Raw genomic sequence first — 72,089 nt, 5'->3', positions numbered from 1 at the left:
TTGAAACCATTTTTATCGGGCCCGTATTTTGGTTCCGGATCGCGGTACAAACTTGTTATAGTATATGAAAGATAACTGTGAAATTTGGTGAAAAAGGAGTTTATTTGACGTGAGTTGGACTTCCGGTTGAAGAGTTATGAACTTTGAGAGTTCTTGATGAAAATGTTGAGTTTTGAGGTTTAATTCATGATTTTACATGTTATTTTGATGATATGATCGCACGAGTAGGTCCATATGACGTCTTTGAGTTAGTATGCACACTTGGTTTAGAGTTCCGACGGCTCGGGTGAGTTTCGGGTAGGTCCCGGGATGTCTTAGGCTTAAAAACATGGATGTTGCAGGTTCAGAAAGTGCAAACCTCTGAACACGCAGTGCTCACCGCATTAGTCTTTGTGTTTTCCGCACTGGTGACTGTGCGGTCGCAGTCCATTTTCTGCGGTCCGACAGGTTCACTGGTCCGACTTCGGAAACTCATATCTTTTGATCTACAAGGAATTTGGGGATGATTTAGAAACAAAAGTTGTAGATCTTTGAATCTAGTTTTCAAAAACATATTATAATAGGCATTTGAACATATGTAGAGAACGTTATGGCCAAAATACTAAGATCTGTCACTGCAGAACACAAGTAGTATTGTGCGGCCGCAGTTGATTTTGTGCGGTCCGCACAGGGCATCTGAGAATAGTATATTTAGACGGAATTTTCAGGTATTTTTCATTTTACAAAACCCCAAAAATATAAGAGGCGATTTTTCAAACAACCTTTTTCTCCAAAACGTTGGTAAGTGAGTTCTAACTCATTTTCTTTACTCCTTAACATCTTTTAATATGATTTCAACTCCAAATCAATAATTTTTATGGGGGAAATTGGGTGTTTTGGATAGAACCTAGGTTTTTCATAAATTGGGGATTTAGACCTCGATTTGAGGTCCGATTTCAAAACAAATTATATATTTGGATTCGCGGGGGAATGGGTAATCGGGTTTAGGTTCGAACCTCAGGTTTTGACCATGTGGGCCCGAGGGCAATTTTTGTCTTTTGGGTAAAACTTTAGAAAACTTTTTTTCCAAGCATTAGAATTGATTTATTTAGCATTTATTAATATAATTAAGTAACTTGTGGCTAGATACGAGGGAGTTGGTGGTGGAATCAAGAGGTAAAGCGATAGTTGAGGCTGAATTGTGTTCGAGGCATCGAGGTAAGTGTTTGGTCTAACCTTAGCTTGAGAGATCAGGAGTTGTGTCCTATTTGCTACTTGTTCTTGTTGAGTACGACGTATAAGCATAGTGACGAGTATCTATACGTATGTGTCAAACATGACCATGAGTCTTATATTGTGATTTTCATGATTTCGTTGTGTTATTCATGCTTTGGTGAAGATTTCTATTTGTTGTGTAAAGTTGTGGAAAGAATTGTGACTTATGAACATTGATGAGCGTTGGCTCCAGTTGTATAGTGAATTGGGAAAGTATAAGTGAGAATTAAAAATAGATCATTATGTTGCCCCCTTGCCGGACTATTGTTGAGTTGTGGTTCCCTTGCATTGTGTTCTTAATGGATATTATGGATGCTTAGGTTGATGATTCTTTGGTTTAGGTGTTGTAACATGTTTAGTTATAGCCGAGGTAGTTAGGTGTCGTAACAAGTTTAGTCATAGCTGAGGTAGTTAGATGTTGTAACAAGTTTTGCTATAGCAGAGGTAGTTAGATGTTGTAACAAGTTTGGTTATAGCTGAGGTAGTTAGATGTTGTAACAAGTTTGGTTATAGCTGAGGTAGTTAGATGTCGTAACAAGTTTGGTTATAGCTGAGGTAGTTGTTTCTCCCTTGCCGGGATATTGTGAGATATCATTGTTTCCTTACCGGGATGTTTGTTGATATTATTGTTCCCTTGCCGGGATTCCTTGTGATTATTATTGGCTTGTACATGGGAGCGGGTGGTACGCCTACCACAAGATACAATGAAATGGGAGCGGGTGGTACGCCTACCACAAGATACAATGAAATGAGAGCGGGTGGTATGCCTACCACAAGATATAATTAAATGGGAGCGGGTGGCATGCCTGCCACGAGATACATGAAATGGGAGCGGGTGGCACGCCTGCCACAAGATATGAGAAATGGGAGCGGGTTGCACGCCTCCAACAAGATGTGAAAAGAAAGTGAAATCTGCCTTTCTTTTTATTTAATCTTATTAGTGGTTGGATTTGATTCCTTTATATTCTATTGATATTCTGTTTTTACCTGTTTTTCCCTTAAGCATGTTTCCCCCTCTCATCTTTACTTGTTTATTTTCGTATTTATTTTCCGCTGTATATAATTGAACTGCACAGGTTTATTTGGTAGTCTGATCCTAACCTCGTCACTACTTTGCTGAGGTTAGGCTAGGCACTTACCAGCACATGGGGTCGGTTGTGCTGATACTACACTCTACACTCTTTTGCGCAGACCCCAGTGTTGTGGACTTTGGACCGCAGTGAGATTGCTGATTCTTGATCATCAGGCGACCCGAGGTAGTCGTGCAGGCGTCCGCAGGCGTCCGCAGGCCTTGGCGTCTCCTTCTATCTACTATTCCTGTTTCTTTCATGCATTTCTAGAGACAGTGTTGTATTTATTTCTTTCAGAACCTTTATTTGCACTATTCTTAGACCGTCTGTGAAATTATGACACCAATTCTGGGTGATTAAGGTTTAAGCTGTTGTAATAGACACATGTTCAGATATTCTATTATTTTCTTCTGCTTATTCTGAATTTCCGCTGTTTACACGTTATTGTTTTATATAATGTTAAAGAGAATAAAAATTGGTAAAAGGGTAATTTCTCTAATAATTGGCTTGCCTAACTCACATTAGTAGGCGTCATCACGAATCCCGAGGGTGAAAAATTCGGGTCGTGACAATTCTATTTGGACTCTAATTAACGAAATATACCTTTTAAATGTTAAGGGATATTGAGGGGCATAAAAGTACGCTAATATTTCAGGGATATTTTTGTCACATAACATTTAGTATAAATTATTCGTGCTTTTATAATAATATAGAATAGATATAGATATATAGATAGATAGATAGATATAGATATAGATATAGACTCTCCTGTTTTTAAATGGATTTGGACAATATAATATGTTTTCTAATTAAATTTGTAATAATTTTTTTTAAAGACGTATATCCTAAAAGTAATAGGATTACAAAACTAATATCTATGCCCGAAAATAATTATATTAATAAAATTCCTAAAGGTATAGGATTTAATCCATTGGATATTATTTTGTCCAATGAATTGATTGACTAGTGCTTGCCGCATTAGAGTTCAACAAAAGAACAATAACTACCATTACCATCATGTCAGTTGAGATCAATTCTCACTTTTCTAATGTTCGAAACTTGAGTAACTTTTTTTTATAGGCAACTTGAGTAACTTAACAATCACAATAATTTGCCCACGTGGAAGCTCTCATGTAGGATTTCTAACATAGTATTATATCCTAAAATTAATAGGATTAAGGTTAATGTCTACAATTTCGATTATATCCGTTTATTGTAAATTATTATGCTTAATAATAAAAAGTTATTTTTGTAATTCAACATTTTATTCATGCTTTTATAATAATATAGATATAGATGCATTTGTCAGTTTTATCATATCGATTAATACCCTACTATGCTACATATAGGACAAGCATGATATAAAGCCTAAAGTTATGTGCGGTTCATTATTTATTCTTCTTATTATTATAATCGATTACTTAATTTTTAAAATCAGTCTCTAATCTTTTCAAAAGAAATTTGACAAATAAAACTTTGAATGACAAGTATTTTTTGTTTCATTGATTCATGTGAACGCTGTTTAAAAATAATAAAAACAAAGTTGTTTAAACGTCATAAATATTTAAAGAGCAACAACAATAACAATAAACCCAGTAAAATCATATATGTGAGATCTGGGGAGGTGATCACGCCCAACTATGCCTCCTAAGAGGTATAACAGTCGTTGCAAATATAATCCAGTTTACAAGTTCGGAGTCGAATCTCACAAGGAATTAACCTACTAATTACAACCACTAGATTCGCATGAATTCAAGTAATAAACCTTCAAAAATATGAAATAACAATTTGAATGTTTACTAACTAAGAGTAAAGTAATTAAAACGCAGTAATTTATAACTAACAAAGGAAATGTTGTGGACAAGATTTGAAAAAGTCTAGAGTTATGATTTCCCCTATTATCAGAATCCACCCCACTACGTTCTCTATAAATTCACCTAGGTATTCTCTACCGATCATGAGTACTTTGGGTGTTGTAATTCTCTTCTGAGTAACTACCACAATTTACTAAGCGTATTCTTCGAACTACGCTAGCTGGCTCTAGTTTATCTCTCACTAAGATCGCACCAAGGTTTCGTTATTCATAATCCCACCTTTAAACCTTTCGTATTGATTCCTCATATACATTAGGATTGATGTAGGTCAAACAACTACAAAAATGTGTACCCTTTTCTAAGCAATACACGCTAAAAAGGCACAGTTAATTGAGGTCCCTTCAATCAACCACAATAATTATATAGTTGAACAAATAGAGAAAAGTAAATGGCAAATTTATATTAAACGTAGTAGAAAATCATCCTACAATAGGTTCCATCAAACCCTAGACAAAGAGCAATTTGCAAACTCATTGGGTCACCGCATAGACTTTTGCATATTAAATGTTATTTCTTCATTATTCAGCCTCATCTTCAGCTCCCCAATTTCACAATCAATCAGAGCTTTTCCTGTGGCCAAGAACGACCTTTCCAAAATTATGGGAATCTCCTTATCAACCTGGCAGTCCAGAATGACAAAATCTGTCGGAAACACAAACTTTCCAACTTGCACAAGGACATTGTCAAGTATACCCGATGGCCTTTTGACCGTTCGGTCAGCTAGCTGTAGTAACATGGATGTGGGCCTTGCTCTTCCAATGCCTAAAATTTATAGATAGCCAATGGCATCAGATTTATGCTCGCCCCTAATTCACACAATGCTTTGGCGAATGCATAGCTACCTATAGTGCATGGAATTGTGAAGCTTCCAGGGTCGGATAGCTTCTCAACTATAGGTCTTGTCACAATAGCACTACAGGTCTGAGTCAATGTCACAATTGCCAAGTCTTGAAAGTCTAACTTGCATGACATCAAGTCCTTCATCATTTTTGCATAACTGGGCATTTTCCTAAAAGCATCAATTAAAGGAATGTTTACCTGAATTTTCTTCAACATTTCCATGAATTTTTGGTACTGCTCATCCTTCTGATATTTGGCCAACCTCTGCGGGAAGGGTGGTGGAGGTTGCTTCCTTCCTGTGCCTTGAGTTAGATCCTGCTCCGATACTTTTTCTGATGCCTTCTCTTGCACTTTCTCAGTCTCCTCCGTAACCTCTTTTTCTTTGCTTGTTTCCTCTTGTGCATGTTATATTGTTACCTCTGTTAACCCTATTGAATTATTTACCTCAATTGGTACTGGCACACGTATCTCAGTTGGTCGGCTTTCGTGAGCAATTTCTTGCTTTAGATCAAGATCTCTATCATTTCTTAGACTCACCGCCATAAGCTGCTTTGGGACCCGCTCTTTCGGATTAACATGTGTGTCCGCAGGTAACGTCCCTTGGGGACGATTATTCAAAGCCATAGAGATCTGGGATAATTGAATCTCAATGCCTTTTATTACTGAGTCGTGTGCTTCCACATTCTTTTGCATTTTTCCATTGGACCCAATCAATTGTTGCAACATTCTTTTAATTTCAAACAACCCATCATCTTGTGTCACTATCTGTTGTTGTTGAGGTTGTTGATAAGCTATCTGCTGATTTTGCTGATTGTATCCTTGTTGCCTTTGGTAAGGCACAACTTGACCCTGTGGTCGCATAGCTTCAGGATTGTTGCTATTATCGTACTGCTACTGCACTGGTCTATTCTGATGATTTTGCTGTCCCCAATTCTGACCATCTTGCCTCTATTCTCCATAGTTGTCCACATAGTTCATATTTTCCTGATAGTTCTGGTTGTCACTTTTACCACTCCACGAGCACACATACAATTGTTTAATGTATGGTGTACATAAGCCCCTATTAGTCGTGTCAACTATGTGTACCTGCTTCTGGCCTGATTCGTCAATCTTCTTGGTGAGGATACTCATTTGCATCATTAGAGTGGCCATATTCTCAGCTATGGAGTTGTTTGGGTCCAAAGCTACTGAGTGAACTATAGGGGTGATTGTGGTGTCTCTTGTCATCCATCCTGAGTTTTGAGTCATTTTATCTAGCAGGACTTTACACTCTCTAAATGATTTACTCAAAAATGCTCCACCTGCTGAAGCATTAACGTTGGCCTTCAAACTATCTGTCAATCCTATGTAAAACCTTTGTCCCAACATCTAATCTGGAATGACATGATGTGGACACTTAACCAGCATCCCTTGAACCTCTCCCACATTTCTTGTAGTGTTTCAGGTGGTTTCTGCCTGAAGCTCAATATCTCATCAACTTGCTTGGCAGTCTTATTAGGTGGGTAGAACCTATTCAAAAACTACTTGAATAATTCCTCCCAAATGGTGATGGAGTTTATAGGGAGCAAATTAAGCCAAGTCTGAGCTTCTCCAGTCACTGAGAATGGAAACAATAACAGTCTAATTGCGTCCGGTGTCATATTTGGTTGCCTTTGAGTGACACAAATTGACAAAAAGTTTTTCAGGTGCTGTTGTGGATCTTCAATGTAAGACCCGGAGAACAATCCTTTTTTTGCAGCATATGTAGCATGTTATTTGTGATTTAAAATGACTCTGCTTGTATCTGAGGGGCCACAATTGTGGTTGCCAGATTTTCAGCGGTGGGTTGTGCCCAATCATACAAGGTTGCTTCTGGCAGAAGAGGTGCTACACCCCGATTGTTCGGGTCATTCCTATTGTTTCGGTTGTTTTGGTCGTCTATGACGTCCCCCATCTCGAGTTTGATTTGGCCTGTCAAGTTTTATTGTTGTTTGTCCTTCTTGTTTGCACGATTTATTGCCTTGAAAACTTTCTCAGGATCCGACATTGCTTAAAACAATTCACCAGTTCTTGAGGAGTTTCTAGGCATGCACCTGCAACACCCAAGACTATAAACGTTAGAATTTCAATATAATGAATTTAAAATGAAGAAAATTGATTAAACTAAGAATCCTAGCAATTCTTCTAGCTGTAATTATTAATATCGTTAATTCCTTGGCAACGACACCAAAATTTGATCATGCCCAATTATGCCTCCTAAGAGGTTTAGCGGTCGTTGCAAATATAATCCGATTTACAAGTCCGGAATCGAATCCCACAAGGAATTAATCTACTAATTATAACCACTAGATTCGCACGAATTTTTTAATGTTTACTAACTAAGAGTAAAGAAATTAAAGTGGAGTAATTTATAACTAACAAAGGAAATGTTGTGGACAAGATTTGGAAAAGTCTAGGGTTATGATTTCCCCTATTATCGGAATCCTCCCCGCTACGTTTTCTATAAATTCGCCTAAGTATTCTCTACCGATCGTGAGTACTTTAGATATCGTAATTCTCTTCCGAGTAACTACCACAATTCACTAAGTGTATTCTTCCAAACTACGCTAGCTGACTCTAGTTTACCGCTCACTAAGATCGCACCAAGGTTTCGTTATTCCTAATCTAACCTTTAAACCTTTCGTATTGATTCCTCATATACGTTAGGAGTGATGTTGGTCAATAACTACCTAAATATGTACCCTTTTTCAAGCAATACACACTAAATAGGCACAGTCAATTGAGGGCGCTTCAATCAACCACAATAATCATATAGTTGAACAAGTAGCGAAAAGTAAATGTCAAATTTATATTAAATGTAGTAGAAAATCATACTCCAATAGGTTCCATCAAACCTTAATTAGAAAGTTTAGCTAGACATACTCATACCAACAGTCAAGATAATAATTGAAAATATTAAAATACAGATTAAGGAAGAATGGAAGAGAAAACTCTTGCGATTTGTTGCTTCTCAGTGTTCCCGTAGCCTTTTTCCTCTCCAAATAATGTCTAACCCCTAAGAAATAGGTTTAGAACCCCTTATGTACATGTTGGGGCGTGTAGGGTCGAAACTACCAAGTTCTTGGCAAAATAGGACGAAATTCACCTTAGCCGTCTCGTTTGGCGCTTGGTGCTAATTAGGATGCTAAAATTTTTCACTATTCTGCCTTTGGTGTTTTGGTTGGTGTCTGGCATCAACCTGGGCACCAAACTCATACTCCCTCCAAATTCTTCTATTTTTACTTCACTTTGCATGCAAGCTTGCCAAATCACTTCAAATTGACTCCTACACATATAAACATCATTATTAAGCTGGAGTCACAAATATTTACATCAAAGTTAACAAGATTGAGGTATAATGCAAGGCATGAATTTTTAGCCTAACATCAGGAGGGTAGTGTGTATGCAGTCCTTACCCTTACCTAGAGAAAGTAGAGAGATTATTATCGGTAGACCCTCGCCTCAGAAAAGATACAAAGGTAAAGAGGAAAAAAGACTCAGGAAGGGTAAAAGGCGAGGAATATAATAAGCAGCAACACCAGCAAAGTAATCAGAAACCAAAGCGCAAGAAATGACAAGTGGTAAAAAAAACTAAGAACAAGAAATACAAGACTAACACTAAATAGAATATTAAAACTACAGGTAAGAACGAAGAAGACGCTCGGCTACCTGACCTTCTACCCTAATTCTCGACCTCCATACATTCCTATCAAGGGCCATATCCTCGGTGAGCTGGAGCATTGCCATGTGTTGCCTAATTACCTATCCCCAACACTTCTTCGGCTTACCCCTACCTCTCCTTAGCCCTCCAAGACAACCCTCTCACACCTCCTCACTAGGGCATCAACGTACCTCTCTTCACATGCCTGAACTATTTAAGTCTCGCTTCCCGCATCTTGTCCTCTACTGGGTCCACTCCTACACTGTCCCGAATAACTTTATTCTTAATTTTATCTAACCTGGTGTGCTCGCACATTCATATTAATATTCTTATTTCTGCCACCTTTATTTTCTAGACATGCAATTCTTGATTGGCCAACATTCAGCCCCATACAACATAGTCGGTCTGACCACCGCTATGTAGAACTTACCTTTAAGTTTTGGTGACACATTCTTATCACACAAAACACCTGAAGTGAACCTCCATTTATCCACCCGTCCCGATATAACATCCTCGTCATTCTCCCATTCCCCTGTATAAGTGACCCAAGATACTCTAAACTATTTCTCCCCTTAAATGTGTCACGTCAGCGCGTCCATTGCCAATGCAAATAAAAATAGACTGAGAGCTGACCCCTGATGTAATCCCCTCTCAACTGGAAAATGGTCCGATTCCCCTTATGATGTCCTCATCCGAATCTTAGCTCCATCATACATATCCTTAAGTATTTAAAAAAAGAATTATTTTTAAGAATCGTACAATTACTTCTAAGTTCCAAAGATGCTATTGCATTTATTATATGATATGTCCAGTAACTTTAATATAATAATAGAAATCAACTAAAAATAAAATTTTACATAGATCGTAATAAAATATTATCTCTAAGTTCAATCCTCGCTATCTCATTTTTCTTTTTCTTTTTTTCCTTCTTAACTTATAGGGCTCTAAGAGATAGACAAAAATGACAAGCTCGATGATATAAGCGGCTGCTAAATTTCCTTAAGATCTTTAATTACTTTAAAACAAAACTAATCTAAACCATGAAATAGTTGACACATGTCATGAATTACTCACTAAATTATATAATACCGGATAAACTTCCATTAGAGGGGACACTTAGGCCTCATTTGTTTGCACTTAATGGATGTCTGAATCTTAATCATTCAGATCTCAGACATTAAGTGCGTTTGTTTTTAAAGTCTGAATCTTAATTATTCAAATCTTAATCATTAAGTGTGTTTGTTTTTTTTAACTTCACAACCACTTAATGAGTCTGAATAGGTCTGTATGATTAAGATCTATAACAGAGACTTAATTTTATTAAGATGCTATCAGATATTCATTATTAACTGCCACCACCACCTACCATTATCAACTACCACCATGTTGCCGCCACCACCATACTCAACCACCACCACCACCACCATCACGCGACCATCATCCTCAATCATAGCCGCCACCATTATCGACCATCACCACCCACTATCCCACCACTCCGACCACCATCATTCTCACCCACAATCAACACTCATCCACCTCAACTACCACAACTAACCACCCTATCACCATCAACAACCACAGTCGGCACTACCCATCATTATAACCTACCACCACCCACCCACTACCACCATCCTCAATCATAATCGTCACCACTATTAATCACTACTAGATACTAGCATGAACCACCATCATCAACCAAAACTACCACCAATTACTGTCTTTAGTCGGCATTCAACCGTTAGCCATCACCACCAACAACTATCATATTTTAAAAAACTATATATTTTATTGATAGAATATTAGATTAGTTAGTATTTCATTTGAATTTTATGTTTATTAATTTTCAAATGAAGATAAATTTTATATATTCAGATGTTAAAAATCAAACCGTCTTAATTATTTAGTATTCAGATCTTAATACACATCTTAATATATTCAGATTCAGATATCTTAAATAATATACATTTTAATATTCAGATGTGTATTCAGATTCAGACGTCTTGATCTTAAAAAAACAAATGAGGCCTTAGACTCCCCGCAACAAGCATACTTATAAATTGGCATTTTTGTCAACTTCTCTTATGATTTTAGTGAGATTTATGCCATATGTATTGAGAATATATTTTTAAAGCAAATAATGAATCCCCTAAAATTAACCTTCTCCTCCCCTTGCTAAATACCCATTGTCTCTACCCACACTTCTTGCTAATAATCCACTGCCTTCATTGGTTCAGCCCTCAAGTTTATTTTGCGAGTTGTGCAAAGAAAAGGTATTCGGTAAATTCAGTCACATCCAAAATCATAATATTGATGCTCGCCGAAAGAACAAAGTCGAGGTAAATCATTGTCATGCTGTTTACTGGAAACCTAATGAGCTGGAAGACTAGAAAGAAACTGTTTTACATGAATCCTTTTAAGGGGATTCTACATCTGCAACCACTACATGAATGTTTGTTACACGTTTTCGTTCTTACTATTCTGAAGATGCAGAATATGACATTTTTATTTTTTGTTCTTATTCTTTTCACCGATGAACTCATTTGCTCCAAGAACTTGCAAAATAGCAACTTGTTAGATATTAGATTTTTTTGATAATTAAAAGAATTATATTAGTGTAACAACCCGGCCGGTCGTTTTGAGTATTTTAGCCCCAATCCCCTAATTTATGCTTCCTCTATGTAATATTGTGATTTTTTAACTTGTTGAGGTGTTTGGTTTTGGTTTCGGGTGAGTTTCGGAGTGAAATTTGACACATAATCCCTAAGTAGGAGGTTTAGGTTGTAAAAGTTGATCGTAGTTTGATTGTGTGAAGATGACTCCGGAATGGAGTTTTGACGGTTCCAATAGCTCTGCATGGTGATTTTGGTCTTGTTGACGACCAATTTTGGCCCTCATTTTTCATAATCAATTTCTCTATACTTCCTAATTCTTAATAATTTACTAATTTATTTTACATATTTTTATCCAAAACATTTGCTATATTTTTCTAGCCTCAAGATTTTTTAAACAAAATATAATTATTAGCCTTAATATAATTTATCATATTTATTTATTGTAATTATATCGTTATTATTATTTTATTTACTTAGTTACTATCATATTATTATTTAATGCATCGTAATAATTAATACAAGTATTATTTGCCAATTATCATTTATTTCTCTATTTCCTAGTCTATATAGATGCATACACACTAAATATTAATTTTTATAGCAATATAACACTAAATATTAATTTTTATAGCAATATAATGTAATATATTTTATTATAAATTATTATAATTATGGAAGTATAATGAAATTAATCTAAGAGAGAGGGATTTTTAAATGCAAATTGGGTCATCTTAGCAAAGTCCAATTGTTATTCAAAGAGAGCTTTTATTTTTAAAAGGAATTTTTACATTCCTATGCCACATAGGAAACCTTATTACCCTCAATGTTTAAGGTTTGACTTAATTACACTTAGTGTACCAAATTACCAATTCTATACCATAATTAATTAAAGGTATAATTAATTGTACATTATTTACTCCTTAATTAAAGGAATCTGCACGTTTCTCTATCCTAACCCCTCGGTCCCACCCACGTTCTTTTTACCATTTTCCATCTTCTGAAACTAAATTCTCCATCTAAATTCACAGAAAATTGAAGATTTTTAAACAGAACAATATTCACAAACGTGAAGGCGAAATGTGCACTACGAATGTGAAACAAAAGCAACAGAAGCATTGGAACAACAAGCTTCGCGCAACAACATCATGATATTTCAGATTTGGGTTTTCAAATCAAAATCGCTACAAATCCACCATTGACAGCCATTAAAAAGCCTTGAAGCTTTGAATTCAAATTTGGGTTTTCAAAAATCATTATTTGTTTTGATTGGGTGTTGTTGTAAATAATTGGGAATATGTTTTGGAGTTTGTATCTCAATTTTGAGGGGTTTTGGTGAAGATTTAGACTTGGTTTTGGCTGAATTTCAAATTGAAACTCGAAGAAGAAGAAGAAGACATATTGCAGAAATTGTAGATAAATTGTAGTTACAGTTGGATTGATCAGAATTTGAACTAAATACATCTTCGCCGCCGTTGACGGTTTCCGACGAGGAAACTCCTCTGTTCTCTACTTCTCCATTCTCCATTTCTTATTTTTACTTCTGTTTTACTTTTTCTATTTCTAATCTGAGTTTCTTGATTTCGCACACTTTATACACACATTTGATACAATAAAAATATGAAGTAGTTACAGTTGGATTGATCGGAATTTGAAATAAATAAAAGAGATTTTTACATCCTATGCCACATATATTTCAAATTTTATGGAAGTCTGATTTTATGGTAATATCTATAAAATTCCTACATTTATCTACAAATAAACTACACATCAGTTTTAGGATGTATAAAGCAATATTATTTTCATAATTATCTACAAAATTACTACATTTATACTACAATTAAACTACAATCTATGTTGAAAAAATGTTGACTACAAAATTTTTCTCTTTATCTACAAATATACTACAAATCAGTTTAAGTATGTATAAAACAGTATTATTTGTAAGGGTATCTACATAATTACTACATTTATACTATAAACTACAATCTATGTCGAAAATCTACAAATTATCTACAAAATATCTACAAACTGGGTATATTGAATTTTAATATCCCAATTCCCATTCAATTGTAGCATAATTGGGATTTTTGACATAATTGCATTTTTTTCAGAAGATTTGTAGAAGTTTTAGTCGTTTTTATTTGTGAAAATAGAAAATAAAGCATCGACAATCAGAATACAAATAATCTACAATTTATCTACAAAATATCTACAATTTATCTACAATTTCTGCAATATGTCTTCTTCTTCTTCTTCTTCTTCTTCTTCTTCTTCTTCTTCTTCTTCTTCTTCTTCTTCTTCTTCTTCGAGTTTCAATCTGAAATTCAGTCAAAACCAAGTCTAATCTTCACCAAAACCCCTCAAAATTGAGATATAAACTCCAAACCATATTCCCAATTATTTTCAACAACACCCAATCCAAACAAATAATGATTTTTGAAAACCCAAATTTGAATTCAAAGCTTTCAAGCTTTTTAATGGCTGTCAATGGTGGATTTGTAGCGATTTTGATTTAATGACGAACTGAGATTTTGATTTGTAGCAATTGTGAGAAAAAAAACGGAACAAAATTTTATTATAAATTGAAGATAAATGATTTCCGTGATATGATTTGATCTCCTTTCCGTTTCAAAACTTGAATTTAATGTAGAATCAATCAATCCCAAGATTCTTTCCTGATTTTTCGCGCGTTATTAAGGGAAGATTCTGCCCTATTAATTCCTAATAAATGAATGGTACAGAAATTGTCGGAAAAATGTGGACTAGGCGGGTAATTTAGATACTATGCACATATTTGGTAATAAAGTTTCATATATGGTATAGGAAGGAAAAAATCCATTTTTAAAAATACATATTCTAGATTTCTTGACCCAAAAAAAAGAAAAATTAGATCAAAACGAGCCCATAAAATAGTCCATACCAGCCAGCCCATCTGCCTAACCCTTTCATCTACATGGATTCCATATAAGCGCCACATGAGCCTCCACATCAGCGCCACATAGGCGCCAACGGTCCAAATCCCATGACCAACACACGCCTAGCACATGCTCTCCTCATCCCTTCACACTTTGACCCTACACCTTGCCACATTGATTCATCAGATCTAATCCATTTTAAATTAATGGTCAAGATCATTTCTTCTGTTTCAAATAAATGCTTGCTTTATTTATTTTATTATATCTTATTTACTTATATTATGATTAATCTCAGTCATTAGATGCATCTAATCTAACGGTTGGATTTATTTCTAAAATTAAAATCAAATTTGACTAGGGTTCCATCTCTTTCCCTCTTTCAAAGAAAAGAACGCTTCTTTTTTCTTTGCCATAGCAGAGAGTTTTGGCTCCTTCTTGCTTCTTAACAAAATTTGACTCTCATATCTTGTTATCAGAAATTTGTGTGACCATTCTAAGGAATCATCTGCAAACTCAAGCACTTTGACCGAAGAATTCAAATTTATTTGCTATTTATAATGAAGATGACAAAAGTAAAAAGGTTCTCTTTTTTTTTTGTTTCCTCCCAAGTTTTCACCATTTCGGCAACCAAATCCTTGCTTTTCCTGCCCATATCGTCCTTTTTCTTTCTTCTACATGCCATTTCAAATGGTTCTTTAGCCGTTTGAAACCCTAACCCTTCAAGAATCCCGCCCAAATTAACCCTAGAAAAGCTCTAGTAATTCTTCTATAAATATAGAGTTTTGGTAATAATTTAGGACAACTCTAGGAGCCATCTTCAAACAATTTTATTCTTCAAAATACTTTAAAATTCTTAGTTGTGTAGCCTCTGTCACTCCTTGCTATAACAGAGAAATTTTTCTTTGCACTTTTTTCGGAAATTATAAAGTTCGCGGTTGTAAGCTCGAGTTCAAGTCCGAAGCCAGAATCTATAGATCTATTCGACGTGCCCAAGTTCGCTGCATCGCAAAAGGTCAGTGCTGAAATTTTTCTTTTCGCTTTGTCTTTGAAGATTGAAAATGGTTGTATGTTCTTTTGCATGCGTTTTAATGGCTGCTTGTTAAAATCGTGAATTTTAGCCAACTTCTGTAGAAGTCATATAGTTATAGGTATTCTGGTTAAGTCAATGAAAAGGCAATGAAATCATGAAATCAAAATAATGAAAGTTATACGTATAGAAATTAGTAGTTAATGAAATGAAATTTTATTTTAAATCCCCTCTTTTCTTTTGTCAAAGATACGCTGTTGCCTTTTTGTCTACCATGTATCAAATTTTGCTTTTCATTCCAAGAATTAAGGTTATGGCTTCTGCTCTTTTTTTTTATGTCTTAAAATATATCCCAAGTGTTACTGTTTTAGTGTAAATGTCATAGAAAACATATTGTTAGAAATTAACTATTTGGGTGCTTAGTTTAAATGATTTCGTGTTTAGTAATAAGTTTTTTTTTAAAGTGGTTTACTTCATAGAGTTCTTGTTCAAAAATGATAAGATATAAGATATTTTATATAGATACTACATGTATAGAGTCGAACATTTGAAGAATACTCCATGTTTGAAATATTTCTTCTTTTGTGAGTTAAGAACTATATTTATAGTTATAGATTTACATTATGTTTATGAAAAAGAACTTAATAAACTATCTTGACCATTTTAAACCAGTGAATATCTAAAGTTATTTTGTTAGATAGCTCTATGTTTGCTTAAGTAGTTACGTTTTTCTAGCTGAAAATAACATAAATTTATTATAAAGTTAGGACTAGTTAATGCTTAAACAGTGTATTGTAGACTGAAATTATACTCTCAGATGGTAGAAAAGATAATATTCAGGAAGACTAAAATATCATGTGCAAAGGACTTGAAGTTTATTGAAACCACCTGCCATTATTAAAAGTTCTTGTATGTGCGCTTAAGCGAAGTCTGCTCGAAATTTGACATTTATGAACCTTTCAAATGATTTCCCTTTTCTTACTGTTACTATCGAGTGTGCCATTAGAATACTTTAGTATTTGGTCCTAATACTTGAAATAAAGTAAAAAAAAGCATGTGTTTTTGTGCGTTAAATGATACCATGCGTATTATTTGTCTTAGAAAAGTCTACTGCTACTTCGTCATTCTTTTTTTAAAAGGGCATGCTACAAGGACTTTAATATCTAATTTTATGACTTAGGATGGAAGGAGAAACCATATTGTTCTAAGTTTTAATAATCATGTTGGCTAGATTAATCTGTTTCATCTTTAGAGTTCAAAGGAACAAGAAAAGTTTTTGTTAATTCAATATTTAGATTAAGGAGATATGCCTAAACTTAGAAATTAATGAATTTGCTGGTATGAGATTAATCAAGTTTTTAAAAAGAAGTATTTGTTTATGTGAGTTAATAATCATGTTGTATGTTTAGAATCCAATTCAAAGTTAACTGTTCTTTTATATGTCTCAGTTTATTGCCAATATCTTTATTTCTAATTCTCGTCTTTTTTTCTTTTTTTTCTTTGTTTGGCATATGCACTTGGAACATTATGAGTCTTAATGCAAGACTCAACCCATACCAGCATGGAGTCATTAGTATTGAGCCTTAGACTATGATGGACATTTAGAAGAAGAACAAGCGAAAAGCTTGGGGTCGCCTATGACGACCTTTGTTATTTATATTTACTCTGTTTCGAATTTTTAATCAATTTGATTATATTCTTTTGATTAGTTTAGTTCTATACTTAACTTGGGATTGTTGATTTACTTTTGATTTATTCACTTAGTATTCTCACTTAGTTACTGGTAGATATTATCTATTTTATATAATAGTGCTCTTAAAGAATTTTTGAAGCGCCCTTTAAGTTTCAGGTTTCTAAGTTCGGAACTAAATCAATTATTTTTTTAAAAAAAAAAACAAAAACGAAAGACGTGCTTCAGTTGAAATTGACAATTTGTTTCTTATAACATCATGAAAAAATGTGAATATTTTTTAAACTACTATATTGTAAGCTATATTTTCTTAAAATACCTCAAATGATATTTCTTGATATTTTTATATAACTTATTAACCTAAACTTGGTCGGTTAACTGTTATTAACGTATTTTAAAAGGTGCTTTAAAAACCTTCCTTTTAGAATATTTAAAATCCTTACTTAGAATCTTTAGGTTAAGACCATAAGACAGAGTTTGACTTAAGCTTTAAAAATAGGTGTCCTAATTCACATTATAATTAATTAGGTGGCGACTCTCTTAAAATTAATTAAACCTCAGAATCGCTAATACGTTATACTCTAATTTGACCCGGTTTAAATGGGGTATAACAGGTCTTAGGCGCGTGTACGGAAGTTGATTTGGAGGTCCGTAGGTCGTTCCGGCGCGAATTGGCGAAAATTGGAAAATGGGAGATTTTTGGAAAGTTTGAACGAGAGTTGGCTTTATTGATATTGGGGTTGGATCCTGATTCTGAAAATTGAATAGGTGCGTAATGTCATTTATGACTTGTGTACAAGATTTAATATCAATCGGAGTGTTTTGGTATGAATTGGCGTTAGTTTCAGAATTTGGGAGTTCATAGTTTATAGGCTTGAATTTGGGTTGTGATTCGTAGAATTTGTGTTGTTTGGATGTGATTTGACGCTTTGAGTGTGTTCTTATGATGTATTAGGATTTGTTTATATGGTTGGTTGAGGTCCCAGGGGCCTCGGGTGTAATTCGAACCATGTTCGGCGCATTTCGGATCATTGAGGAACTACTGAAGTTCTGGTCATTCTCAGTTCTGGTTTTCTTCTACACGTTCGCGAAGGTGTTCCCGTGTTCGCGTAGAGTATTCTGAGATTGCTAGAGGTTTACCATTCGCATTCGCGAAGAAGGCCACGCGTTCACGAAGGGCCAGGAATTTGTGCACTACGATCACGGACTGGGATCTGTGTTCGCGAAGAGGAAAGGCAGCCTGGGGTGGGGACTCACGCATTCGCAAGAAGGGCTTCATGATCATGAAGCTTGAGAACTTTTGTCATCGCGTTCGAGAGTGGATCCTCGGGGTTGCGTAAGAGGAAATCTAGCTGCAACATTTTTATATTTCGCGAACGCGAGACATTTTTTGCGTTTATGAAGAAGGAAATCACTAGGCAGCACACTTAAGTTTCAAAATGGAGGGTTTATTTCATTTTTTGACTTAGATAGCTCGGTTTAAGGAGAAATTTCGAGGTATTTTCAGAGATAACTTTGGGGTAAGAATTCCAAGCTCGATTTTAGTTAAATTACTCGAGTCTATCATTGTTTTTATCATGTAATTAAGGATTGGAGTTGGAAAAATTGGGGAAAAGTGGTAGAACTTCATAGACTAAGTTTTTGATTTTGAAGGGAGAAATAAGGTCGGATTTGAATAATTCTTGTATGGTTGGACTAAATATCGAATGGGTGTTCGGTTTTACTAATTTTGGTCGGGTTCTGAGACGCGGGCCCGGGATGACTTTTTGGGTCGATTTTTCAATTCTTTGCAAAGATCGTAATTTCATTGTTTGAATTAGTTTCATATAGTTATATTTATAGTATGAAATTATTTTGGCTAGATTCGAGCTGTTCAGAGTTGGAAAATCGAGAAAAAAGTCTTCTAGTGGATTGATTTAGTGTGGTTTGAGGTAAGTGGCTTGCCTAACTTTGTGTGGGGGAATTTTCCCTAAGGATTGGTGTTGTTTGTGATAACTGTGATGTGTAAGAGCAGTGTATGCAAGGTAACGAGTGTGTAAACGGGCTAAATGGGGAAATTGCCAATTTTTAGCTATGTAGATTCTTTTCATGCTTTAATTGAGTTACTTTAACATGTTATAGTTATCATATTTAGTCTAATTTTACATGTCTACTTGTCTTATCTCTTACTTGTTAATTGATCTACATCTTTAGTTGAAATTCTTGTTTCCTTTACTCCGTATTCATTATTTAACTGTTGAATTCTTACATGAAAATTGCTATTTCTTGGAATACCTTATTATTGAAATTGGTATTGAGTTGAAAAGGCCATGATTCCTATTGAGGCAAAGTGTTAAGTTGTGAAATATCATTCTACTGAGTTATTGTTTCGGTTATTATTGTTGAGACTTGTGTACATTATGGTTGAGCTGTAGGCTCCTTATTCTGATATTGGGCACTTGAGGTGTGATTTGTGATACACTGTGATATTGATACGCATGCAATGGTATAAGGTCTAGGTGTTGAAATGCATGTGGCGAGATAAGGTGGGCTTGATACGCGTGGCTAGTAGGGGAACTACTAGAAGCCATGCGATGTGATAAAGTGAGCTAAAATGTGGATGCTATTTCGGGAAAAATAATTTTCAAAACTAAATGTAAAGGCTCTCGTGGTGATATAAGGAAATATTGTGATTTATTTTTGTGATTTGAGACTATGAGGTGGTACCTCGGTAGTGACTCTTATTGACATTTCCTCATTCTTTTGTACTTGTCTTTGATCGTTGTTTCCTTAGCATACTAATAGTTGTCTTTATCCGTGTTGCATTATTTGCTTAGTTCTATGTAGCTAATCTTGTTATACCATTCGTTGTTTCAATTTCATTACTGTCTTCATTATACTGCCTACATCTGTTTAGTCCTTTATCATTTTCAATAGGGCCTGATCTGACCTCGTCACTAATCTACCGAGGTTAGGCTTGACATTTATTGGGTATCGTTGTGGTGTACTCATGCTACTATTCTGCATATCTTTTTGTGCAGATCTAGGTACTTCTTACCAGCACAGGCATTAGTTGGGATTCTATTACGGAGACTTCAAGGTATACCTGCCGGCGTCCGCAGGCCTCAGAGTCCCCCTCTCTCTAGACCTCTTATTTCATTATCCTTTATATATAGACATGATGTATAGGATTATCTAGTATTCATATTTAGAGCTTGTGACTTGTATTACGTCGGGTCTCAGAATTTTTATATGTTGAGTTGTACCGTTGTTTTTATACAGCTGTTGATTTTGAGACTTATATCTATTATTATTTCAATTATTCCGCATGTTGTTGGGCTTACCTAGTCTTAAAGACTAGGTACCATCACGACATCCTATGGAGGGAAATTGGGATCGTGACAAGTTGGTATCAGAACTCTAGGTTCACAGGTGTTATGAGTCACAAACAGGTTTAGTAGAGTCTCGCGGATCGGGACGGAGACATCTATATTTATCTTCGGGAGACTATGGAACTGTTAGGAAAAGCTTTACTTCTTTGATTCCTTATCGAAATTATTAACTTCGGGATTCTAAATTTCTGTCTTTCTATTCTCTCATAGATGGTGAGGACACGTACAGCCGGGTCGGATGACCAAACACCCCCACCCCCTACTAGAGCCGTGAGCGGCCGACAACGGGGTAGAGGCCGAAGGCGTTCATGTGGTGCAGCCAGAGCATCTGTACGAGCTGCTACATAGGATCCACCAGTAGCTCCAGCTGGAGAGCAGGCACCTGAGACGCCTATTACAGCCCAGCACTTCAGGAGACCCTCGCCCAGTTTCTGAACATGTTTGGCACTCTGGCTCAGGCAGGATTGATCCCGCTTGCTCTTGCCACATCTCAGGCTGGGGGAGGAGTACAGACTCCCATCGTCCGTACCCTAGAGCTGCGGGTTCAGGTTGACCAGGTCCCAGAGGTCATACTAGTATAGACGATTGACCCAGTTCAGCCTGAGGTTAGGGCAGCAACTTCTGAGGGGGAGCAGCTCAGGCTTGAGAGGTATAAGAAGTACCACCCTCCTACTTTTAGTCATTTGGCTTTAGAGGTGCCTAAGGTTTTCTTGAGGAGTGTCACCGTATCCTTCGTACTATGGGTATTGTAGAGTCTAGTAGGGTTGCTTTTACTATGTTCTAGCTTAAGGGAGCGACCTATTAGTGGTGGCGATCGTATGAGTTGGGTAGTCTGGCTTAGGCAGCTGCATTCACCTGGGATCAGTTCTTAGAGATGTTCTTGAGGGAGTTTGTTCCCTAGAGTCTTAGGGATGCATGGCGCGCAGAATTTGAGCAGTTGCACCAAGGTTATATGACCGTATCGGAGTATACAGTCTGGTTCAGTGATTTGTTCAGGCATGCACTAGCATTGGTTGCTACTGTTAGAGAGCAAGTTCGTTGAATTATCGAGGGGCTCAACCCTGGTATAAGATTCAGCATGGCCCAAGAGTTAGAGATGGACATCAAATACCAGCAGGTAGTCGAGATTGCTAGGAAATTAGAGGTTATGTGGGCCCGAGAGAGAGATGAGAGAGAGGCCAAGAGGCCTCAAGATTCTGGCACATACAGTGGTACCCGTGCCCTAGTTGTAGCCCGTCATGGTAGGGTCTATGTGAGTTGTCCTGTTCATTCGGCACTTCCAGCTTCTGGCGGTATTACGTCCACTCCTAGGCCCCAGGTTCTCCATTATGCACCGCCACACCTCCTACACCGGGTGCTTTCAGTGATCAGTCCAGCCGATCAGGCCCGAGCCAATCACAACAGCCATGTCCTCCGAGAGCTTGTTTTGAGTGTGGTGACACTCGTCACATGGTGAGGGATTGGCCCAGACTCAGGTGGGGTGCACCTCTACAAACTACTCAGGCTCCGTGTATTCCACTGGTCCTCAAACTATGGTTACCATACCAGTTGCCACTCCACCTACACAGCCAGCTAGAGGTGGAGGTCGGGCAGGTAGAGGTTGCCCTAGAGGAGGAGGCCAGGCCAGATATTATGCTCTTTTTACTAGGACAGAGGCAGTTGCTTCCGACTCAGTTATCACAGGTATTGTTCCGGTTTGTCATCGAGATGCATCAATATTATTTGATCTAGGATCCACTTATTCCTATGTATCATCTTACTTTGCTCCATGTTTGGATGTATCCCATGATTCTTTGAGTTCTCCTGTCTATGTGTCCAGACCTGTGAGAGATTCCCTTATTGTTGGTTGTTCTTATTGGTCATGTTTAGTTATTCTTAGTGGTTTTGAAACCAGAGTTGACCTATTTTTGCTCAGCATGGTAGATTTTGATGTTATTTTAGGCATGGACTAGTTATCACCCTATCATGCTATTCTTGACTGTCACGCCAAGACTGTCATGCTGGCTATTCTAGGTTTACCATGGTTAGAGTGGAGAGGTACTTTAGATTATGTTCCTAGCAGGGTTATCTCATTTCTAAAAGCTCAACGGATGGTTGAGAAGGGATGTGATGCGTATCTAGCATATGTGAGAGATGTTAGTGTTGATACTACTACCGTTGAGTTAGTTTCAGTAGTGAGGGATTATCCAGATATGTTCCCGGTGGATCTTTCGGGCATGCCGCCCGACAGGGATATCGGTTTTGGTATTGATTTACTACCGAGCACTCAGCCTATTTCTGTTCCACCATATCATATGGCCTCACCTGAGTTGAAGGATTTAAAGGAGCAGTTACAGGAGTTGCTTGATAAGGGTTTCATTCGGTCTAGTGTATCACCTTGGGGCGCTCCGGTTCTGTTTGTAAAGAAGAAGGATGGTTCTATGCGCGTGGGTATTGATTATCGCCAGTTGAACAATGTTACAATGAAAAACAGGTATCTATTTCCACGTATTGATGACCTATTTGATCAGCTACAGGGTGCCAAAGTGTTCTCCAAGATTGACTTGCGTTCATGCTATCGTTAGTTGAAGATTTGGGAGCCAGATATCCCAAATACTGCCTTCAGGACTCAATATGGTCATTACGAGTTCCTTGTGATGTCTTTTGGGCTGATCAACGCCCCAACAACATTCATGCACTTGATGAATAATGTATTTTGGCCCTATATTGACTCATTTATCATTGTGTTTATTGATGACATTCTGTATGTACTCCCGGAGTCAGGAGAATCATGAGCATCACCTGAGGCCCGTGCTCCAGACCTTGAGAGAAAAGAAGTTATATGCAAAATTTTCAAAGTGTGAATTTTGGCTTGATTCGGTGGCATTCTTGGGTCATGTAGTGACGAGTAAGGGAAGCGAGGTAGATCCGAAGAAGATTGAAGCAATGCAAAGTTGGCCCAGACCTTCTTCAACTAATGAGATCCGGAGTTTTCTTGGTTTGGTAGTGTATTACTGTTGATTCATAGAGGGTTTCTCGTCTATTTCTGCACCTATGGCCAGATTGACCTAGAAGGGTGCTCCGTTCAGGTGGACTGAGGAGTGTGAGGAGAGTTTTCAAAAGCTCAAGTCAGCTTTGACTACAACCCAGTATTGGTGTTGCCTTTAGGTTCGGGGTCTTATACTGTGTATTGTGATACGTCGTGGTCTCGACGTGGTGTTGTTGCAAGAAGGTAAGGTGATTGCCTATGCATCTAGACAGCTGAAGGTACGGGTTCGAGGATCCGGCTAAAAATAATTCAAAAAATAACAATATAAAAATATCTCTAAATTATGATTTTTTTGTAAAATACTTTTGTATAGCTTGTAAAGTGTGGATTTCTTTTTTATTCTCAAGTTATAGATAAGTGAAAGATCGATTTTCTAGATAAGGTATGCTATTTTCTTCAATTACCCTAATTTTGATTCTGATTTCGGGAATCAAATTGTATCCCTCTAGAATTTTTTAGCCCATCGTGGTCAAAGTACCCAAAGTTATTTGATCAAATATGGTACGGATCCCATACCCACGCCCATATTAGTATCATATCGATACAGGTGTGGTACCTAAACTGCTGCGTAGGAGCAACTTAGCTAGAAACAATATGCTCATTGAGAAGAGACCTCGTAAGGAGAGTTTTCAACTTCCCATTCAGGCAGGCAAAGAAATATCAATATCTATTTATGACTAAATGATTCATGACTGCACAAGAGTCATATATCCTAAAGAAACTCTAACATTGGAAATGTAAGCTATTCTCATGGCAACAATATCCATATTTACAACTTGTTTGCTCAAAAATTCTCTGGTTTCATTTCATCTATATAGCATGAGAAATTTCTGCGTACACCATCCTAAACAACTGAGCTGGTTTGTAATTTCCTTTAGCATTCTATATACTTTATTGCAAGTGTTGGTTCCGTGTTGTATATAAACAATATTGTTGCTTTATCCATGTCAGGATTTTGCTCCATATACGATTTACAGTCACATTTAGCAAATAATGAGTCTGACATAGTACACACAAAGGATTCAAAAAAAGACCCCAGCTCTGAAGCCTATCAGCAGTGAGAATTTTAGCTTGTAACTGCAACCACATTATGAATTGAGTTTGAGGTCTAGCAGTATTACTGAACAAAAAACATTTCTAGTTGACTATAGGATAGTCACCAAGAAGCTGCAAATACATTTGTCTAGTAATGCTCTATCTCTCCTTGAAAGTTTGTTGCACCTGCTCCAATGTAATCCTTGCCTCTATAATCTTTCTTACAAACCAACTAGCTTGTTGTCACGACGCAAAATTTAACTAGTCGTGATGACACCTACCTCAACCGGCTAGGTAAGCCAATTAACAATAAACCATAATATAATGTTAATGATAAGAGTCAAAAAATAAAATAACTGAATTTTATACAATTCCCCAAGGACTGGTAATATAAATCATGACCTTCTAAGACTTAGAGTTTACAAAGCTGGTATGAAATAAAAACATCATATGTTCGAAATGTACATAAACAGATTTATAAATCTAAAGCTACCAAGAACAAAAGGCAGTTATAACCAGAACACATGTACAACTTCAATGCCAACTCCTGCCACTCGCAGCAACATCAGCTCCAAAATCTGCATGCAAGGTGTAGAAGTGTAGTATGGTACAACTGACCCCATGTACTCAGTAAGTAACAAACCCGACCTTAGGTTGAAAGCAGTGACGAGCTTGGATAATGGTCAGAGTCCAACACCAATAGCCAAGAACAACTCGTAAACAATATAATAAAAGTAGCACAAATAATAAATCAAAGATATGATGCTCAGCTCATTCACAGTTACGGAAAATAGGTATGCTTTTCAGGTATAACAGTAAAACCCAAATCTTTCACCGAAATCACCAAAATATGAGTAAATCAGAAAAACTGTGATTTTTCCCAAAAACTTTCAACAACAGATAAGATATTTCATTCTCAGATAGCATGAGAAAAGTACATCTTTATGTCTACATGTCACTGTACATGTGAAATCATGAATTTCACAAAACCGTGTAGCATGAGGAAATGCATCTTTATGCATGTATGTCAGGTATGCATGTAAAATGCAATACATCACACTGATGAACTCATGTACTCACACTCTTAGAGTACTCAATCTCACTGTCTCACACTCCCACTCAGCATACTCAGTCACTCAACATTGTGCGGTACTTGTGCTCACTGCTGGTATGTCAAACTCAGGAGGGGCGGATCCTGCCTAAGTGCTAAGCTGTGGCGTGCAGCCCGATCCCATCATAAATCAATAAAACCTGTTGCACCGTGCATCCCGATCCCATTAATAATAATAATGCCAATAAGGTCTGCTGCGGCGTGCAGTACGATTCATATAATAATATATTTAAAGCAAATATGACATGCTGCGGTGTGCGGACCAATCCACAATATCTCTCACAATATGGCTCTCAAGCCCCAACTCAGTCATCAATCTCTCCAAACTTTCAGGCTCACAAATCTCATGCCAATCAGCCAAAACAATGATAACATGATGTGACAACACAGGATAATAGAGACTGATATATGATATGCGAATGAATGAATATGAGTGAGTATGTAACTGCAATTTAAACAAATAACTTCACAACAGAGATGACCTCAGTGGGTCCCAACATAATAAACATATAGCCTAACATTAATTTCTAACATGAATCACAACTCAATTTCTCTAACATGTAGAAATTTCATGGATAGAAATAAGATTAGGTAACTACACAGTATCACATAATCAACCAAGTCATATTTCACACGGTGCACGCCCACACGCCCGTCACCTAGAATGTGCGTCAGTTCAACAACAAACAAATAACACGTATGTTCAGGGATTTATACCCTCAGCACCATGTTTAGAAGTGTTACTTACCTCGAACAAGCGGAATCTAATATCGAGCAAGCCAAACAATACTACCAATCTTCGAATGGCTCGCAACTATCCAAAAGTAACTCAAGAACATCAGATAATGCCAAAGAAAACAAACTCAATCAATAAAGGTCAAATCTTTAATCAAAATCTCAAAGTTAACCAAAAAGTCAACAAAAGTTAACGCCGGGCCCGTCTTGGATTTAGAATCCAAGCTTACCCGAGTGTCACACAAACGAATACCGATTCAATTAGAGTCTGATAGCTCAATAAATTTGCCAAAACATCGCTCTTGGATGTTCATAACCCAAGAGTCCAACCCACACTAATTGGGTCCCATATTGTCACGACCCAAATTCTCTCTCCATGAATTTATCGTGACGGCACCTAATCTCTACGGCTAGGTAAGCCTATCATTTGCGAAAAATAAAATGCAGAACATAAAGACTCAAAGCCAACAGAAACGGATAAAGTAAATAAGACATTTGAGATGCCGCTCGGCATATACAATAATTGCTCTCAAAATGTACATAACACTCCCAAGACCCAAAATACCGTAAGTCACAAGCTTCTACGAATTTTTAACTATTCTATACATCAATGTCTACAGAAATAAGAGAAAGAATTAACATAAGGGGATAGAGAGGGACTCCGATGTCTGCGGACATGACAGATGTACCTTGAAGTCTCCGGAATGGCAGCAACTGAACAACTAAGAACACAGCTAGTAGGAGGTATCTGGATCTGCACACGAAAAACATGTGCCGGGAAGGGCATGAGTACACCACAATGGTACTCAATAAGTGTCAAGCCTAACCTCGGTCGAGTAGTGACGAGGTCAGGTCAGGGCCCTGGTGTGTATATATATATATATATATATATATATATATATATATATATGTGTGTGTGTGTGTGTGTGTGTGTGTGTGATAAAACAAGATAGAATGAAATACTACAGTAAAGTAAAGACTAAAATTTAACAAGAATAAAGTCATAAAAGATAACAGCTCAGTACACAGAGATAATATCAGGGGATCTCTCGAGATACCGTCTCGTAGTCCCAAACGTAAATGTGCATGGGATCTCCCGGAATACCATTCCATAGTTCCAAAGCAAATATGTAGTGTAGAGGGATCTCCCGAAATACCGTTCCGTAGTCCCAAAGTAAATATGCAGTACATGGGGATCTCCCGAAATACCGTTCCATAGTCCCAAAGTAAATATGCAGCTCAACCAATGAAAATAACAGTTATAGCAAGAAAACCGACAGTTTAGACTAAGTTCAAGTCAAAGAAAAGCAGGAAATTCACTAAACATGCTGCACATAGTTCAAATAAACAGTTAAGGCAAGTAGACATGCTATTCTAAGCTAACATGTTACTACACAGCTGATATAACTCAAATAAGGAGAAAAACAGGTTATTACTTAGTAGAAATCGGGTTTATACAACAATTATCCTGTGTACGTACTCGTCACCTCACGTACATGACGCTCACATATAAAAAACAACACCAAATCCTAAGGGGAGTTCCCCCACTTACCTCGAATCAAGCTAAATCAATTAGTAGCAATGCTTTTTCCACGAATATCCGACTCTGAATGGCCTAAATCTAGCCAAATCAATTACATAACATAAATATAACTACAAGAAATCGATCTAGCTAATGAAATCAAAGTTAAAGCAAGAAATTAGAAAATCGCCCCAAAAAAGCCTCCCCGGGCCCACGTAAAAATTACCAAATATGAACACCCATTCACTCATGAGTTTACTCGTACCAAAATTACTCAAATCCGATACCAAAATCTCGATCAAAACCCCAAAATTCAGCCTAAGAACTTTTCTAAAATTTTTCCCAATTTTCCACCCCAAATTACTAATTTAATGATGAAATTAAAGGCATAATCATGGGAATTAATCAAAACTAGGTAAGAACCACTTACCCTAAACAACCCCGTGAAAATCCCTCAAAAAATCACCTCATTCCGAGCTCTCATGTCCAAATGGTGAAAAATAACATAAACCATCGATTTTGAACTTTTAAAATTTGACCAGGTAATTCCTTCTTCGTGAAGCCTCGCGTTCGTGGAGCACAAGCTGCTTCAGTCCTAAAAACACTCAATGCGAACGCGACGCACTGGTCGCGAATGTGAAGCTCACATTGAAGCTGCCTTAAAAGGATAGACTTCTGCGGCCGCATAACTCTGAGTTGCGGCCGCACTTCTTCAGATTATGCGGATCGTATATTTCTGAGTGTGGCCGCACTCTTGAACTTGAGCTTGACATGAGAGACTTCTGCGTACCGCATGTTTTTTAGTGCAACCACACTTTTGAATTCTGCGGCCGCACTTCTTCATGGTCCTAGAATCACACCTCTCTGAACCTCTTCTTCTGCGGCCGCATAATAATTGTGCGGTCCTCACTTTACAAAGGAAAACAGTCAGAGGTTTCTTCATGGTCTGCGGCCGCACTCAATATTGTGCGGTCCGCATTTTACTCTTTTCACTTTGTTTTAGTCCTTGTCCAAAATTACCCCTTCTTGAGTTGATTTTCATCTCTTTGACTCATATTCTAATACTCCTGCAAGTAAGCACATCTCATTAGTTTTCGGGAATACCTTTAAGCAACTTTGAACTAAAATGAAAGTAAATGAGTGCAAATAAGTAATCAAAATCCCTACTTATCAACTATTTTTGTTATTTTCTCAAAAAAGGATATACAACTTGTGAGAAAAGGGATGTAAAAATTGAAATGAAATCAGAAGTTAAACAAACAAAAAAAGGAAGTTGGAAGTGAACCCGGTCCAAGCTGACACTCGAAACTAAGTGTTTGCCCTAAAAATCGGATAACAATTAAGCTTATAAGTGGTTTTAAGGATATGTAATTTCATCTAGCACTAGTTGATAAATATGATAATTAATAGTAGAAATAAACAATAAAGTAAAGCAAACCAGCATTGAAATGCAATTCAATCCTCGAGCTGGGTCGCCCTCGAACTGAGTGAGTGAGAGTAAGTTATGGAATAAACTGATGAAGAAGAGAGTGAGAGAGAAAGAACGTTGTATTGCTTTGATATGCGTCAATGTAAGATGATTACAAAATGATTAGTACCCTCTTTATATAGTAGAAGAATCCTATCTATGGTACAATTCTAATTATAGAAGTAAATCTCATGATTCGCTAAACATTCGCCCTTGATTTGATCTGTTCCGAGATTTCCGCCATAATCTTCGACCAGTCACGTATATCTCGCATTTCCATTATTATGCTATCTTCGGTCTTGCTCGATGTTTGTCCATTCGACCTCGATCATTACTGGTTTCGATCTTGCTAGGTACCTCGAATCTCGAACCCGATACCTTATCCTCATATCTCGATTTGCCAAGCCATGAGACTGATCCTCGATCCATCCTCCTAGTCTTGGTTAATTAGTGAAATTGGGTGGGCCTGGTTTTGAAAGGCCGTACCTTGTGGCCTATAGGCTTCTACAGATTATGTTACTCTAATACGGGAGAAATTCAAAAATAGCCAGATTTACAACCGGTCGTTCAAAAATAGCCCAGTTTAAAAAATAATCGAAATTTAGCCACTTTTCATGTAAAGATAAATATGAGCGAAAACACTGTTCAAAACCCGGAAAATACGCTAGTATATTATACTGGAGTTCCAGCATAAGTATGCTTGAACGCCAACATATTATACTGGAGTTCCAGCAAGTATAATTGTCCAGTATAATATACTGGAGTTTGGAGCACCGGTGCTCCAGTCTCCAGTATATTATACTGGAGTCAGCAAAATATACCGGTGCAGCATAATATGCTGGAGTTCATACACAAGTGCACCGAACTCCAGTATATTATGCTGGACCGGTCTCTGTTGCAGCAAAATAGTGGCTATTTTTTATTGATTTCGTAAATGCTGGCTATTTTTGAATGACCAGTCGGCTATATCGTGTTATTTTTACCTCTAATACAAGTTCAAATTAAGGTACTATCACCATTTCAAGATTTATTCAACTTTTTTCTTTTTTCACTCTCCCACACTTGTTACAGTCGACAACTCAGAAATCCACAGATTCCATTCTCCAACATTCCTTCCCCTTCGAACTCCGACAGATCCATTTACCTGAAATTGAAATCTGTTGACCTATAAAGTAGAAATATCAAGCAATGTGCGCGTCCAATAGATGTGGGTTTCCCTTATAGGCTGCTATGCGATAATCTTGTGTTGAGTTGACCTCTCTAATGGAGTTTACAGAACCTTTTAAGCAAACTGGCCCTTATGCTTTCTCACCAAATGCTCGCTTCCTCGCTGTCGCCGTCGATTATCGCCTCGTCATTCGTGACGTTCTGTCGCTCAAGGTCCTGCATTTTTTCCATCTTTAATGAATTTTTATGTAATTGGATGTTAATTGTCAAGTTACCACATGTCCGCATCATCTAAAATTTAAGTTGTTAGAGATTGGACCTGGTTCATATTATCATATTTTTTTATACTTGTCTGAATAGGTAATGTCACAGCTTTATTTAAAATACCATCTAGATTTCAATGGTTTTATTGTCTCTAGATATGTAATATCAATGGAAAACTGCTTTTAATGCGTAAATAAGCAAAATGGGGGACGTGAAGCTTACCCAAGATGTTACCTTGTTCTAAAGAAGACAGGAAGAAAAGCAAGTCTGCCTTTACAGTTTTCTAAAGTTCTTCCGTCCTCGCAAATTAGTTAGAGATTTTCCTTTTGTTCATTAGAATACTCAGTATGTCAAAATATAAGGTCAATGTTCCTTAGATAATTTAGCCGTCTTGCCCGCGAAATGATAATTTGTGGAGAAGATTAATAAAAAGGAAATGGGACTCATGTTAGTGGACAAAATAGACGTTTGCATTTAGTTTCTGGCCATATGTTGTGGTGTTAAGCTCATTAATCAAGCTGGCTGTTTTCCTTCTTGAGCCTACTGAGATTCCTTTTTTTTGGATCTTCAGGTTGTGCAACTGTTTTCATGTCTGGACAAGATTACATACATTGAATGGGCCCCTGATTCTGAATACATACTTTGTGGTCTTTACAAGAGACCTATGATACAAGCATGGTCTTTGACACAACCTGAGTGGACGTGTAAGATAGATGAAGGCCCTGCAGGAGTTGCTTATGCTAGGTGGAGCCCGGACAGTCGTCACATACTCACCACATCCGAGTTTCAGCTACGGTTAACTGTTTGGTCACTGCTTAACACTGCGTGCATACATGTCCAATGGCCAAAGCATGGGTCTAAAGGGGTATCATTTACGAAGGATGGAAAGTTTGCTGCTGTCTGCACTAGACGTGATTGCAAGGATTATGTTAATCTGCTGTCTTGCCATACATGGGAGATAATGGGTGTTTTTGCTGTTGACACATTGGATTTGGCTGATGTTCAGTGGTCTCCAGATGACAGTGCTATAGTCATCTGGGATTCTCCTCTCGAGTACAAGGTAGTCACTATGCGCTGTTTATAGCCTCTCATAAAGTAATACTTTTTCTCAATTTTTGGAGAACACATTCAAAAATTCAACTGAAACTAATATTTTCTTCATCACTGTAAAATGATTATGTGAAATTAGTTTTAACGTGAGAAATACAGGAAAGCTTTGAATGTTCTGTTTTGTGATAATTTGACAATTTGTTGGTCTTTATCTCCAAGGGACTTTATGTGGTTTGTTTTTGTTTAGGTTCTGATTTATTCTCCAGACGGGAGGTGCCTGTCTAAGTATCAAGCATATGAGAGTGGGCTAGGAGTAAAAAGCATTTCATGGTCACCTTGCAGCCAATTTTTGGCGGTAGGAAGCTATGACCAGATGTTACGAGTTCTGAATCACCTGACATGGAAAGTATTTGCAGAATTTGTGCACCCATCTGCTGTTAGAGGTCCGTGTTGTGCTGCTATTTTCAAGGTATGCAATCTCTTGTTTTGCTCCATATTTGCAGGACATTATTTATTGATTTTGATAATTTCTTTATTTAATGTTAGGAAGTAGATGAGCCGTTGCAACTTGATATGTCAGAATTATCACTTAATGATGATTTCGCCCAGTACAGTAGTGGTGAGCACTAGTGTTTTCTTTTGTTAATATTGTCTTTATCTTGAAAGTTAAGCATCGTGTTTTTTTTGGTGTACAACTGCCAATTTTCATGACTTTCATTGGTTTCTTGTGGCACTTCAAGAAACAAGTTCCACTAATTATGGAACCTAAGATTCACTGAGGCAAAACTCTTCTGAAAAAACCAAGTGAAATGACAAATCACATTTGGCTGATTTAAATGGTGCATACTATGCTGTCTCTATGGAGTAAAACCTGTTATCTTCTGTAATGCTTCTGGATAAGTCAGTTGAGCGTTATTAACTTCTAATGCATTTACTCATTAGTCTTATGGAAATTGTGGTTTTGATATGCTCATTCTGGATTTTGAGCTATGTCTGTCTAGCTAATAACCCATTGTCCAATTGCCAACAAAGTTAAATTAACACAATATCTGTATCAACTTGGTCTAGACTAAAACGTTCAAATAAGGTGACGAAGAGGGAATTCCTTTTGAAGCACTGATACTGTCATTGAAAAAGCTTACTCTTGTTTGAAACAAAGCTTAGTTTAGTGAAAGTTGGCAAACTAAACATGCCTTACTTAACTTTTGCCCTCAGCTGGCAAAACAAGTTTTCCTAGTTGCTTCTATTTTCTTATTGCAACTTTGGATCCTGTGATTAAATTTTATTTGCTAGGTTAGCTTCAATATTTTGAAAGAGTGGAGGAGTCAGGGGTTTGAAGAAAGACAGGAAGCCCCTTATGTTAGGAACAGAGGAGAATATTCCAAAGAATTCTGGGGAAAACTATATACTTAAAATATATGTTTTAAAGGTAAAAAATAAAATGCAAAAATATATATGCTTTTGTTGTAGGCTTAAAATAAATAAATAACAGTGTTCCTCGCCACATGCTTATGTTTTTTGGATGAGGTAGTTACACAATTCAATATGGTACTAGAGCAAACATACATTCTAAGTTTGCATCTTACTGTCATCTGTCAAACAGATGTTTCCACATGCTTGGTTCATGAAAAAAAGTCATGGCCGCGCATGAGACTTAAAAGTAAATAAACAAAAGTATTCCTTCTCTAACTACTTAAGCTTTTTAGATGAGGTGGTCACGCACTTCAATAAGTTCCACATTAGTTTTACTTTTTACGCGATTGTAAATTTCGCGATGTGAGCAAAATCATTTGTAATGTTAGAACTCTCTATGGCTGTTATAAACCTTATCATTTTTTTGTATAAACCTTTAACATTTGTTGGCTTTCTCTTACTTATTCAGGTTGGATTTTGACATCATGTCTCCAATTACATTTAGCTCTGTTTGAATTCCAAATCATTTGATGCTAGGTTTCAAATTCATATTTGTTTTCTGATTTTTGAAAATTCCCAAACAGGCCCAAAGTTTTATTTTATATAGGTTGCCATATTTTCACACATTCTTTTATTGGCTTCTCGGAGGTTAGACCTTACGGTTGCACAGGCCCTTCCCTCTTTTTCTTTTTACCGTCCTCCTTTGTTTTGGTCTAAATAGCCAGCAGTTTTTTTTTCCATTTTCGACTTGTTGGATATTTAGGGACAAGTGTAATAGCAAGTAAAGATGTTTAATTGAATCTTCTTGTAATTAATAACTATGTATGTCTCTATAATGTTTTGAAGACTTTGGTGATACTTCCTCAAAAGTTTACTTACCCTAATCCCAATAATTCATACATGCATAATTGTTTTCTGGAAAACAAAGCTAGAGGTATTTCTGCCAAACTGAATGCAAATGTCAATCAATTACTGCAGACAAACTTGTCCTAGCTTTGGTAGGTAGTCCTTTTCTCAAGCGGCTCATTGGAAGAAACAAGTTGGTTGTGGATGTACTCAAGATTTCCTTTGATCTTAATCATTTTTTGTTAGGAACTTTTGAGATTCTCAGACCATTTCTTCCCTTTTCCCAGATAATGCTCCGGAGTCACATATTCAAGTCAGGTACAATGTTTTGGAGATACCTATCAATCTCCCTTCTCAGAAACCTCCTGCAGATAAGCCAAATCCCAAGCAAGGAATCAGTAAGTCTTTGGTTCCAATATTTTGTAATGTGAGAAATATATCATCACTATCTTTTGTCTTCCTGCTCTTACCTTTTCCTGTTTATTTATGAATGTCACTCCAAGTATGGCAAATGTTTACTGAAGTTGAATGATCGGATGTTCGTATAGGAGATCTTGAAAATTTATTATCTTTTTAATGGCCATGTAGTTCCAATTTCTTGTTTTCTTTCTTAACAATTTCAAACCTCTATAAAATTTATTGGCTTGAGCAATAAGTTGTAGGTGATAATGTTCTAATATCTTAATGAGGACTGTTAGCTGCCTGTTTGGTGAGAATCTGATCTCAGTCAAAGTAAGCTGTATCAGCCTAGTATCTTCATCGTCAAGGACAGAGGCGGATCTAAGATTTCTAGTATATGCGTGCACTACTAAAAACAAAAGAGGAAAAAATGTATTAAGTGGAATTGATCCCTCTTTCTCTGGGTAAATAACTCAACCTTCAACCAAGTGCTCCATTCAACCTTTTTAGAGCATGGGTACCAACAATTAATATTATACTAATTTTAAAAAATATGTACATAAAATATTTAATTTTGTGGAGAGGTCATGGGTTCACGTGCCCCATATTTAACCCAATGAATCCGCCCCTGGTCAAGGATCAATACAAAACCTCTCTGAATTTATCTATCTAAGATCCACAAGCAGAAGCTTGTTTTGGGTGGTTATTTTTGGAATCTTCCTTAAGATAAGAGAAACTACTCTCAAGTCCCATAAGTGACTAGTGAGTGCCTTGTTAACTATCATATGTGAAAATTAATTGCAGGCCTCATGTCATGGAGCTGCGATAGCCAATATGTTTGCACTCGCAATGATAGCATGCCTACTGTACTCTGGATATGGGACATAAACCATCTTGAGCTAGCCGCCATCTTAATTCAAAAAGATCCCATTCGAGCTGCAGCCTGGGATCCCACATGTCCACGTTTGGTTTTATGTACTGGAAGCTCCCACTTATACATGTGGACACCTTCAGGTGCTTATTGCATAAATGTTCCATTGCCTCAATTTGCTGTAATTGATCTGAAATGGAACTCCGATGGGAGCTGTCTTTTTCTCAAAGACAAGGAATCATTCTGCTGTGCTGCTCCAGAGATGTTGCAAGAATCCAGTGATTATAGCTCTGATGACTGATGCTTTCACATTATGGAGCTGAAATTGTTTTGTTCATCACACCTCCCAAAGTGAATACCATTCCTCAAGATGACAGCTTAGCTTGCTTTGTACTATTAACATGGAAGAAGAGATACTATCCTAGGCTGTGATAATCTTGACTATTTGCATCGTAATGGTGTATATTTGAGATCCAAAATAGTAGGAAGAATTTTAGAATCCAGGTTTGTAACTTTATTTCCAAATAGATAGGTCAAAGGGGGTCTGTAAAGTACCTTTGCTTATGCCTTATGTCAAATTTAATGTACTTATAATACCTTTTTACTAGTTAAGGCCGAGTGCTTGAAGCGCAACATTGCCAACTTGCCTCGGTCGTTTGATCCCATCTACAAAGCATATAAGCTTCCTTGCTTGTAGGGCCTTGATTCTAAGTTACCACTTACCACTATAGGACTGAGTGAGGTGACTGACTACAGCTGAAGCTATATCTGCAACTTTATTTATTAGATTCATCTATTATGATGGAAGATGGTGTAAAGAACAAAATAGAATGCCATGGTCAAGCTACACTCCTTTTGGTTACGAGAACAAGGCCCAAAGCACAGCGAACTGAACAACAGAAATTTCGGGCACAAACAATTTTATGTGGGAAAATTGGCTTATCTGAAGTTTCATTCTTCAGTTGGCATAAAAATAACAGTAGTTTTCTATTTTTTTTTTTTTCGCTTTCTTAAGATAGAATGTGGGACAAAATGTGCCGTTTATTTTGCACGACGATACATCTGAGAAAATTAACTCCTTGATCTTCTCTTCATTGTAGGAGATACATATTGGAATTATTAAACTACAGGTATGGAGAATAGATCATATTACTTTTTCTTCCTTGTGATGACCGTGTCTCACCCAACTGAATTCATGTTCCTGAAATAATTCAATTTTCACTTCTACGTTTTCTTTATTCTCTAGTTGATAGTGCAATAGTTGAATATGATAATTGTCCATGATTCTACCATATAGTGCACTAGTTGATAATTTATATCCTATCACTTCTACGTTTTCACAATGGTCCACAACAAGAGTGATAATTTATAAAACTCCAACCAGATATGTCATATCCTATTCAAGCCAAGGGCATACGTTCCTATGGATAAGTTTTCGCATTTTGCATCCAGCTAAGGTTTGACCTAACATGTCTGTTCAAATAATTGCGAAAATTATAAACTTGTGATTTAAAATACACATATAAGAGGGGATGAGGACGTTATATTACGATTTGCATGTGATAGTGTTCTTCCAAGAAAGCTGACTCAACAAAGCAATGAAATAAAACGCAAGAAATGAGAAATGAGCAAAGTACAATGGTTAAGCTAAATAATTGAGTTATTCGAGTAGGGTTAATTATTGATGTTAAGAGCATGATCTTTTGCTCTCTTTTTTTTTGCATCAAATTTGTCTGTCATTTACAACAACAACAACAACAACAACAACAACAACATCCCAGTATAATCCCACAAGTGGGGTCTGGGGAGGGTAATATGTACGCAAACCTTACCCCGAGGGGCATAGAGGCTGTTTCCAGGAGACCCTCGGCTCAAGAGAGCAACAAGAGACAATATATTAGTACTATCAATAGACTCATAGTAAATAACATAAAATACATAACATAAAATAACAAAATAACAACAATATAAGAAATATAGGAAATACGAAAAGGATGTAAGATATACTAATATCCAACAGATACAGCCCTGCATCAGTAGTTGATCAGTAGCATCCTAAGTCTAACTCCTAAATGGCTAGTCTCCCTCTAGTGCGCTGTAGTAATATTCACAAACTTCTCCCTAACCTACAACCTTAATGCTCGACCTCCACAATTCCCTGTCAAGGGCCATGTCCTCAGAAATCCTAAGTCGTGCCATGTCCTGCCTGATCACCTCCCCCCAATACTTCTTAGGTCTCCCTCTACCTCTCCTCGTGCCCACCACAGCCAGTCACTCACACCTCCTCACTGGTGCATCAGTGCTCCTCCTCTGAATGTGCCTTGCTTCCCGCATCTTGTCCTCCATGGGGGCCACACCCACCTTCTCTCGAATATCATCATTCCTAATCTTGTCCATCCTTGTATGCCCGCACATCCACCTCAGCATCCTCATCTCTGATACTTTCATCTTTTGGATGTGTGAATTTTTAACTGGCCAACACTCGATCCCATACAACATAGCAGGCCTAACCACTGCTCTATAAAACTTACCTTTTAGTAACGGTGGCACTTTCTTGTCACACAAGACTCCCGTTGCTAACCTCCACTTCATCCACCCCACCCCTATACGATGTGTGACATCCTCGTCGATCTCCCCGATCCTTTGAATAATTGACCCAAGGTACTTGAAGCTACCCCTCTTAGGGATGACTTAAGAGTCGAGCCTCACTTCCACTCCTGCTTCCGTCGGCTCGGCCCCAAATTTGCACTCGAGGTATTCCATCTTCGTCCTGCTCAGCCTGAAACCTTTAGACTCAAGGGCATGTCTCCAAACCTCTAGCCTCTCGTTGACGCCGCGTCGTGTCTCGTCAATTAGGATTATGTCATCAGCAAATAGCATGCACCATGACACCTCCCCTTGAATATGATGTGTTATGGCATCCATCACCAGGGCAAATAGGAAAGGGCTGAACGCAGACCCTTGGTGCAACCCCGTAACAACCGGAAAATTGTCGGCGTCGCCTCCTACTGTCCTAACCCGAGTCTTAGCTCCATCATACATGTCTTTAATCACCCTAATGTAGTCAACCGAGACCCCTTTAACCTCTAGGCATCTCCATAGGACCTCCCTATGAACCCTGTCGTACGCTTTCTCTAGATCGATAAACACCATGTGGAGATCCTTCTTCTTATCCCTGTATTGTTCCATCATCCTCCTAATAAGGTGGATAGCTTCTGTGGTAGATCGCCCCGGCATGAACCCGAACTGGTTATCTGAAATAGACATCGTCCTTCGCACTCTCATTTCTACCACTCTCTCCCAGACTTTCATGTTATGACTCAATAATTTGATGCCCCTATAGTTGTTACAACTCTGAACATCGCCTTTGTTCTTATACAACGGAACTATTGTACTCCACCTCCACTCTTCAGGCATCTTATTAGTCTTGAATATAACATTAAACAACCCAATAAGCCATTCCAAGCCTGCTCTACCCACACACCTCCAAAGTTCAACCGGAATTTCGTCTGGCCCGGTAGCTCTGGCCCTCCTCATCTTACGCATTGCCTCCATGACCTCATCGTCCTCAATGTCCCTATAATAACTTAATTCATGGGGGCTGTTGGCATTCCTCAATTCACCTAGCACAATATCCTGACCCCCTTCTTCATTTAGAAGTTTATGAAGGTAGGTCTGCCATCTCTTCTTAATCTGGTCATCCCCCATCAAAACTTTGCCATCATCATCTTTTATACACCTCACTTGGTCCAGATCCCGAGCCGTCCTCTCTCTAACCTTAGCGAGTCGGAATAACTTCTTTTCCCCTTCGTTGTTCCCTAGTTCCTCATACAGACGAGCAAAAGCTACCGTCTTAGCCTCCATTAATGCCATCTTCGCCTCCTTCCTAGCTACCTTATATCTCTCACTGTTCGCTCTCTTCTCCTCCTCTCCAGAGCTCCCTACGAACTGCAGGTACGCCGCCTTCTTCGCTTCCACTTTATCTTGGACAACTGCATTCCACCACCAGTCTCCTTTGTGGCCACCGGTGCGGCCCGAAGATATCCCTAACACCTCTCTCACCGCCTTCCTTATACAATCAGCCGTCGTCGACCATATAGTGTTTGCGTCCCCACTACTTCTCCAAGCTCCCATTGTCGATAACCTTCCTTCCAACTCCTGAGTTTTACCCTTAGTCAAGGCGCCCCACCTAATTCTCGGACGGCCTCGTACTGACCTCTTATTCCTCCTTATCCTAATACCAATGTCCATCACCAAAAGCCTATGTTGCGTTGCTAGGGTCTCACCTGGGATAACTTTGCAATCCTCGCACAACCTTCTGTCGTATCTCCTAAGGAGGAGATAGTCAATCTGAGTCTTCGCCACCGAACTTTTGTAAGTAACCAAAGGCTCATCCCGCTTCGGAAAACTTGAGTTTGCAATCACTAGATCGAATGCCTTGGAAAAGTCCAATAGCAAAGTGCCCCCTCCGTTCCGCTCCCCGACACCAAAGCCGCCATGCACCTCAGTATAACCAACTGCAAACGACCCAATATGACCATTGAAATCTCCTCCTATGAATAACCTCTCTGAAGGCGGAATACTACGAACGGTGTCATCCAACCCCTCCCAAAAATGCCTTTTAATCTCCTCATCCAAGCCTACTTGCGGCGCGTACGCGCTAACGTCATTTAAAGTACACTCACCCACCACTAATTTAATAGTCATTAGTCTATCATTCACCCGTCTGACCTCTACCACCGAATCTCTAAGATGGTTCTACTAGGATACTCACTCCATTCTTACCCCTCAGGACTCCAGAGTACCATAACTTATACCCATCCACGTCTTTCGCCCTCGATCCAACCCACCTAGTCTCCTGGACATATGCTATATTAATGTTCCTCTTCTGAAGTATCTTCGCCAACTCTATAGACTTACTCGTTAGCGAACCTATGTTCCATGACCCTATTCTCAACCTATAGGCTCCCTTGTCCCCTCTACCTCCCCTACCTCCCCTACCTCCTGTCCCACACCCTGACCCCGGCCCCACACTCTGCCGCACCCGAGGACATGTCCTTAATCTATCATCCCAGATTGCAATCACTACACCTACGACAAATCTCAAGAAGACTCACTAGTGCACAACGAACAACGAATCAAACTAGAAGGAAACAAGTGACTACAAGTACACTAGTTGAATGATTGACTATTGTGAACTAAAGTAACATCAATTTAGCTAACACCAAAAGAGAGACAGTAGAACGGGAGGTACCAACTCCCGAGAGCCAAACCTGTGTTGATTTGTTGTACTTGATGTAGTTGTACACTCACGCACCGCTTCCCATCGCCCGTTGCGGGCGCTCGTCCTGGTTGCTCTCCTTTGTCTGTCATTTACATTTAAAAAAATTTGTTTTATAACAGTTCAACAACACTTCAAAAATCCAATTGAATGTCATAAAATTGTGCATTATTATTAGGTGAAATCAGGTAGATTTTGAACCCCCTTGACCACTAAACTACACTTTTGGATTGTGTTAAGGGTGTTCAAAACTTAATATATAGAGATAAAAAACAGATTTTGCCTTATATATACAGTGTAATTTTTCGGCGAAGAATGTTCGAGTGAACACCCTTGCGCCCCCTAAATCCGCCCCTGTACACTAGCCAAGATTATTGAAGGAAGAGAATTAAGTTTGTGGACTTGCCAATAAATACGGGTCCCGACTTGCCATGAAATAGTACCTAGTTTATTTGTCTTGTATGTTTATTGCCTACAAGCTTCCAAATAGGACCACTTCGATTAATTTAAGGAGAATGTTGGACTCGGCATTTAAATCTGGATGAGATTGAGAGCTATGTGCTTCTCGTCTGTTTGACAAGGTCTAATCTTTATGCTCCTTTCGTTCACTTTTATTTGTTCACTACCGACTCTGCACACCTCTTATACCCATATTAATTGGTGTATAATTTTAATGGATTTGAAAAATGACTTAAAATGAGTAATTAATATTATATATGGGTAACACATAAAAAATAAATTATTTTTCTCTTGATATGCAAAAAGTGACAAGTGAAAGTAAAAATTTATTTTTAGAATACTTGACAAGCAAAAGTGAACGATTGGGAATATATCGTTTAGCTTGATTCATAAAACATTGTAATACTTGTATGGAGTTCATCATTAAAATACATAGTTCGGTTGCTTCTTTAGTTGCCCCTATAAATTTTGTATAAGTTATATAAAAAATTATGTATTAATTTATGCATGATAAGATGTGGATTAAAATGCATGTATTAATAATATGTGAATTATACTACTAAAAGGACAAAAACACCATCTTGCATTCTGAACACGTTTTAAATTATTTTGTATTGGATGTTTGGTTCATTATATTAAAAACTGTATATATATTGGATACAAAATAATTCTTACATTTTCTATGCATTATTGTGTTTGGACGTAGTTTATTTGCTTTTTAACAACTTTAATTTTGTTTATTAGAAGAACACGTCCAGGCACATAATTGTCCGCCATTAGAAAAAATATAAAGCAAAATGATAAGCAATTATGAAAACATACTATTTATGTCTTGGATAAGTTTAATTGTAAGTTGAAACTATTCTAAGGGCCTTTTTGGATGTTTAATACGATTAAACTGTCGTAAAATACATACATTTCAAATGTCCAACTTCAGTGCTTTAAAACTACTACTTTCAAATTTAATTTATATAAAACTTGACTACTGAAGTTAATGTGTAAAAGATAGTTTATGGAGCTAATCTTTGTAAGTGTTTTAGGAAATAATGTTTACCATTTTGACAAAGTATTTTACTGAATTTTCTCAAGACTCTTCCTTCATGATGGCGAAATCTTACAGAAGTACATAAATTTGAAGATATTTTACTATTTTATTACAAAACAGCTCTCTATACCTCTTTTTACATAAGTACTGATTGTTCTTTTTTTCTTAATACTTTTTCTTAATTTTTAATATAAGCGTTGAATTGCCTAGGGCATAACTTTTTTCCTTTTAGAAAAGTGGAATTATATCATACTCCCTCCGGTCCAAAATAAATAATTTTTTAGCCCTTTTTTTTTGTGATCCAAAATAAGTGATTTTTTCAGATTTCAAGAATGAATTAATTATTTTTTTTCCTACATTGCCCTTGGAGTCAGAGGCGGATCCAGGATTTAGAGGTTGCGGGTACCATATTACTTTGACATAGACATATTGTTATTTATACGGTCCAAATAGAATAAGTATTTAGTCGGTTTGATCAGCTTTGGACTTCCACTCGAATTATTTGTCTTTCGATTTATACAAACAAATCAATTAAGCGAAAAAACTAATTATGACAACTTGTCGCGATGAGGGTTTTGGTTCTGATGGGAGAGAGAATTGAGAAGATCTTCGGAAGAAGGAAACTAATTTTATATATATATATATATAGGCTAGTCGACATTTTTATCCTTAAAAATAAATTTTATACTAGATAGAATTGTCATCAATTTCTTTTTAATAGTTAGAACTTTAAAATAAACTAAAAGTATGGTTATTAACTCTTTTTATTTATTTATTTGAGGTATGTAGAAAGTCCTAATATTTAGGACTTTAAATTCCAATAAGCTTACATAAATTATTTTCTTATTTAAGCTATGTAATATAGCTATAATATTTTGCATGCTAATTTTCCTAATATTTATGTTATAATTCTAAGAGAATAAAATGAATTGACAATAACGAAGAATCATGAACTACCAGATAATTATGAAGGTGTCCTTGATTAACCCAAATACAATTTTTTTTTAAAAAAGAAGAAAGAAATTATAATTTTAAGATACTTTCGTAGTTGTAGTCAAATTACAAAAAACGGACTTTAAATTTTAGGTATGAGCAAATTTCATGTGTTATAGGAACCTTATTTATTGATTTTAAATGCTCGACGAAAACAGATAATAAATATAGCTAAGGGAGGTTCGATCCTGCGCCCTGAAGGCGGAAACTATCGGCCTCTACCACTGGCACCTTGGTACCTTTAGTTATTTCAGGTGACAACTCTTTTATTATCATCTTTCTTGCATATACTATATATATATATTTTACCGAAACTTGCGGGTGGCGTACCACCCCCTCGGGCCTTAATAGATCCGCCCTTGCTTGGAGTAAATAGTGTTAGAGTATGCGTTAGGAGTGTTTATGTGAAAAGATAATAAATGTTAATATGATCAATTTTATTGCTAATTAATGTTAAAAGGTGAATTTCTTAATCCGTGTAAAAATAGCTAAAAAATTACTTATTTTAGACCGGAGGGAATATAGAACAAGTAAAAATACAAGTGGACCAAAAACGTAGGAAAGACTAGCTGGTAGCTTCCATTTTATTAACCCTATGGAGTTCGATCAGATGTAGAAATAAATGTGGCCTAAATATTTATGTTGTCCTTCTCTTGTTGTTCGGCCTTTAATTTTTCTGGACCTCACATAACGGGAGCTTAATACTGAACTATTTTTTTTGTTCAATGTTGTCCTTCGAGTTAAAAAGAAATTGTTTTTTATTGGGTTAGTTTTAGGTGTGTTTGTCTATAACCAAAATAATTTCAGAAATATACTTATTGATGTTTCGTTGTGGGAAATATTGTTCAATAAAAATATTTTCTATCGAAAGAAGGAAAATGACTTCATCCGCTTTTGATATTTTATTATTTCAATTAATAGTCATATCTTTATACCTTTTTCATTCCACCAAAAAATAATATTTTATTATTTATGAACACTGAATTGCCTATCAGTAGTCCCTTTGGGACATTCGATAAAATTAGAACGACAAGAATAGCATGGCCTACGCAAGGATAACACGCACAAATCGAAAAATGATCCAGTTTTTTTTTTTTTTTTTGATAAAAAAATGCATATCAGTATTTTTCCTATTGAACTTCATTATTTAAGGTAATAGCAAAATGTTATAAGGTTTATTTAAGAAATATTTTATGTGAAATAAAATAGGAGTACTTTTTACTTGCAAATCTTCAATTTTCTTTTCAAGTGAATTTATGTTCAAACACAATTTAATTTTTAAATACCTTTTTATTTCAGTTTTAATATAAAAATATTGTCCAAAAGCCTTCTTGGTTTGGTCTTTCAAAAGAATGCCCTACACTGTCACATGATTATTATTTAATCGATGTTATACAATTTAACTAATTAATTTATACCATTTCCTATACACGACAAGTTAGTGGCTACTTTCATCAAGTTGAATCAATCATCAGATCAAGCTCATCGCAATCATCCGTTTAAATTTGCTTTTTACTTGTGTGTACTAATACGTAATGTTTAAGAACTTACAAACATATTCCTATCTTTTAAACTAAAAAGGAGAAAATAAAATGTTTGATTATTCAAAGAAAGATTTTCACTTTTTCCACAAAAAGAAAGATTTGTGATTCAGTGGAATCCAATTTCTAAGCTTGAGGCTGCGTTTCATTTTAGATATACAACGAAGGAAAATAAAGTTTTAATATATATACTTTAATATATACAAAGAAGGAAATAAAATTGTGATGTATAATTTGATATATGTTATTGTTGTGATAGATATTTATTGGCTATTTGGTTCCAATATCCATTACTAGGTGTTTTTCCTGCTAATTATATGGGTACATTGTCACACAGTGCCAAAATTCCGTAAACAAAGCGGCAGAGCAAACTGATTCCTGGGATATGACACCGTAATAAGCAGGATTAATAATAGTATAACTGTCTAAAACGTAATGTCAAGATCTAAATCCCTCCATAGGGGTCGTATTGGCACCTAATTTCTAAAATTAGGTGTAGACAATAAATTGTGTCGAGAAAATAAAATCAAGACCGAAAATATCGCAACAATTGTAGTATTTTATTTCGAATATTTGAGTGTACAATCTCTATGATTCCTCTGATTCTACTTTTCTAATATAAATTCAAAGGCCTTTGAGCTTGATCTTGAATTTGAATTTGATTTATCAGTCGCGAACACTTTGATTGTTGCCACGAATTGTATCACGAACAAGTAGCCTTGATCTTGAACGCCTTGTATTTAATTTGACTTCGTTCTTGATCTTATATTTGAATTGTTTTTCGTTCTTGAGCTTAAACTTGATTTCTTGAACTTGAACTTGATTGCTTGAAGCTTGAAACTTGTAGAGAAATTTGCGGCGTTTGATCCACGAGCTCTCTCTTGCTTCTTGTTATAACTTCTGGTCTCTTTTCTGGGTTATGAAGACCCCTATTTATAGTTGTGAGAGGGAGGAGTTGTGATAAGAACAAACTCTTTCCGACCAATCAAATTGAATTGTGACATGACCGTATTTGATTGGCCAGAATATGTCACTTGCACACGTGGCGCGATTTTATTGGCATTTTAATTTGACTTGGCATGCCTTGTCATTTTAACATGTGACATAATCCTATTGGCTCTTCCGTTTGACTTGGCGTGCCACGTCATTTCACGCATGGCACCAAACTGGGCATCTAAGAAGATTTGGGCCTAATAAAATGGGCTCATTACTTGTAGTCCAATGAACTAAGACTTATTTATTTAATACATATATGTTGGACTTATATAATTAATCCAATTATATTAGCCCATATTATTTATTTGGACCAATATATCTTGAATTTAAAATATAATCCAAATTCTTTACGGATTTAATTCCACTTCAAGACTCAGTCACATTTAACGACTAAACTTGAAGTAAGGTAAAGCCTTCCTTCTCTTTCTTTTCACATAAAGCTTAACCCATCCTCCTAAAAAGTAATAATGATAACTCTAAAGCTTGAAACACTAAGGTCCCAAATTCAGTCACCATGAAGACTGTATTTGTTTGCTAATGTTCCATTTTGACTTTGGCCAATATGGAGAATCATTATTGTCATAGGTATAGTATACTTCCCGTCCAAGATTAATTAAACAATATCAAATGCAACTCATAGCATTGCATGATATTTTGGCATTTCCCTACACAAGTGCCCGATGAGTTCTTTATGCAAGTTCCATGTAAAGTGGGCTTTGATTTGTATGGACTATTTAGATCAGAGTCTTGAATTGCTTTTCAAATAGTTGTGCAATTTAGTGCACGTGGCTCCGTCAGGATCAAGCTTCTTTCCACTACTTTAATTGGACTTCTACTTGGATTGTGGAATATAGAGTATTATTATCATATCAAATTACCGCATCCCAATTCATGTGGGAAATTAATTGTCGGAGCCGCCTAAAACACTGATCCCACATCGGCACTTCACGTTTCAGTAACCCCCTTTGAGATCTGTATAAACCCATTCGTCGTATTTGATTAGCATCAATTCGCAGTATTTGCAAGCTACTTGAGTTTATTTTTGTCGATTCGGAAGCATTAACGCGAAGATAATTTCTTCTTCTTTTTTTGTGCTTTCTTATTTGTTTTACGTTGTTATCTCTTTTTTTTTCCTTTTATTAGTAACTTCGTCAAACTATCTCTTTTTTTCCCCTTTTATTAGTAACTTCGTCAAACTACGAAATCCTTTAAAAGTTCGAGATGAAGGTCGTTAAAAGTTTGTGATGAAGATCTTTAAAATTTGCGGTGAAAACCTTTAAAAGTTCGTGCAATGATCCTTAAAAGCTTGTGGTCAAGACCTTTAAAAGTTACGGTGAAGACCTTTAAAAGCTCGCGGTGGAGACCTTTAAAAGCTCTCAGTGAAGATCTTTAAAAGTTCGCGACAAATACCTTTAAAATTTGCGGGGAAGACCCATAAAAGTTCGTGCAAAGGTCCTTAAAAGCTCGTGGTTAAGACCTTTAAAAGTTCGCGGTGAAGACTTTTAAAATTTGCAGTGAAGACTTTTAAAAGTTCGCGCAATGATCCTTAAAGCTTGTGGTAGAAATTCTTAAAATTCGTTCGCGGTGAAGACCTTTAAAAGTTCGCGGTGAAGATCTTTAAAAGTTCGCGGTGAAGACTTTTAAAAGTTCGCGCAATGATCCTTAAAGCTTGTGGTAGAAATTCTTAAAATTCGTTCGCGGTGAAGACCTTTAAAAGTCCGCGGTGAAGATTTTTAAAAGTTCGCGGTGAAGACTTTTAAAATTTGCGGTGAAGACCTTTAAAAGTTCGCGCAATGATCCTTAAAGCTTGTGGTAGAAATTCTTAAAATTCGGCAGCGGGGACCCTTTAAAATTTGCCACGAGCACCTTTAAAAGTTCAAGACGAGCACCTTTAAAAGTTCAAAACACGCACCTTTTAAAAGTTCAGAACGAAAACCTTAAAAATCCAAATGCCTTTAAAATTCAAGATGCACCTTTAAAAATTCGGATGCCTTTAAAAGTTCGAGACGAACACCTTTAAAAGTTCGCCACGAAAACCTTTAAAAAATTAGCAATGAAAACCGTTAAAAAGTTCGAGACGAACACCTTTAAAAGTTCGAGACGAACACCTTTAAAAGTTCACCACGAAAACCTTTTAAAATTCGGATGCCTTTAAAAGTTCGATAGGAACACCTTTAAAAGTTCGCAACGAAAATTGTTAAAAATTCGGATGCCTTTAAAAGTTCGAGACGAACACATTTAAAAATTTGCAACGAAAACTGTTAAAACTCGGATGCCTTTAAAAGTTCGAGACGAACACCTTTAAAAGTTCGCAACGAAAACCGCTAAAAGAAGTCCGACACAGACATCCCCTTTTTTTTTAAGGCAGATGGCGGACTTGGAGACCAACAAACTTGAAGGTTTGGCGAACCTGAAGGCACAAAGAATCCCTGGACTTCAATGCAAATACTTGACATCCTCCTAAAATCGGCCCATTGAAGATATCACTTTACCATGGAAGGTTGCCCCTTTTAAATCAAGTGAGATCAAAGTTCAATAGGAGGATGGCATTTCAGCTTGATCTTACATTCCTTCATACTTCATTCGAACAATAATTTGGGTAATATATATCTTTTGAACTTATGCGACTAAACTTAGAATGAAATTCTAAGCTGCCTATGTACCTCGGTGAAGAGGATCAAGTCATACCGTAGTTCAGACTGGGTGATTTTTTTTATATATGTCCTAACTTTTGCCTAGGCCGCCTCTTTCGAAGTTTTCAACCTAGCAGACTCTTTTTTTTGTAGGGGCCGTACACAGTTTAGACTCATGCGGGCCAGGAGTGTAGCAACATGTTGTTTAGGCTCATCTGTCAAGGAGCGTTGCAACTTCAAGGATAATACTTCTTTAAAAACTTACCATTGATATGGCCGATTCTCATGTCATCTACATCAACCAACTTGTAAACCCCACTTGAGTAAGCTTCTTGTACGACATATGGCCCGTCCCATTTTGAAGTGAACTTCCCTACAGGTTTATGGGAAGTAATTATGGGTCTTCGCACGGCAAGGACTTGATCTCCTACTTGAAAGAATCTCGGGCGAACTCTTTTATTGAAGGCGTGAGATAATCGAGCTTGATAACATTCAAGACTCTGTTGAGCTTCCAACCTCTTCTCATCAAGGGCCTCCAACTCTGCTAATCGAAGTCGAGCATTTTCTTCATCAGTGATCCCTTCCTGAATAGCTAGTCGTAACAAAGGGATTTGACGCTCAAGTGGCAAGACGGCTTCGACTCTATAAATGAGTGAATAAGGAGTCGCCTGTGTTGGCGTGCGGTGAGTCATCCTATATGCCCATAGAGCTTATTCCATACGGCCATTCCAATCTCGTTTGGATTTGGAGACGACTTTCTTTAACAAGTTGCATAGAGTTTTGTTGAATGCCTCAGCTAGACCATTGGCGACAGCATTGTACATCAAAGAGTTACGTTGCTTGAAGCCAAAGAGATCACAAATCTTGTTCATCAGCTTATTATCGAATAGCTTTCCATTATCCGTTATTATGTAACGAGGAATGCCAAAGCGATAGATAATGTTTACACGGATGAAACTTGCAACATTTTCCTTCTTTACTTCCTTAAGAGCAATAGCTTCGGCCCATTTTGAGAAGTAGTTAGTTGCAGTCAAGATGTATAGGTGCCTGCTCCGACCCTCTCTCGCTACATAATTAGTAGTGCGGAGTAGGCCGCGATCACCCTTTTTGATCAACTGCCTCCGTTAATACCTTTTGAGTGTCGAGGATTTTCTTCTGGTTGTCTAAAATCTCTTTCAAAGCATCCTCTATCAACTAGGAAACCTATAAGGCTAGAGGTGCCGACTGAGCCTCTACCGTGGTAGTCAGGATGTACAACTTGGATGAGGCAGTCTACATCCACTTGTTGATACTTAGAAGTGCCTGGCTCAGTCGGTGGGCAGTAATAGGATGGGCCTGGGAAGATGGAATCTCCGGATCCGCTGAGGTGGATGGACCAAGAGGGGCATCAGTGGAAGTAGATACAGGCTCAGCTGGAGTCACTACCACAACTGGCTCTTCAGACTGGCCAGTTAGAGCAGTAACTATACTCTTGAAGTTCTTGATCTTGGGGTTGTCATCCCCCTGCATGCTGTACCAGGAGAAAGGGGCCTTCGTTTTGACTTTGATGTCGAAGGGCCTCTTCTCCACTTTCAAGTCCCGAAAGTACATAGTGAGGAAACTGGGGAATGGGTAGTTTCTGTCATGCTCGTCACCCACAATAGCAATAAGAGACATCACATTTCCCACATTGATTGGGTACCCCGTCATGATCGAAGCCACTAACACAGCCCGGTGGAGAGGGAGGGAGTTGTCATGTGTCATGGGGTCCAACCTGCTACATACAAACGTCTCCCACCCCCGTGCCTCAAAGTTCAAACTCCGTCTCAAGATCTTGACTCCAGCAATCAACCAGTCGGGGGTGGTACCTGGGATTGCCAGGTACTGTGCTAGCCAGGGACGAACCTCCTCGCTAATTTCCATCTTTGCCATGTACAAGGTCTCATCTTCCTCATTAAACCCAAGATAGTCATTGATTATCTTTCCGTCGAACAACACCTTTAGATTTCGAACCTTGGTCACTTTGGAGCCCTTTTTGATGTGGGCTACATTGCTGTAAAATTCCTTGACCAAATGTTCGTTGGCATCCTCACACTCATCTAGAAAATGTTCCCAACCCACTTTTATCCTAAACTGCCTCCTCACGTTAGGGTTGTGAGGTAGCAAGTCTCTATCAATAAAACTCTACTCTAGGATTAACTTCCTCACCGGCCACCATTCCCGAAATTTATGTTATGCTACTTCACTAACGAATCGGTCTTGCCAAACCTTCGGGTTCCTAGTCCTAGCAATACCCCCCACCTGAGGTTCACCACCTTCTCCAACTACTTCTTCTCCTCCTACTTCCTCCCCATCTCCTACTGCATCCTCTCCCGATAATGAAGCTGTGGGAGAGGTGGAGTATTCATCCCCACTACCTGCTGCTGAGCCATCAGACAACCCGGAAGAGATGTTCACTGATGCTTGGGTAGTGGGGGATGCTGGAGGTGTATCTCTCAATCTATGCCTCTCCGGCCAGTCAGGGATGTATTCTGGCACAGAGTCTGAAGAGATCTCCCGGGAGGGCTCATACTCAGTCCCCGACATGTCAATGGCTCTGTCAGCAACTTTTATTGCTTTCCTCATGTTCTTGATGTTTTGCCTAGCTTGGGGATTGAGTTTTATCATTTTCTGCTTCCCTCCCCGGGAAGATCCTCCTCTGCTCGGTTGTTTAGATCCTCTGCCTCATTGTTTTACCATTGTCTGCAAACACAATTCAAATGACTTTGTTAGTATCAATAGCAGTAGGCAAGAAACAGAATTGTAGACAGAAGAAAAGAGTTGCAGACATGTTGTAGAAGGTACCCAGTGCGGACCGCACAAAATGGTGTGCGGCCACATAGGGTCAATGCGGACCGCACAAAATGGCCATGCGATCCGCATAGGGGTAGGATTCAGACTACCCACCCTCTGTATCTAGACAGTGCGGACCGCACAAAATATAGTGCGGCCGCACTGCCCAAAGTTCAACTTTTAGAAGTTTCATCAATGTGGTCCGCATAAAATGGTACTGCGGACCGCACTGAGGCACTACGGACCGCACAGAAATGACTGCGGTCCGCACTGAGTGCCCAATTGTGGCACTAAATTAGGGTTTAACGGATTTTTGATTTTAAGCATAATTAATACCTAAACAATTCTCCTAAGTGATTTCCCATTGTTTTTAACTACACGAGCCTACTCCAATCAAGAAATTTACAACCCTAACCTAATCAATTGAAGAAAAACTACGGGAAACATAGAGAGGGAAGCAAGAAGAACTAAAATTAAAAGAAATTAACAAAATTGAACAAATAAAAGGCAAGTAATGGTACCAGATATTAGATGAAATAAAGTCAATCAGTTCCAACAATTAATTACAAGCAAAGGGAGGTGATGAACAATGTTTGTATTAGTTTGAGAGTAAAGAGATCGAAAAGTTTGAACAGGAGGGCCTCAGGCTCTATTTATCGAAAAGACCTGGGGCCCAGTCTCACCAACCAGTGCAGACCGCACAAAATGGACCGCGGTCCGCATTATACTGCTTTTGCCAAGTTCGACCAAGTAACCCACTGCGGTCCGCACAAAATGGACTGCGGCCGTAGTGGTCCACTGCGGACCACACAAAATATAGTGCGGCCACAGTGGCAATCTTCAGAGAGCTCATCATTTTCACCCTTCACTAGTGCGGTCCGCACTAACAATTTCAGAGACCTGGCACTTTTTTTCACTATGTCCTGCACTGCACCAACACAATCCTGTAACATCCCACAACCAATTAGCCCAAAAATAAATCCTACCCTACAATGAAAATCAAAGAAAAACAAGAAGAAAAACACATGGGTTGCCTCCCAAGAAGCGCCTGATTTAACGTCGCGGCACGACGCAGGTTACCATCACATCATTTAAAATGAAGAAGTGCCACCACGTGGCTATCATCAATTTTTCCATGATAATGCTTGACCCTGTGCCCATTAACTCTGAAAACTTCACCATTTTTGTTCTTTAAATCAAGAGCACCAAACGGGGTCACACACACCACTTCAAATGGGCCACTCCATTTTTACTTAAGCTTTCCCGGAAACAGACGTAATCGGGAGTTGAACAAGAGAACCAAATCACCTACTTTGAACTCCTTTCCACGAGCATATTTATCATGAAGGTACTTCAGCTTGTCCTTATACAAGGACGAACTGGACTAGGCATGGAATCTGAATTCATCAAGTTCATTGAGCTGCTCCACACGAAGATTGGCTGCAACATCCCACTCAAGATTTAACTTCCTCAAAGCCCACATGGCCTTGTGCTCTAACTCAACCGGTAAATGGCAAGCTTTCCCAAATGCCAACCGATACAGCAACATACCAATCAGAGTCTTGTAAGCAGTCCTATAAGCCCATAGAGCGTCATCCAACTTCTTCGACCAATCGGTCCTATTTGCATTGACTGTCTTTGACAATATCCTTTTGATTTCCCTGTTGGAGACTTCAACTTGACCACTTGCTTGAAGATGATAGGGGATAGAAACTTTGTGATTGACACCATACTTTGAAAGCAAAGTGTCGAAAGCTCTATTGCAAAAATAAGACCCTCTATCACTGATGATTGCACGAGGAGTACCAAATCTTGTAAAAATGCTTTTCTTGAGGAATGCAACAACACTCCGGGCCTCATTGTTGGGCAAAGCCACGACTTCAACCCACTTTGAAACATAGTTAACCGCCATAAGAATGTAAGTGTTCCCACAAGAGCTAACAAATGGGTCCATGAAACCAATGCCCCATACATCAAAAATATCAATCTCAAGGATGGTATTGAGAGGAATCTCATCTTTCTTCGAAATTTCACCCGCTCTTTGGCATTCGTCGCATCTCTTCACAAAATCACCCACATCTTTGAACAAGGTTGGCCAATAAAACCCACAACTAAGAACTTTAGAAGCCGTCCTCGCCCGCCATGATGGCCAACATAGGGAGAGGAATGGCAAGCCTCCAAGATATTCAATTGCTCCTCCTCCGGGACACACCTTCGGATCACACCATCCGTGCAAATCTTGAACAAGTACGACACATCCCAATAGAAGTCCAAACTATCCCGCTTGAGCTTTTTTCTTTCGTTAGAAGAGAGCTCACACGGGATTATACCAGTCACAAGGAAATTAGCAACATCGGCAAACCATAGCATATCATTCATCGACACCGAAAGGAGTTGTTCATCATGAAATGAATCATTGATCTCTAGGCCATCACGAGGCCTCCCCTACTCCTCCAAGCGGGACAAGTGGTCCGCCACTTGGTTCTCACTACCCTTCCGGTCCACAATCTCCAAATCAAACTCTTGAAGTAATAAGATCCATCGCATCAGTCTAACTTTGGAGTCCTTCTTCATCATCAAGTACCGGAGTGTGGCATGGTCGGTATGAATAATAACCTTAGCACCCATAAGATACGGCCAAAATTTTTCCATAGCAAACACAATATCCAAAAGTTCTTTCTCAGTTACCGTGTAGTTAACTTGAGCATCATTCATTGTCTTGCTCGCATAGTACACCAGATGAAATATTTTGTTCACTCTTTGACCCAAAACCACCCCAACCGCAACATCGCTAGCATCACACATGAGCTCAAATGGCAGGCTCCAATTAGGCGCGGTAATGATGGGAGTGGTGGTCAACTTATGCTTGAGAAGTTCAAAGGCTTGCATACACTTGTCATCAAACACGAACTTAGCATCTTTTTTCCAACAACTTGCACAAGGGATTCACTACCTTCGAAAAATCTTTGACAAATATCCGGTAGAACCCCTCATGTCCAAGAAAACTTCGGACTCCCTTGACGGATATAGGGGGAGGGAGCCTTAAAATCACATCGATCTTTGCTTTATCCACCTCAATGCCATGCTTCAAAATTTTATGCCCAAGAACAATTCCTTCTTCCACCATAAAGTGGTATTTCTCCCAATTGAGGACAAGATTGGTTTCTTCACAACGGGCCAACACCCTATAAAGATTCTTCAAGCACTCATCAAATGAATCCCCCACAATACTAAAATCGTCCATGAATACCTCCAAATGTATTCCACCATATCGATGAAAATGTCCATCATACACCGCTGCAATGTAGCCGGTGCATTACACAACCCAAAAGGCATCATAGAGAAAGCAAAAGTGCCATATGGACAAGTGAATGTGGTCTTCTCCTGATCTTCCGGAGCAATCAAGATTTGGTTGTACCTAGAATACCCATCCAAGAAGCAATAGAAGGCACGCCCAGCAAGTCGATCTAACATCTGATTCAGAAATGGCAAAGGAAAGTGATCTTTGCGGGTCACTTTATTCAACTTGCGGTAGTCCATGCATACCCTCCAACCGGTAACTGTTCTTGTCGAAATCAACTCAGTTTTAGAATTTGTCACCACAGTCATGCCACCCTTCTTCGGTACACATTGCACCGGTGAAGTCCAAGAGCTATCAGAGATGGGGTACACAACCCCGACATCCAACCACTTGATCACCTCCTTTTTCACAACTTCTTGCATTGCCTCATTTAACCTCTTTTGATGCTCTAAGGAGGGCTTTGCATCATCTTCTAGAATAATCTTGTGCATACAGAATGCGGAGCTTATTCCCCGAATATAAGCTAAAGTCCATCCAATTGCCTTTTTCGCTTTTGAAGCACCGCCAATGTGGCATCAACCTGTATGTTAGTAAGGCAAGAAGAAAGAATAACTGGCAAAGTAGAATTTGAGCCCAAGAACTCATACCTGAGGTGTGGAGGGAGTGGTTTCAACTCCAACACCGGAGGCTCCTCAATTGACGGTTTGGTTGGTGGGGTCTTTCTATTCTCGAGATCCAAAGACAATTTCATAGGCTCATAAAAATAAGAGCCCATTCCATGTAAAGCATTCACGCACTCCACTCGGCTTGCATCCTCATTGACATCAAGATTCAACAAAACGGCCTCCAATGGGTCCTCCACATTGATCATTGCATTGGTGTCATCAATTATCACTACTGTGACGAGGTCAACAAAAGAGCACACCTCGGTACTGTTGGGTTGCTTCATAGATTTGCACACATGAAAGACCACCTTTTCATCACCCACCAGGAAGGTGAGTTCCCTTGTTTCCACATCTACCAATGCCTTCCCCGTAGCTAGGAAAGGTCTGACTAGTATCATAGGAACTTTGTAGTCCACCTCGCAGTCCAAGATCACAAAATCAGCTGGCAAGATAAATTTGTCCATCCGGACAAGCACATCATCAATAATATCCAAGGGTCTCTTCATCGATCTATCCGCCATTTGTAACCTCATGGAAGTCGGCCTAGGTTTCCCAATACCCAAAGTTTTGAAAACTGAGTAGAGCATCAAATTGATACTAGCTCCCAAATCACATAGAGCCTTGGCAAAATCCGCACTCCCAATGGTGCAAGGAATGGTGAAGGCACCGGGATCTTCAAGCTTCGGGGCCATTGAATTCACTATAGCACCAACTTGGTGAGTCATCTTTATAGTTTCACAATCCATAGAACGCTTCTTTGTGACCAAGTCTTTCATGAATTTTGCATAGCCCGACATTTGTTCAAGAGCCTTCACCAAAGGGATGTTAATGGACAAGCTCTTCATCATGTCAATGAACTTCTTAAACTGATTATCATTCTTTTGCTTCGCAAGCCTTTGAGGATAAAGTGGAGGTGGCCTTGGCAAAGGTGCCTTGGCTTTAGGCACAACCGGCTCCGACATGTCTATTACGTGTTCCCTAGTCGGGTTCATGTCATTTTAAGTTTTCACCTCGACATCTTGAATATCAATCCTCACTTCATTGTTCATATTTTCATCAACCACATCTTCAACTACCAAATGGACTTTTTATTCTTGCAACTCAACATCATCACCCAAAACTTGCTTTTGCTTAGAGGCATTCACATCACCGCCTCTCCCACTTCTTGTTGTAACCTCCATAATATGATTGTTCCTACCCTTCGGGTTCACTACCATATCACTTAGTAGAGAACCCTTAGGGCGAGTATTTGAAGACTGAGAGATTTGGCCTAATTGCACCTCCAAATTTCTGATAGAGGTATTGTGGGAAGCCAACTGTGCATCAGAATCCGCATTCTTCTTCATCATCTGCTCAAACATCATTTCAATTCTACCCATATCATTGCCAGAAGAACTAGGACATTGAGATGGAAATGGGGGTGGATTGTTCGGTTGTTGGTACATTGGGGGCCTTTGAAAGCCTTGCCCCCGGTTTCCTTGGTTTCCATTGTTCCATCCTCCTTGATTATTGTTGCCACCCCAATTGTTGTTATTACCATTCTAATTCCCTTGGTTGCCTTGATTGTTGTTCTGATTGCCCCAGTTGTTGTTTTGGTTGTTTTCCACCAATTACTATTGTGTTGTTGTTGATTGCCCCAATAACTATTGCCTTGTTGTTGATTGCCCCAATTGCCTTGAGGTCTCCACTGTTGTTGGTTGGTAAAGCTGCCTCGTTGGCCTTGATAATTGTTTACATATTGAGCCTCTTCACTTTGTTCATCATAACCATCATTTTGAAACCCATCATATTCATCACCAAATTGCTCAGAATTCCATTGGTTTTGTTGCCTTCTTTGCCTTCTCTTGTTGACAAGCATATTAACACCCTCCATGGCATTCACTTGGAGAGGATTTTAAACTTATTGCAACTGTGCCTTTGCCAATTGGTTCATAGTAGTTGTCAACTCCGCTATAGCTTGCCCATGATCATGTAATTCCTTGTGCAAATGAATAATCGTGGGGTCACCCTGAGGCTTATTGGCTCTACTTTGCCATGCAGAAGAAGTGTCAGCCATCTCGTCGAGTATATCACATGCCTTATCATACGACAACTTCATAAAGTTGCCCCCAACAAGTTGGTTCACTATGCATTGATTTGTTGTATTGATGCCCCGGTAGAAGGTTTGTTGTATCATAGCCTCGGCATATCATTGTTGGGGCATTCTTTCACCATTGTTCTATAATGCTCCCAAATCTCATGCAAAGGTTCTGTGGGATCTTGATTGAAAGCCAATATCTCATCACGCAGTGCCGCCATATGTCCCGGCGAGAAAAATTTAGCAATGCATTTATCTGCCAACTCATCCCAAGTTGTGATGGAATGGTTGGGAAGTCTCTCGAGCCAATCTAATGCCTTCCCCCGAAGTGAGAATGGGAAAAGTCTCAACCTAAGAGCATCCTCGGACACATTCGTCTGTTTGCTCCCCCAGCATGTATCCACAAACCCCTTGAGATGTTTTTAGGCATTTTGATTTGCAGCGCCCGAGAAATACCCACGCTGCTCAAGTAAGGTCAACATCACATTGGTTATCTGAAAATTGCCCGCCTGGATTTGGGGTGGGACAATAGCACTCGCATAGCCCTGGTTCGGAAGTACTCTGGGAGCCACTCTTGGAGGTGGCGGAGGAGGGCTGGAATATCCCATTCGGATTAGCATTGGCATTGCGGACTCTACCTTGTCCTTGAGGTACAAGAGGCACCTCATCTTCCCCAACATCATCTATCTCCTCCCCCGCAATCACATTTCCAAGAGGGTCATTAGCATTTTTCACTGTCATTAGGTACCTGAGTTGTGACACAAACAAGTAAGTAACAAAGAAGGAAAGAAGAACAATACACAAAACTAAATAAATAGATAGCCAAAACCGTTAGTTCCCCGGCAACGTCGCCAAAAAGGTGATTGAGGCCTACTCCGCACTACTAATTATCTATCAAGAGAGGGTCGGAGCAGCTTTTACCCGATTTTCGATCGAGATCGATTTCCACAGAGAGCTAGAATTTGGAATCGAGTATCTATATTGTTTAGGTTTGCGTATGTGTTCCAAATTACACTTCTAATCATTTTTGGGGTTTTCTTTTTTACTTCTACTATTATCAAACTACAAATGTTAAATGCAACTAGATTAAGCTAAGAGTTAATGCTACGGGTTGTTCAAATAGTTTAAAAGGCACTAGGGTAGTGACTTTCGCCTAGGTGGTCAATTGACGGGTACTTGAATCTAAGTCACAATTGACATAGTTGGGGAGTATGATATAACCGTTGCACGATATTACCCACTCTACACCTCTCGGTGGTTCGAGTGATTTTGCCCGAATTGACTTTCTCAAGACCAATTGGGTATGCAAATTTGCGCAAGCAACTAGGGTTCAAGTCAGGTATTTGCGAGCGCGTGATTTTTGCCCTATATGAATTGCTCCCACAAATTCAAAACAAAATAATTTTTCAATTATTTGCAATTTCGTAGATTTTTGTAGCATTTTTTGTTAATTGTTTGCATTTGTCTGCGCATGTTAATTTTGTTTATATTATGAAAAATACAAAAATATGTTGCCTTTGCATTTAAGATTAAACTTTGCATTAGTAATTTAGTTGCTTATAAAAATGGGAAAAATCACAAAAAATAGTTTATTTTGCACTTTTTAATTTTAATTTTGTATTTTGGTAGTTTTTCCTTTAATTTGATTTTTAATTATTTGTGGTAATTGTTATTTAGAGTTGGTTAATGTAATTTGATAGAATGATTTGATTAGGAATTAATTTGGGTGTTATTTTTAATTTTAATTTAAAAGAAATTAGAAAAATAAAAAGAGGAATTAAAAGAAAAGGAAATGGAGGAATTGGACTTAAAGACTCGGAATTGGGCAGTCCAATGCCAATGCCCAAATATTTCCTACCCATTTGCCCAGACCCACCCCAGTACCCGGTCCGGCCAGTCATTAAATCAAACGACACCGTTTTGGGTCATTGAATTTGAGCCGTTGATCTCCCTTGATCAAACGACTCAGAACTAAAGCTCCGTAAGTATTTAACGGTCCGAATTCAGCCCCTCTCGCTCATCATCTCCCATTCTCACCTCCTCTCAAGGACTGGAAACCCTAGAGCCGCCCTAAAAGCCTCACCGTTTCCGGTAGCGGCGCCACCTCCGTTCGCCACCAAAATTACACCCCGGAACCTCCACGACCCCCTCCTCCCAAATCCCGGGTCAGTTTCCCTCGAATGTTGCCCGATCTTCTCGAATATTAGATCAGAAAATAAACGCTAAAATCCCAAGATTTCCGAATCAAGATTTCATTGAAGATTTCAGGTTCATTTTGACTTTATTCGTGTGTTTTTGATAAAAAACACACGATTAATCTCAGACTGAGCCGAAAATTTGAAAACTTGAAGATTCGTCACCATTCTTTACTGGCCGAGTTTTTTTTATAGGTATTTTGCTCTTCTTTACCTTTTGTTATCTAACTTCTGTTTCTTTGTTCTCTTCTTACCTTCTTCTACTCTTTCTTTTAGTTTTTTGTTTTTGATTTCCCATTTTTTTCATTTCTTCACATTGTCTGTATCTGCATGTTAGATTTAGGCTGTGTTTGATTATCAGTTGGGTCCTGTCTTCAAGTCTGGATAGTTTGAATTTTCATTCTTGTTTTGGGCTTAATTTTGTTCCGAGTCATTAGGTTTCTGAATTTGAACGTTTCGTTTTCTGGGTTTTTTTTCTTCATATTAATTGGGTTCACAAGGATTGAATAGCCCAAGAGCGAACTGAATTGGGTCTACGCAGACCCATTAATTTGGGTCAATTGGACCCGGGTTCTTCCTGGCATATAGAGGGTAAATAACCAGGACTCGAGGGGTAGTTTAGGAAATTGGGGAAGGGAATCTATGAGTAACAGAATTGGGAAGCTTCTAGGAAGCTGGGGAGGGGGACTGCCTAATAAGTTGAAATTTGAACTAGGGGTAGCTAAACAAAAAGGAAATTGGATAAGGGATATATAGGCTATAATGAAAATTCAAAAAGGGCTCAAGTGCAAAAACTAATTCCCAAGTGCTGCCCTACTTCCTTGCCTATAAAGGCACTCTACCTTGTTACTCAAGAGAGAAGATCAGAATAAAAAAGACTTATGAAGAGATAAAAATCAGAGAAAACAAACGCCTGAAAATTTTCAATAGAAATCACTGTTTTATTGATCTTCTTATGTGATTTTGGAGTTTCAATTTTTGAAAGATCATTGATTCTCTTTCTGGGGTTAGAAATGGATTGAGTTGTGGTTTTTGGAAGTGTTGGTTCAAGCTCTTCTGTTATTTACTGTTCCATCGAGTTTTTTTTGAGATAATCTCACTGCTTGAGTGCTGAATCTGGGCTAACTCCTGCTGCTTGATTGCTGACTCCTCACTCCTTTTGTTTTCTTTGTTCAATACCAGGTATTTCTTCAAATCTTTGTCAACAAGTAGCAAAGAGCATGTACTTTGAGTTGAGGCCTGACTGAATACAAGCTTTTTCTCATGTTTTTTTTTTGATTTCCCTTCATTTGCTTCTTCCATTTCTTTAAATATTCTGTAGTAGACCTTATATTGTATATGTTGGCCTAATTGTTGTACTGAAGAAGTGAATCTATGTCCTTTAAGAGCTCCTCATTTGTATGATGGCTTAACAGCTGGATTCACTATGTTTTCTACCTAATTTCTGATTTATGCAGTAAAATTTGTATGCTTAAGTTTGATTTGGGACTGTTAGAGATAGCGCAGTAGCTGGTTTGTCTAGTCACACGACCAGTTTTGTTTCTTTTATTTTGCTGAAAGTCAGTGCGTTACTTTCACATGGAATTTGCAAAATGACAAAGTGTAATTTGCTATTTGAAGGGAATTGTGATATGATCTAAGGTTTGTTTGTTATATGTTATTGGAAGACAAGGTTTGACTTATAGACCCATGATAAGAGTAGTTTAATTCATCCTTTAATCTTGTTTAAAGTTTTTTGGGCAGGAACCAATTCAGTGTCTAATGTCCTATGAGATTCAATCCTATACTCATGCTGATGATAGTTTGATCTACCTATTAGTTTGTTTCACGCTTCGCCCAAGTCAGTTTAATGTTTCAATATTTGGGAAATGAGATCTTAAACTTTATAGTCTGAATCTTGGATTTGTTGCTATAAGAAAGGCAACAACAATGTCGTTTGCCTTGGGGAGATTCGATCTCGAGTACCATCATCCAGTAATTAACCTAGGGTTGCCTCATGCGGGCTCATGTGGGCCCAGCGGTTATTCCCTTAATGATGAGGCCATATGAGTCTACGATAGACTTGGGCCTAAAGTGTGTAAACCATTTGGAAATTCAATTTTATTCGCCTTATGATCAAATGATCAAAGATTCGGAAGCAAAAAATGTTAATTTAATTTAGTGTTTCGTATAGTTTTAACTTATGGGTTGTTGGTTGATTGTGCGCAAAGTCTGGTTCTGTGAATCGGGCTGTAACGTTGGCCCAATGGTGCCAAGTCGCCTTCGCTGGGTACGGTGCAATTTCGGGCTTCATGTGGGAGCCCATGTGGGGTATTTTGCTTATTGACAAAAAATTATGTGGACAATGGGCCATAACATGCATGGGTTCTTTTAATCAATTCAGCTTGGTGTCACGTTCTGTTGGCATGGGATTATTCACATTGAGTTTGAAATTTTCATATTATGATTAGAAATCCTTCATGTGGTTTAGTTTAGTTAATGTCCCTTCAAAAATTGGATTTGAGGGATGCCATGCGAAACAAAACTCTTAACTGCCTGGCCCTCATTTAATTATTTCTTTCAATTTTTTTAGGATTCGAGGCGCGCCATTTAGCGAATTTTCCATGGCCCTCGCAAGTTAAAAATGCGTAGTTGCTTTAGGCGCGTTATTTTAATAATTAACTTCCTTAAACTCGGGTGTGCATTTCATGTGACCCAAATCCAAATCCTAACAATGTTAAATAAAATATGTCGCGGACCGTGGGTGCATTTCATGTGGCGTGATCCAAAGTCATGTTTTGTATAATGTCGGAATCTTTTTAAAAATGAATAAAAGCGGTTTTAAAGTTAAAATGCACATAGGTTTGAAATGTATTAAAATCAGATAATAGGCCAATAATAATAGTTGAGCGACCGTGCTAAAACTACGGAATCCGGGAATGCCTAACACCTTCTCCCGGGTTAACAGAATTCCTTACCCGAATTTCTGTGTTCGCAGACTGTAAAACAGAGTCAATCTTTCCTCAATTCGGGAGTTGAACCGGTGACTTGGGACACAAAATTATCCCAAGTGGCGACTCTGATTTTAATTGAAATACATCCTGTTTCGATTGTCTCTTTAAGTTGGAAAAAACTCCCTTATACTCCCTTCAGGGGTGTAGCGAAAAAGGAGGTGTGACAGCTCTGGTGACTCTGCTGGGGATCGAACCCAGAATCTTTGGTTCAGGGTTCAGAATTCGAGCTTAGAAGAATTGTTATAGTTGGCTTTATCCATTATCTGATTTTGTTATATGTTTTGGCAAAATGGTCTAATTGTTGCTTTTACCGCTTTGATATTCTGTGAACTGTATATAAACTACTACGAAACCCTTCCTCTCTCTAAGTCTTCTAAATCATGGAGAAATGTGCACTTCGTGTGACTTCTCTTTTGTTAGAGTCATATCCCAAATTTTAGAACGAGGTTCGGACAAGTTGCAAAGCCGGTGAAGCGTATTCCCGGTACGCTGCCCCCCTCGGCTCGAGCTGTCCGCTCGGGTAAGCCAGGTCTAGAACAAATAAACCCAGGTTTTTAAAACTAGTATAACAAAACCTCATGCCAGATCCCTAGTAGGAACGTTTGTTTGTATCACGTGCATTTGACTTTGGAAAATCAACACAGGAGTTGGATCTGTCTAGGACAGGCGTACCAAAAAGGAAAAGACCATCCTGATGCATCTTACTTGCTACTTGTGCATTTATTTGATTTGAATTTGCATGCTGACCGGCTTCTGAACAATGGGTGAAAGTTGGAAAAAAGAGAATAGCAATGTGAGGGTTAAGTGAGTTAATCACCTGTTTTGGAAAACTAATGTCCAAATAGTACTGAAACATTGCCGAATTTTTTGAGAAAAAAAAAACGGTTTTGTTTTGAAAAATAGTTGGTTTTATTTTATTTGTCCGAACTATGCTAGTTTAATTCTCACAGGGTGTGATGTACGCAGGCAACCCCGATCGGGTCCAACTTCCTTTTGCAAAAATAGCCCAAAAAGAACAAAATTTTTATGTTTGTTGCAAATAAGTAAGGTGATGCCATTCTTGTTAAAAATAGCCGAATGTCCCTCAAAAGGGCGCCCGAAGGCTGTTTTTGCAAGAACAGCCACCTTTAGTCATTTTTAAAGGTTTTGGCTGGTTAGCCGACACAGCCTTAAATTCTTTGTTTTTCGAAGTGCTGAAAGGCCGTATTGGCAAAGCCGGATATTTTTTGTGAGAATTTTTAAAAAATGGTCATTTTTCTTGGGTCAAAATGAGTCATAGTTTTCTTTTAATTTAAATCACCTTAATAAATGTGCAAGATGAGCACAATTCAAAATGAACCTTTCTCAGTTCGTGAAGAGATAGATCCATTTGGAGCTACATATGTGGTGGCATGATTTGGGGGACAATAGCAAAAAAGTTGTGATAAAAGAATTGGGTGGTCTTGTCGGGCTCTTGAAGGTTAAGCCGAGAAAGGACATAGTTGAGGCCTTGATACAATTTTGGAACCCAGCACATAATGTATTCCACTTTGCTGATTTCGAGTTAAACTCCTACCCTGGAAGAGATAGCAGGCTACGTCAGTTTCAAGGAGAATCGTAGAAATTAATACCCGGTAGCACCGAGAACACTAACCCCTCACAAATGTTTGGACCTGTTAAGCATCAGTCGGGACATCCGAGATAGAAATCTGGCCAAAGTATTCTGTACCTTCTACTTTTTGTACCAACATTACGGGAATCCCCGTGGCTTCAAGACGCCAGATACTGGTCTTACTCATGTGGGAAACCAAGACAAGTGGGAAGCTCAGAGAGGATTAGCTTTTATAATGGCGTTCCTGGGTGCTTTGATTTGCCCCAGAAAAGACAGGAACATAGAGTTGGGACTAGTAGGGATAGCCGACTTTATGATGAAAAGGGAAAATGGGACCATAGTGCCACTAATCTTGGCAGAAATTTACCGAGCTCTGACCCTCTGTCGAGAAGGGGGAAAGTTTTTTGAAGGGTGCAATATATTGTTACAATTATGGATAGAGGAACACCTTTGCCACCGTCCTGGATACTTGAATTGTGGTATGACTGGCCTCGAGTGCATTGAAAAACAAGAAAAGCGGGTAGAGGGTTATGAGTTCCCGGATGGTATCGAAGCATGACATGCTCATTTGAGATCTTTGACTACAAATAAGATCGAATGGACATTCGGGTAGCTCTCGGTCAGTGAGGTAATCTATATGTCGGTTGAGGAATGCTTTCTGCTATTAATGGGTTTGCGGAGTATCCAGCCTTATGCCCCGCACCGAGTTCTACGTCAGTTAGGTCGATACCAGACCATCCCACATGATGAGGATTTGAGTTGGCAGGTTATTGAGTTGGAACCAAAAGCCGCTTTTCCAGAAGAAAGAGTGCGTTGGGTTTGTCATCAGTACAGATTTTTAGAGCCTAGAACTCAAGTACGCGATCTATCCAGAGGCGAGGTGGATCCTGGTTATACTGCGTGGTATGGTAAAAGATCCCGAGTTCATCAGGTGCCCGAAAGGCCTGCAAAGAAACCCCATTTCCAACAATTTACCGACAGAGCACAGGTGCAATGGGACTGGTTGACCAAAGAAAATGAGTACCGAGCCACTATAGGCAGGCTGGAAAAACAAGTCATGGACCTTCAGTTTGAGAATGGGTTGCAAGCCGCCGCAGATGAAGGTGAGAAGAAGAAGCTAACCCAGGAAAATGAAGCACTCAAAGCTCAAATCCGGAAGATGAAAATAGCTGCTAGAAACCCAGAAAGAAGCCGAGCGGATGAAAGGCTTATAAGCAGTCTGAAAAAGAAAGCCCTTGAGTATCAAGATGACCTAGAAAAGTCTGAGGCCAGTCTAGCGAAAGTCCGGGCTCAATTGGTGGAAAACGCAAAAGGTCGGACACAACTTGTGCAACAAATGAAAAGAAAATATGAAGGGACAATCACTAGCCTGAAAAGAAAAATAGTTATTCTCGAGAATGAGGAAGCCAAGCAGGCCAAAGACTTTAAAGCTGATAGGGAACACTGTTATGATTTGATGGCTAGGATGGAGGGAGAAATGCAACAGTTGCAAAATCAACATCTCCATGATACTCAGGTGTTAGAAGCCCAGAATCAACAGGTCGGACATTTGCTTCAGGAAAAGGGCAGAATCCGAGAGCGCATCAGAACTATTGCCGACTACATTGTTATGAAATGCCAATCATGTGAAGATATGACTTGTACCACCTTCTTTGTGGCAGTGATGACATTTGTCCGGCAGATAATGAGTGACTTGGAGAGGCTTCAAAGGGATCTTGCACATAGGCCCGTGGCAAGACCGAATGATGTCCCGCGAGCCCCAAGAGCATTTAAGGCATTAATGTATTCATGATTTTCATTAGAGTCTGTTAGTCTGTTTGCGAGTATGTATTTTCTTTTATTGGAGTATGTTAGTTGGTTTTCGAGTCTGTTGTTTTTACCTTCTGTCAGAGTCTGTTGATCTTGTATTGAGTCAGAGGCTGTTAGTTTCCCATTTCGAGTCTGTTAATTTTATAATTTGGTATAATGAGTGGTTGTAATCAAAACTGTTTTATTTTATGGAAAAATTTGAAAATCCCAAAATGTTTTGTTTGTTATTATGCACTTATCTCCAGAACTACGCTCGGTCTGATTTATATGGGGTCATGATACGTAGGCAATCTCCATAGGATTCGACCATAACTAAAAGAAAGAAAAGAGTGATAAAAAAAGGGAGAATAAGAGAGAGAAGGAAAAGAAAAAAAAGAAACAGTGAGAAGGAAACAATGGCAAAGCAAGAAAGAGTCATGAGAGAATTAAAACAAAAAGAGAGACCAAGCAAGGAAAGGCAAGAACGAAAAGAAAAAAGAGAGAGGGAGAAAAGAGAAGTTGCAAACGGTAATAAGGAAAAGTCGGGATGACACAAGCAGCCGATCAAATGCATAATAGAAATGGTTAACTGTTTAGGTGCATTCACTCCTCAAATATGCGGTTGTCTATCTGTTAAGTTTAATCACTAACAAGTTTGTTGTTGACAATTCAGTACAGAAAGGTGGTTGGTTTGTGGTTCCCAAAGTAGTAACTCCTTTCCATAACATAAAGTCAAAAGGCAATGGCAGACAATAACATAACTGAGTTGGTTGACACCGGGTCCCGAAAGTAGTTGGTTGAATAGGACAACGGGTTGGTTAAAGAGGTAAAGATGTTGAGACAACACACGGCAGACATGTATCAGGCTTGGATGACTAGGAAGACACCACCACCACCACCACCACCTAGCTTCCTAGATGCCTCCCTTACCCAAGCTCTAAACACAATGCCAGATGATCCTCCATACTCTATGGATCCACCCGCTTATCTCCAAGCTCATGATGCCCGATATTACCCCTCGGAGGTTGCCCACAAAGTTCCCTACTCATACAAATAGGGCCCGCAGGATGAGTTTTATGTTGAAAATGAAAGGTTCAAAGGAAGAGAAGGGAAAGATGGGATACCCAGGAGGCTGAAAGGCATAGGACAATCCTTGAAGAACAAGCAAGGAAGGGGAGACCAGGGTAGCATGGCTTACAAAGAACTGTCTTTTTCCCTTGACGTTCGCCTACCCGCGGGATTTAAAGTGCCATAATTTAACTTGTATGATGGGTGTGGAGATCCGGTAGCCCATTTGAGGGACTATTGTAGTGAAATGAGAAGTGTTGGCGAGAAAGATGATTTGTTGATGGCGTATTTCAATGAGAGCCTGGCTGGGACAACTTTGGAATGGCATAATCATCAAAATGTTGGTAAGTGGCCTACGTTGGGTGACATGGCTCATGATTTTGTTCGATGCTTTCGATACAGATCAGGCGTTACCCCAGACCGCTCCTCCCTATCTAAAATGGAAAAGAAGCCGGAAGAAAGCTTTAAGGAGTTTGGGTTCAGATGGAAGGAGCAAGCTGCTCGAGTCAATACCCCGATTGGTGAAGAAGAAATGGTTGAGCTTTTCCTACAAGCCCAGGGCCCACCTACTTTAATCATTTAATCCCAGCCTTGGGAAAGCCTTCCAATGATGTGTTAAAAATGGGGGAGCTAGTAGAAGAAGGAATCAAGTCAGGCAAAATCAGGAGTTGTTCAAAGATATTCAGAACATCCCAGTAAGCTTGGGTGGAAGAAAGAGAAATAGAAAGGATGATCCGATGGGCCTTCCTGCTCAACACTTCCAGCCTCGATATCGTCCCCGTGGATATCCTTGTGCACCAGATGACCATCCCCAATTCTACTTCTCTCCACAAAACTCCCAAAGTCGTATATCACTTTCCCAGTACCCAGTTCCACAAAATGCCTATCCACCCCGACGAGCCTACCGAAACCCCCTGGATCAGGTTTCCGGACCAATCAAGAATTTAAGAATAAGAGGTTGCGGAAGAAGAAAACCTTCACTCCATTGGGAGAGTCATATGCCAGTCTATTCCAGAGGCTAAGGAAATTGGACATGTTGAAGCCGATCCAAATAAAATGCCAAAACCTCTTCCAAAGAAGTTTGATTCTTCTCAAAGGTGCGCATATTGCTCAGATGCCCTGGGGCATGACATAGAGAAGTGTTGGAATCTGAAGAACACGATTCAGAAGCTTATTAATGCAGGCGACATTATCGTGCAAAATCCATATGCAACAGACACTAGCAAAAGTCTGTCACCTGTGCATAATGAGACGCATATGGTGGGTATAATTTATTTTGAAAAGGAATGTGAGAATTCTTCTGGGATCCTCGGAGGTCCACGTGCTGCAAAGCTTTCGGCGCTATCATAGGTTGATCCTAAGAACGAGCAGACAAAGGGAACCCAAAGGCAATCTGTTAAGAACAATGTGATGGAGACTTGTATAGATCCTAGTATTGTTGATGCAGAAGTCAGTGGCTAAGATGTTGAGTTTGTTGATTGGAAAGACACTCTTTTCTTGGTTAGCCAGGGAGGAGTTTTGGTGGTTTATTTTGTTGTCATTTCTGCTGTCCGAGTTATTTCAGGGTTGTAATCCGGATATTGTCTTGTGACTCAAACCCTTCTATCCTTTTATTTTGCCTAGTTTGTTTAGTCATAATAGCCCATTTAGTGTTGTCTAGGTTTGTAACCCCACTTTAGTTTGTTTGTTTTGTTGTCCAAACCCTTTCACCATCTGTCTAGTGCAATTTTTTGTTTTCTGTGATTTCTAGTCATTTTCGTTTAGTTTTCTTTTCTTTTTGTAGTTCTTTTCTTGTTGACTCTAGTGACATGAAATGCACGCATAATTCTCAGCCTGGTTTTAAAGTCAGTTTAATCATAAAGCAATAAAACAATGTTGAAGATGTAGGGACATTTGAGGGAAATAAGTAAGGCATTTTAAGATCACTTCAAGCCCGAATTGTGTGAAACTGGGGCAGATAGAACATAAAGAAACCCTATTGAAATGCATCACGCCGCATCGATTTGAAGCTAAAGGCAAGTTTGCCCAAATTGACAGGGGCCGTTCGTGGTAATGAGAGTGAGAGTGTTGTCCAATGGTGCTTTGTATTTAACAGATGTAGAAGGCGAATGTGTGAATATGGTTATCAAGTCTGGTACAGTCAAAAGATGTTACGAATGTTTTCCTTGGTTTGTTTAATTGTGGTTAGTACTTGGCATGTTTTGAAGATTGGAATGACGAAGGCATTTTGTTCTGCTATCTAAACACTTTATCCTTCGTTACCCCTTTGAGCCTTATTTATTTCCTTTCGTACCCCTCTTTTGGAATCAGCAGCAAAGATTAGAAATGCAAGCCTGAAAGATAAGTAGAGGAAAAGAGAGAAAAGAAAAGATGAAAATTGAAAAAAAAAAGAAAAAAAGAGGAAAAGAAGAAAGAAAAAACAACAAAACAACAAAAAGAGAAAAAGGAAGAAAGAAAAGAAAAGAAAAGAGAAAGAGAAAAGAAAAATCACAACAACAGAGCAATTCCTATGACATGAACTACGTTCAACCTGATTCCTTTTAAGGATACGTAGGCAGCCTCACAGTTCGGACCCATCAAAAATGAAAATCCAAAAGTCCCCAAGCAAGAAACTGGGGCAGAAGTTGTGGTTCTTGTAAGAAATCTGATTCCGAAAGTTGTAATCTTGAACCCAAATGAGTTGTTTTGAGCCTTTTGATACCCTTTCTTTCTAACCGCATCCAAAAGCCCATGTTACGGTCCAAAGAAAGACCTTCCGATTAGTCTTCGAACACTCCGATACAAACAAGGGAAATGAAAAATGAGAGAGTCTTATTGATGAAGACCCTCACGGGTACCGCAAGGTGATGAAATCTGAGAAAAATCAAAATGAGAGAGAGTCTTATGGGTGAAAACTTTCACGGGCACCTTGAGGTGACTGTAAGTTGAGAGAAAGAACAAAAAGAGAGAGGATTGATGGTGAAAACCCTTCGGGTACTACACGTCGAATAAGGATTGTGAGTCAGATTGGATAATCGAAACATTGAAGCCCAGTTTCACTGTTCAAGGGTACAACAAGAGTTGAATATCAGACTTGCTTAACAGAATAGGCCTCAGGTGCATGTCATGGTCATTAGAGTTGGTATCCACATCTGATAGGTTTCTATTTTGTAGTTTTCTTGTTAGGAATTATCTCTTTCCATTATACTTTACTCTGTCCCTTTTGTCTTGTTTACTTCCTCTTCATGAGTCTGTTTGGTCGGAACAAGTAAGAAATAACTTCAAAATCGGCCACAAGTTTTCCAAAACGAAATCTGGCTAGCACGTCACAGTGTCATAAGTCAGGAAAGAACGACAAACGCGCTGAGTTGGTAACGATCAACATGCTTTGGGGTCCATGAGAAATACAAAGGTCTGGTATATTTCAATTCGTGAATAATGCAACAGATAGAGGATGTTGAGTGAATGAGTCAAAGGTATTCTCTGTGATGAGATCAACAAAGAAGTGGTTAACCAGTGACAAGCGAGGTCTTCCAAGCAGAAATCAAAGTTATCGTGACAAGTGAGGGAACAATAGACTTCAAGGCCAAGGCCAGTGATTTAAGTCAGGAAAGAACAACATGCGCACTAAGTGGATGGCCATTAACGTGCTTTGGAATTCATGAGAAACACAAAGGTGCAGTACCTATCAACACAAGAGCACGATAAAACAGATGGAGGGTGTTAGGCGGACGGATCAAAGGTATTTTTGGTGAAACACAAAGGTTGGTAAATGTTAGTTCATGAGCAATGCAACAAATAGAGGGAATTGAGTCTGAATGGAGAATGGGTATTTTCTGTGATAAGGATGATAGATAAAGTGGTTAGCCCATAAACAAGCAAAGTCCTCAAGTGGAAATCAGTTATCATGGGAAGTGAAGGAGCAATCTCCCTAAAAGTCAAGACCACAAACCACACCACATTTTAAACTGACAAGATTTTTCTTTGATTGAAACAGGGGCAGAAAATTTCATTTGTTTCGGAGAAACCCACCGTAAGGAAAGGCAAGCGCCAGACAGGTTTGACTGTAAATTTTCAGGACCCTCCTGGAAAATGGGACCTAGTTTAAAAATCAAAACAATCATGAGTAGTAAAACCGGGCATAAATGTATCCCAAAGGAACATAAGTTGGTTTCAAAGTATGCATGTTTAAGATAGGATTTGATTAGAAGTTTTCAGGACCCTCCTGGATAATGGGGCTTAGCTTTAAGACTTCCGTTAGATAACAAGATTTAGCGTAAGCTTTGTTGTAGGGTAGTGTAATTCAGCCGTAAAAGTTGTCACTCTTAAGATAATACTTGATTTTCGATTGTCAGGACCCTCCTGGATAATGGGATGTAGCTTTAATACTTTCTTACCTTCAGAAGATATGATTTAGATTTAAAATTGTCACCTAATTAAGAGTTGTCAGGACCCTCCTGGATAATGAGGTGTAGTTTTAAGATCGACTTAGATAACAAGATATAGCGAAAGTAATACCTTTAGGAGATATAATTTAGATTTAAAACTGTCGTTTAACTAGGAGCTGTCAGGACCCTCCTGGATAACAGGATCTAGCTTTCAAATTCTTAGTAATATTTGGTAATATGATTCAGTTAACACTCGCATATGTGCCGGACTACCAAACTGGGGCAGAAAGTTTTCTTTGTTTTATCTATTTTTGTTGAAATCAGGTACCCACTTGGAGAATAGGGAGAAACAACTCAAATTCAGCAGTCAGGCGCCCACCTGGAGAGCACATGAATACATTTTAAGTTCAACAATCAGGCGCCCACCTAGAAAGCACGTGAATACAATTCAAGTTCAGCAGTCAGGCGCCCACCTGGAGAGCACGAGAATATATTTCAAGTTCAGCAATCAGGCGCCCACCTAGAGAGCACGAGAATACACTTCAAGTTCAGCAGTCAGGAGCCCACCTGGAGAGCACTGGAGTACAGTTCAAGTTTTGCCAATTAGGCATCCACCTGAAGAAGAGGGAAAGCATTTCAGATTACAATTCAAGTCGGCAATAAAGGGACTTCGCCGGGAGAATACAAGTCAACAAGGCAACAAGGATCACAAGATCAAGTTTAAAGTTATAGATAGGGCTTTTGTAATTCATAGATCATAGTTTAGTCTAACTTCTTTTTATTTTGTCATGGTGTAATAAGGGGTTCAATAAGCAGTTGCAGCAGAAGCAGCAATAGTGAAATCACAGTTTCATGGTAGTCCCAGCTACCAAAACTCCCGAACTACACTGACCTGATTCCTTTATAGCCAAGGATATGTAGGCAACCTCGGAAGTAGGGTGCGGTCGAATCTTTCAAAGATGATTCCCACGGAATATTCAGACGGGCAAAAATCGCTCGTATCCGCTCACTTTATCTTTGCCCGAAAACTCTTCGTGTTTCCAA

The 72,089-nt window shown here is 38.5% G+C and overlaps 2 protein-coding genes and 1 pseudogene across 2 annotated transcripts; 2 read left to right on the top strand and 1 right to left on the bottom strand.

The window, feature by feature from the left end:
- The first annotated feature begins 30,245 nt into the window (after nucleotides 1-30,245).
- On the top strand, nucleotides 30,246-35,904 carry LOC104226289 (uncharacterized). The gene is made up of 6 exons (XM_009778239.2): nucleotides 30,246-30,611; nucleotides 31,234-31,722; nucleotides 31,960-32,181; nucleotides 32,259-32,331; nucleotides 34,259-34,369; nucleotides 35,175-35,904. Exons 1-6 carry the CDS (start codon nucleotides 30,495-30,497, stop codon nucleotides 35,540-35,542), a joined length of 1,380 nt encoding a protein of 459 aa, XP_009776541.1. The 5' UTR covers nucleotides 30,246-30,494; the 3' UTR covers nucleotides 35,543-35,904.
- Nucleotides 35,905-36,915: 1,011 nt separating this feature from the next.
- On the bottom strand, nucleotides 36,916-39,948 carry LOC138887882 (uncharacterized). The gene is made up of 2 exons (XM_070169672.1): nucleotides 38,784-39,948; nucleotides 36,916-36,974 (listed from the first exon to the last, which is right to left on the bottom strand). The coding sequence occupies exons 1-2, from the start codon at nucleotides 39,946-39,948 to the stop codon at nucleotides 36,916-36,918; spliced, it is 1,224 nt and encodes a 407-aa protein (XP_070025773.1).
- A 4,068-nt stretch (nucleotides 39,949-44,016) lies between these two features.
- On the top strand, nucleotides 44,017-44,110 carry LOC138888885 (U6 spliceosomal RNA; annotated as a pseudogene).
- The last annotated feature ends 27,979 nt before the right edge of the window (nucleotides 44,111-72,089 follow it).

Source organism: Nicotiana sylvestris, chromosome 3, assembly GCF_000393655.2.
Source record: "Nicotiana sylvestris chromosome 3, ASM39365v2, whole genome shotgun sequence".
Lineage (NCBI taxonomy): Eukaryota > Viridiplantae > Streptophyta > Magnoliopsida > Solanales > Solanaceae > Nicotiana > Nicotiana sylvestris.
This window is presented reverse-complemented; position numbering and strand designations above follow the sequence as displayed.

Coding starts and splice junctions, on each gene's coding strand:
- LOC104226289 (XM_009778239.2), top strand. CDS start 30,495: ATGGAGTTTACAGAACCTTTTAAGCAAACTGGCCCTTATGCTTTCTCA. Junction 32,182..32,258: donor GTTGTGCTGCTATTTTCAAG/GTATGCAATCTC, acceptor ATTTAATGTTAG/GAAGTAGATGAGCCGTTGCA. Junction 32,332..34,258: donor TTTCGCCCAGTACAGTAGTG/GTGAGCACTAGT, acceptor CCCTTTTCCCAG/ATAATGCTCCGGAGTCACAT.
- LOC138887882 (XM_070169672.1), bottom strand. CDS start 39,948: ATGACTATTAAATTAGTGGTGGGTGAGTGTACTTTAAATGACGTTAGC. Junction 36,975..38,783: donor TGAGGTCATGGAGGCAATGC/GTAAGATGAGGA, acceptor TGTAAATGACAG/ACAAATTTGATGCAAAAAAA.